The sequence below is a fragment of the Mytilus trossulus genome, chromosome 6, assembly GCF_036588685.1.
Source record: "Mytilus trossulus isolate FHL-02 chromosome 6, PNRI_Mtr1.1.1.hap1, whole genome shotgun sequence".
Lineage (NCBI taxonomy): Eukaryota > Metazoa > Mollusca > Bivalvia > Mytilida > Mytilidae > Mytilus > Mytilus trossulus.
This window is the reverse complement of record NC_086378.1, coordinates 9,944,114-9,995,736: the sequence shown is the minus strand read 5'-3', so window position 1 is coordinate 9,995,736 and position 51,623 is coordinate 9,944,114. Positions and strand designations below refer to the sequence as shown.

Genomic DNA, 51,623 nt, shown 5'->3' with positions numbered 1-51,623 from the left:
ATGATTAAAATGACAATAATACATAAAAACAACAGACTACTAGCAGTTAACTGACATGCCAGCTCCAGACCTCAATTAAACTGATTAAACATGTTTATTACAGATATAATAACAATAAACTAAAATAACACTTACCACTACTAAATGATTAGGAACTTTCAGGAACTAATTGCAGCTACTGTCCAGGTTATGTTAAACAAATTTTCAGCTCCAACTGATCTGTTCAGTGAAGAGTTTTTATCATTTAAATAAAATGTGAACACATTCTAATCTTTTGGCAGACGTGAATATTCTCATGTGGCATTTATACCTATATCTGGTGGTGATAATTAACCATTTTTTCTTCTTTTTGTTTAATTTTGATAAAAAAAAATGGAATTTAAACTTTTTTCAGCATTTTGGAAAAAAATAATTTTGTAAATTTTTCATATTTTTTTCATTTTTCATTTTTTTTAAATATTTAATATTTTTTTCACTTTTTGAAAAATTTGATTTTTTTGAAATATTTTGCATTTATAATTTTTTTAAACTTTAAAAAAGTTAATGTTAGTTGCCTTCGTCCATGCAAGCATGGACTAAGTTAGCCTTGGTTGCCTTCGTCCATGCATGCATGGACTAAGTCTGTTGTGTTAGTCCATGCAAGCATGGACTAAGTTAGGGTTAGTTGCCTTAGTGCATGCATGCATGGACTAAGTTAACGTTAGTTACCTTCGTCCATGCATGCATGGAGTAAGCTTAGTTTCTAAGTTTTCATGTTTACAAATCATGAACAGGTTTAGCCATACTATCAAGTTTTGCAATTTATTTTTTGTGTATATATGTCTCTGGCTGAACTGACTAAATCAGTCAGGACTGTAGAACAGTTCTAAATGACGTCACTACAGTAAGGGCACTTTAGAATTTAGAAGAAATAAATCATTTCCAATTACTTTGCTATTTAACAGCAGATTTTCTATATTTTTTACTAATCAAACGTTACATGTACAAATATCGAAGTGAATTGAAGGTTATCCAACTCATCGGAGAAACATTTTTATAAGATTGCATAGGAAACATCATTGTTTACGTTTCTTCGTTCCCCGTCTTTAACAGTCTCTTCATAAAACTCTACATTTAATTCATGGAAGTTTAATCTTAATTTACCTTGTTTACCTTGGATTTACATTCATGATTTAAGATTCTGTTTTGATAAATGTTCAAACGAAAATTGTACAGTGGATGAATTATGGGATATGTTAACGAAAAAAGTGTTGTTAAACGCAAAAAAAACTATGTAGGCTACATTTGCATTATCTCGTAAATAATCTGGGAGTGTGGAAGTTGGAACGTCAGAAAAATATACGCTATGTGAACATGAATGAAACATTTGCCACTGGACTTTAGGCTATAAACAAAACCAATCATTTTCCTCCTTCAAATTATTCCAAGAAGAGAACTTCTCATACATGTACTTTTCATTTTAAAATAAAGTATATGAATCAGTCATGTGAGTGTTGGATGATGCCATTAAATAGTTTTGTTTAAAAAAAAAAACCATCATGAACTACACTGACTTAAAAAGTCACTTTTGTGACGATTCATTATTTAATAATTTAATTTTGGATGTAATGGGTCTCTGATTGGCTGATGTTATTTTGTTATCAGCCCATAGAAAAAGTTAGTCATGTGACCGTATCGTCATCAACGTTTGTTCATGGTTTGCCAAGGTTTAAATTGGAAGTGAGAATTAAACTATAAGAAATGACTAATATTTTTTTCTGTCTATTCAAAATAACATAAAAAATGTCGTGCATGCACACTGTTGAAAAACCTGATACTCCCGTTATTCAGTGTGCACCAATTTTTTTATGTTATTTCTTCATAGACAGAAAAAATATTTACAGTCATTTCTTAAATAATAATATTATCTATACAGAAAGAAATAAAGGGCGCGCTAAATCGATTTTGAAATTTGGTATTGTCTTTATCATGCAGTATATCTATCCTGACATATAAATATTATTGGTTTACAATGAGGCCATACATGTATATATTTACATGATAAAGTATATATGTTCAGTTTTGGTTGATGCGGTCAAATAATGTTGTTATTAAAACAACTCAGTCTGATATATCGAAACTACTGAAATTTGTTAGCAATTCAATATTTTGAATATATAGAGGATCCCCCGGACATGCTGTCATTTGAATTATACAATCCATCGTGATTGGTTGTTGTCTGCTCTTTGGTCGGGTTGTTGTCGCTTTGACACCTTTCGCCATTTCCTTTCTCAATTTTATAAGTGATTTACTATGCAGCTATACATGCTATATATAATTATCTATATATTAAGATTTACATAATAAAGTGTAAATATGGTCAGTTTTGGTTGCTGCAGACACATAATTTTGTTATACCAGTCTGTCTTAGGTATGAAAACTACTGATATTTGTTTATGATGCAATATTTTGATTAAAAAGAGGACACACTGACACTGTTAATTGATGCAAAAGAAATAAGTTGTTCCAATATTTCTATCATTTGTACTATACAATCAATCCTTACATAACAATATAACAGATTTACTATGCAACTAAAAGAGTTACATAAAAAAGAGCAAATATGGTCAGTTTTGGCTGATATAGTCATATATGGTCAGTTTTGATTGATGCTGTCAAATATGGGCAGGTTTGATTAATGCAGACAAATAATTTCAGATATGAAAACTTACGATGTTTGTTTCTGATGCGATATCTTGAATAAAAGTAGGAAATGCTGGCACTCTCAATCGATGAATTTTTTTTTTTGTGGTCATTAATTTCCAATATTGCAGTTATTTATATACTACAGTCCCTCTTGACCTAAAATTATAACTGAAGTACTGTGCAGCTATATAGACTTGCATAAAAAAAAAGCAAATATGGTCAGTTTTGGTTGATGCAGTCATTAGATTTTATTACACAACTCAGTCTAAAGTATGAAAACTACTGATATTTGTTTACAATTAAATACTTTGGATAAAAAGAGGACATGCTGGCACTATAAATTCATGCGAACAAAGTTTTGAGGTCATTCTTTTCCAATATTGCTGTAACTTGTATATTACAGTCCCTCTTGACCAAAAATTATAACTGAATTACTGTGCAGCTATATATAATATAGCTTTGCAGAAAGAAAGAGCAAATAAGGTCAGTTTATATATAAAAAAGAAGATGTGGTATGATTGCCAATGAGACAACTTTCCACAAACGACCAAAATGACACAAACATTAACAACTATAGGTCACTGTACCGTCTTCAACAATGAGCAGAGCCCATACCGCATAGTCAGCTTAGATTGATGCGGTCAGAAGATTTTATAACCCGACTCAGTCTGAAGTATGAAAACTACTGATATTTGTTTACGATTCAATACTTTGAATAAAAAGAGGACATGCTGGCACTTTAAATTCATGTGAACAAAATTTTGAGGTCATTGTTTTCCAATATTGCTGTAACTTGTACATGTATATTACAGTCCTTCTTGACCTAAAATTATAACTGAATTATTTATAATTACTGTGCAGCTATATAGATTTGCAGGAAGAAAAAGAAATAAGGTCGGTTTAGATTGATGCGGTCAAAAGATTTTATTACACGACTCAGTCTGAAGTATGAAAACTACTGATATTTGTTTACGATTCAATACTTTGAATAAAAAGAGGACATGCTGGCACTTTAAATTCATGCGAACAAAAATTTGAGGTCATTTCTTTTCCAATATTGCTGTAACTGGTATATTACAGTCCCTCTTGACCTAAAATTATAACTAAATTACTGTGCAGCTATATAGATTTGCAGATAGAAAGAGCAAATAAGGTCAGTTAAGATCGATGCAGTCAAAAGATTTTTGTATAACAAGTCCGTCCGAGGTATGAAAACTACTCGTAAACAGATATCACATTTGTTTAAGATTCAATATCTTAAATTAAAAGAGGACATGCTAGTATTATAAATTGATTGCAAATAAAATTTTGAAATCATTAATGTTTGCCAATATAATTGGTACCCTTGCCTAAAAATAAACTGGATTCCTGCAGTGTGCAGCTAAATGTATATAGATTTACATGAAGAAATCAAATATGGTCAGTTTAAGTTTTATAATGGATCGATGGCAGATCCAGAGGGGGCGACCCCTTTTTTGGACGATCAATGCATTTGAATGAGGACATATAGTTGGACCCCCTTTTTTTCCTGGGTTGGGACCCCCAACCCCCACCCCCTTTTAAAACTGCTAGATCCACCGGAACAACGCATTACATTATAGATGGTCAGATAATTTTGTTATTTAAAACGAGCCATCCTGACTCCCGGAATGACAAATGTAAAACAATTGAAATAATAATGGCCCCCTCCCCCCATATTAACGGCCTAAGTTTATGTTCAAAAAAATGAAAGAAAAAGAAATAATTTATGTAATACATCAACAAAAGAAAATCACTGAATAACAGGCTCCTGACTTGGAACAGTCACATACATGCATAATATGGCGGGTTTAACATGTTCTCTTGCCGACGAAAAATTTGAACTAAAACCGGCAAAATAGCAAAACTCTTTATAATATTAATCGCTACTTTGTCGAAGCCTTTATATTTAGTCAAAGATTTCTTAAAAATTATAAATCAATTCTAGCCGTAGAATTTATAAATCAATTTTAGCAGTAGGATTTATAAATCAATTCTAGCCGTAGAATTTATAAATCAATTCTAGCCGTAGAATTTATAAATCAATTCTAGCCGTAGAATTTGTAATCAATTCTAACCGCAGAACTGTTCTAGACGTAGAACTGACCAAAGATTTGGTCAGTTCTAGGTAGAACTGTCAGGATCAGTTCTAGGGTAGAACTGTCAGGATCAGTTCTAGGTAGAACTGTCCAAATCAGTTCTAGGTAGAACTGACTTGGACCAAGTCAGTTCTAGCTAGAACAGTTCTAACCTAGAACTGACTAAAAGGTGTCAGGCTGACAGTTCTACGTACAGTTCTAGAACAGTTCTCCTGACAGATTCTGACAGATTTAATGAGAGGTTAGAACTGATCTCCACTGTATATATAATATATACAGTCTCCGGAGGTGCGATGGAAGAAAATTAATACAATTGCCATGGATTATGATATTGTTATTAAAATTAAAATTCGAAATATTTGCAAGAGAAAATGTCAAGTAAAGGTCATTCAAACAATTGGTCGAAAAATGTAGTACTTACAATGTAATATTACTGAGCGCCATGTGTAATATCGCAGGGATTATCTGTGAATCATGATGTTTAAATAATTTAACTTAAACATCGCAATAGGTTAAAATTTCACATGCCTCTTAAATATCTTTAAAGGTTCATAACCAAAACAAAAATGTCCTTCTACGCACGGGATTGACTTTGGAATTCTTTTTTTCGAATTTCGGGAAGTCGGGATTTAAATTTATTTAAATTCGGGACCTCTGGATGTCGTGCTTTAAAACCTGGGATTGATCAACGCTGTCCAGAACAGAGCTATCAGGTTTTTATGGGTATTGGCAAGTATACGTCAAATGATGCAATTAACGGAGACATGGGCTGGAGACCTCCTAGTGTAAAATAATGGACATATGTTTTTATGCCCTGGTCAAGATGAAGTGCCATGACCAAAGACAGAATAAATTATATTTTTTTTTAAATGGTCACATAAAAATGCTGTAAATAATAAGAAACACTGGTGTAATAGAGTCATAAAAAATTTAAAGATTGTAACTTTGATTTTTATACTAGTATTGATAGTGTGCTGCATATAAGAGTATTGTCCTACTAATAAATGCAATGCAAAATGGCAAACGAAAATTTTGTCACAGAGTAACTTAAATGGTAACAAGCTTCGTAGTTATAAGCTATATAAATCACAATATTGTACAGAGTTATATTTAAAACAAAATATGTCTACTAAATTTAAAAGTGCTTATGCAAAATTTAGATGTGGCGTTGCGCCAATTTAAATAGAAACAGGACGATATGAGAAAAGGCCAAAAGATGAAAGATGTTGTTTTATGTGTAAAAACGAAATTAAAGACGAAAAACAAATAGTTACTTTATGTCCTTTATATGCAGACCTTCGAAATATGTTGTATAATGAAGCAGTAAAACATAAAGATCAATTATACAACTTGTCTATTGACGAAAAAATTAATATTCTTATTCAGTCATGAAGAACTATGTCAGGTAGTTGCTAAAACCTGCTTTACCCGGCCATGTCCACTTGTATTTTTTGTCTATCTGATGAGTTAAGCCTTTTTCAACTGATTTTTATAGTTCGTTTTTATGTTGTACTGTTATACCACTGTCCCAGGTTAGGGGGAGTGTTGGGATCCCGCTTACATGTTTAACCCGACACATTATTTATGTATGTGCCTGTCCCAAGTCAGGAGCCTGTAATTCAGTGGTTGTCGAATGTTTATGTGTTACTTGTTTTTCGTTCATTTATTTTACATAAATAAGGCCGTTAGTTTTCTCGTTTGAATTGTTTTACATTTTCTTGTCGGGGTCTTTCATAGCTGACTATGCGGTATGGGCTTTGCTCATTGTTGAAGGTCGTACTGTGACCTATAGTTGTTAATGTATGTGTCATTTTGGTCCTTTGTGGATAGTTGTCTAATTGGCAATCCTGCCACATTTTCTTTTTTACATTTAATCATTTATGTAGAAGAACATGTTTTTTATAAAGATGTATTCAAGTTAAATCTTAGATATATATAGTTTTAAGATTATGTAAAATATTGAATATAATTAATTCTTTATTAATCCACTCATAATTTTTAATAGAATGGCACTTGTATATGTTTTAGTATTTTTAAGCTAATGGTATTTTACTGTTAGTTTTAATATACAATATGTTTTATATATGTTATCCAATATTTCATGTTATACGCAATGTTTTATATGTATATTGGAATTAATAATGTTATACAAGTGGTGAGACTTTACTAAACTATTGAATCTGAATCTTGTACATGTTAAACACGTACTCAATACCCAGGCTTTTTGTTGATTGTTTACTATAAGGTGACAATCGGTAAACTTCGGCTTCAAAACACAGTTTAGTCATAACAGACAGAGAAAGAAAAACTTGGCGATTATACGATATATTTGCGTAAAACGATAGAATCGTGCACACAGGACTAAGTTTAAGATAAAGACATAAGAAGATGTGCTGTGAGTGCCAATGAGACAACTCTCCATCCAAATAACAATTTATAAAAGTAAACCATTACAATAGGTCAATGTACGGTCTTCAACACCGAGCCTTTGCTCACACCGAACAAAAAGCTATAAAGGGCCCATATATTACTAGTGTAAAACAAACCCATTCATATGGGAAAACCAATGGTCTAATCTATATAAAAAAACGACTCGAGAAACGAGAAACACGTAAAAATTACATAAACAAACGACGACTACTGTACATCTGCCGTTGGGTTTTTTCTATGCTCGGGTTGTTGTCTCTTTGATACATTCCCCATTTCCATTCTCATTTTTATATACATGCATTGGTTCAAGAACTTGATAAATATTATTTTTCACCAGTCACTCGTTTCATATGACTTTAAAAGAACTGATAACAAAAAAAATATATCCACATGTCTTGTGTACTTTTGAAAATTAGTCGATACTGTTGTGCACATTGTCTTAATGGATAATCTGCAACTATGTAATATCAACACCTATCATGTTTATAGAATATCGAAATTTATATATGGAAATGATAGGTAATGTTGAAAGTGGATTACAAAATAATAAGGTTATGGTTCATGTCGATCACAATATAACAGAGGGTGGGTTTTTTTACAGCAGAGGATGATATAAACCAAGGTAATTCTATGAGTCCCAATTTATTTAAGTTTTCGTCAACGGACTTCCAACAATTTTGCAAGAAAAATCAACCTGTGTTCATGGTGTTTTAATAAAAAAAAATATATATATATCATACCTCCTCTACGCAGATGATTCTGGTTATATTTTTCCTCTGCAGAAACTAAGCCAGATAGAATTCCAAAACATTTATTTAACTATCGTAATGGTATGTATCTACCGGAAAACTCGAATAAAACAAAAATATTTATTTTTCAAAAATAATGGAAGATTGATGCCAGACAATTTCCATCATTGGAAACAAAGAAATAGAAAGCTAGAAAACAGATATAATACACTTTAAATAAATTATTTCGAGACATGAAATCCTCAAGCCCAAGCAGAACTTGATATATTTCTGCATTCATATATATGAACACTGGCATTGCATCGAACCTAAAATTATTTACGGTTGCTAGAATTGAACATTACTTCAATAAGAAAATTATACTGTTCTTATTTTTTATTTATAAGTGTAGAATAAAGGAACCGAACTTTGAAGCTCCATTTCAGATTATTCGCCGAGTTATTGCGTGACCTCTTAACATGGACATACTCAAACAAGAGTGTTAGTATTGGTACAGACTAAAAAATCAACAAACTTGCTGAATAATGCATTTAAGGAATATTTTCTTTTGCACAGCAACTTATGACAAAGGTCATCCGTATCATAAAATTCCGGGCTGAAAAAATCACAACTACTCTTTGTGATGAAACATTAAACATCGATCTGACCAATTGCAAAAACATAATATAGATATAGGAAGATGTGGTGTTTAATTTAAGTTTAATTTGTTTCTTACACTGGCAACTTTCTTAAAACATGGTAGGAAATTAGTTCTTATTTCTATGATATAAAAGGCAAATTAAGTACATACATTAAATTCAAACTCTTCTTTGATAGCTGATCATAGCTAATTAAAATGGCCTACGTGTATATATAAAGCATTGATGATCAACGAAGACTTAATTAATTGTAACTCGATCTAGTCTAATTTATGGTATTAAATGTTCAAAACTTATAATAATAAGATAGTTATTCATAGTCCTTCATATGCATTCTGTCAAATGGTGGCAAAAACCATGCAAATTAATACATTAAGTTTCTAAGCGAGACAAAATTTGTTATATATATATATATGAATATAATTATTTTCTGTGACTGTATCTTACATTAATTTGTAGGATCCTTTACTATAGATAATTTAGCTGATCTGTAACAATAACATCTTCATGCCTTATATATCATGTACTGTAGTACGCCGCTAGATTAAAACTGACGTGGAAAGGTAACACATGCCCACCGATGGCTCTTATATTGAGAGCCCAGGTGGTCGTGTGGTCTAGCGGGACGGCTGCAGTGCAGGCGATTTGGTGTCACGATATCACAGTAGCATGGGTTCGAATCCCGGCGAGGGAAGAACCAAGAATTTTGCGAAAGCAAATTTACAGATCTAACATTGATGGGTTGATGTTTAGACGAGTTGTATATGTTTGTGGCGCAACATCGTGGCCACAAGTTACCAAAAAAAAAAATTTGTTTCTGTGACGTATTAAATTTATATTAAGATCCAGTTTGTTACATCTTGTGATCAATTTTATTTGGCAGTCGCCAATGGCAGTCAGCAGGGTTAAAGAACATCAGTTGTTCGACCTGTTAGTCAAATGCGTTTTGTTTAAATATACTTTTTCACTTTGTTGGTCTTTTGGAAAATGTTGTTTGTGCTGTTTTTAGACCCTTCTACAACGAAATTTGTTTGACATGCACACGTATAAAAATTGCGGTTTTTATCCAACGCAATCATAGGTTTGAACGTAGTTTTCAATTTAGACTCGTTTATATATAACAGCAACTGCTGTTTTATTATATAGAGCGGAGTTGTCTTTCTTTCAGTGACTTTAACTAGCTGGCTCTCCTCTCACACTTTAAATCGGCAATCATATAATAACGTTTAATGCATGCTGGAGCAACACCATTTCCTGATGCGTAAACAAATGTCTAGGATTGTGTATATGTTTCAGTTTAATATTTTTCCTCTCGGTTTTTAAGGATCTTGTACCCAGCGACAGATCTATATCATATGAGTCTGATGTACTTAATATTTTATAACGCGGACCTGAAAGAAAACACCAAGTTACCAACGCGGACCTCAAAGAAAAACGTTTAATTCACAGAGAGATGTGTTGAATTAACAAAAAAGTATATCGACATTCCCGTTAAAGTTCATTCCACTTTTTAATTGTACGATCTGAATATGTTTCATTTACTATTGATTTCTGTGAACTATGTCCTCCATAGTAATAACACAGTTGTCTCTCTTTGTAATGTACAAATGCGGTGACACGAGTCGATAGAGAAAGAAAGCACGCAAATATGTGTCAGCTTATGTGGATTCATTGTCTAACGAGGAAAGCATCCGTCATATGATGCTGATGGTAAAATAGTTAATGCATCTTGTGTACCCAAAAATGCTCATTATTTATGCGACCACAAACAAGTGGAAATCCGAATCGAGGCAGTCGACAAGGGTTTCCATCTTGCCCTCTTTCCTTTGTTATGTTTACATTTGGAAACGATTATCATCTGTATTTAAAACAAGATATCGTAGTGGGACTTAATTAGATTGTTTGACGCATTTGTCGTTTTCACGATTTGTAGATGCAAAAGCATAAATCTTATTGTTGACAGGTGAACAAGGAAATAAAACCCACAGGCCATACAGTCAATTATGACGCCTTTCATAATACTTAAATATATGCACACATATAAATCCATATCATTCAGTAGGAGATGATATGTTATGGTCCTCATTTTTTTTCAATTTGAAAAAGTATGAATGATCAAGGCCACCGCATACACCAACAGCGCACTCTAAAAGATCAATACAGGTACTCCTTCTTCCCAAGATCAACCAGGGAATGGAACACTCTACCGGAAAAAGCCACAACAGCAGCTACACTAGAAGAGTTCAAGGCCAGCCTTACCATCCTGCCAGAGGCCTTGACAGGAGCTTCACACACCTAGAACTCCTTTGACCCCAGATGTACATAGTTTTATTTGTAAATTTTCTTGTAAATAGTTTTTATTAAGTGAGGAAGGAAGGAAGGCCTCATGATTTAACGAGCAAGAGTCATTTTTACACTCAAGAAGAGTCCGACTCTGTACTGAAAGAAGGAAGAAGGATCATGAATTGAAAGACATTTGTGGCATTCACAAAGAAACAAGATTGAAATAAATTTAAAAAAAAAAGTAAAATCCGAAAAATTATTAATTTACTTGTGATACATAAAAATTGTGTTGTTTTCTATCAATATGCATTTGAAATAATGTCAAAATAATTCTCTCACCTGAAAACTACAGGAAAAAATGTCACTATTCAGATATGAAAAAAATCCCCCAAAAACAACATACATTGTAATAAATTATAAACATAATAAATGACAAAAACATGCAAGCAAATAAATCATCTAAGACCAGAAAACTGACCTGATACCACTTTATGGATTTATATTATTTTTAGTTTTTCAGCTAAGCAAGAGTTGTGTCCCTGTTTTTCAGTTGAGTCAAACTTTGGGGAATCAACTGACTTTGAGACAAAAAAAGTTGGTGAAAAGACATCCTACATTTTCATCACCTAGACGGCAGAGTAGCATTTGGTCATTTGGATCATTTACCCATTCTTAACTTAAATGACGTTTGGAAAATTTTAAAGATATTTGGGAAAAGAACATCCCCTTGATGTACAAAGGTTCTTTTTGCATGTAAAGGAATGTTTTACACCCTTGACGGGACATATTATGGTATACAAATGTTCAGTGTCTGTTCGTCTGTCTGTCCGTCTGAGGTTTCGTTTTCGTGGTTTGAGGAATATTAAAATGTTTGTGGGTTTTCAAATTGTTGGATTTAAGTTTTCTAAAAATAAAAAAAAATAAATTAAAGCCTTTTAAGAAACAAAGGTTATAAATGGTCTTGATTGAGGAAATTTTTAAGTAAACATTCAATTTTACCCTTGTAAATCGTAGTGATAACACTAATTAACCCATGATAAAGTGATCAACAGGTTAAGGACCATTGAAGGTGTTAATTAGGCCATAAACATGTCACATAAACAAATTTTGCTATAAACGTATAGATCTTGAATTGTCAAATAATTCTAATCAAAATCAAACCCAGCATGAAATTTTATAATTTCCTATATAAACGAGAACTATGAGGATATAAAATGAACACTTTATCATATACTAGCATATCATTACCAGAAATCTGACTTTCATCGATCAAAAATATTTTAAAGAGAAGTACAGGATCAAAAGTTGTACAGTTTAGGTACTTAAAGATTAAATGGGTATTATAATCATGCATGTGGTTCTAGTTCTGTTACTGCTATTAAAGTATTCTCAGATTTTGCGGTTTTTTTACATGTCGCGCTGTCTCTCAAAAATGATTTATAATTATTGCTTAAAACTTCACACATGTCTTTGTAATTATATTAATCTAAAGATCTATAGGTATACTTTTTGGTGATTATTCAAAATTTCATTTTTGAGTTATTGAGTATTTTATTAATCTGATGATCTGTATACTTTTTGGTGATGATTCAAAATTTTATTTTAGTGATATTTAGTTTTTTGTATAAAAAAAAAAGCAGGGTGGGGGGCTTCACATGTCCCCCCATGTTTCAAAAACAATATATATATGGTTATTGCTTTAAACTTTCTCAGAGATTATTGCATAAAACTTCCACACAAGACATCGGGCGTATCATACGCTCATGGCGCAGCTGTTTATTAATTGTTTACACACATTTTATTCATTACAAAATGTGACAATTCATTCCATGATGTGACACGCAGTGTTATATATTCTTGTATGAATGATATAAATTTTTAGATTTTGTCTTGCCTCTACAAACTTGCTTAGTGGAAACTTGGGCATGCCATTTCTTGCAGCACCAACTAAAAATATATATAACTTCTTGTTTCAGTCAGTTTAAAGGGGTACTAGCTACGAGATTATGAAAAACCTAACAAAAATCTTTTTTTTGCTCAGTCAGTAATGAAATACAACATTACAAGTAGTGAAATAAAAATTCCTTTTTAGTAGCCAATAAGGTTCAATTTTGTCAAAATAAGCAAAAAAACATTGATTATGACTTATTCACTTGCAAGTGAATAATTTGACCTCATTGAATCTGTATTCATGTGACCTTTAATTTAACCCTTACTTGAGATGGAAAACGCGTGAATTGTATGTGTAAAGTTATTTGAAAATAGATAGATCTAGAATAATTCAACAGCATGAGCTTGCTTAATCTATTTATATCTATATAATTTATGTTTACATTGCTTATAAGGTCATCAGATGACTATAGAGGTCAACTCTGTAAATAATAAGATGGCGTCTAGACTTTCATGCCAGTGTCCTGTTTATTGTTTTATTTAGACTTTTAATAGTTTGGATAAACGTGTTACATTGTTATAAATCAAATATGAGAATTTTATTAGAATCGGTGAACATGAATTTGACAGTTAGTGCCCCTTTAAGGTGCACCACTTATTATGCCAATAACCTTGTTTCCCTGATCCTGTCTGTTGTTTTGTCAGATTCCCTTATATCATGATATGCCAAGAGTAAAGAATTTGCAGCAATTTCTAAATTGCCATTGCTACATGTAAATTCCTGAAAAAAGGCAGAAAGAATTAAATTTATTAAATGATCAAACTGTGAAATAAATCTGGGATTAATTTAAGTAAAAATGTACTAAGAAAATACTTCACCACAAGTCAATATAAATGTTTATCTAAAAAATGGATTAGTACTGAAATGTTTATCTGATCTAAACTTCTTTTTTTTCTGTAAGTATTTAGTAATTGGTCTGCAATCATACGACAACTAACTTTTGCAGAGAATTATATTAAATGATAATAATCAGATTATCTTTTATATATATCACTATTAAAAAAATTAAACAATGAGGGACTCAAAGAATCGCCTTGTTTTACCCAACTTTATATTTTTTTGAACTATTAATTATAATATAAACATGATTAAAGACTGATTTTTCAATGAGATGACCATGAGTTTATAAACATAACATTCTTCAATTTCTTTAAGCAACTCAATTTTGGAATAAAAAAAATAAAGCCTTGTTTACAAGCCCACACTTCGTGAAAAGTGGTGGTCCAAGGGTTTTGACCACCAAATTTTCAAAGGACCACCACATATAAGAAAGAAGATGTAGTATGATTGCCAATGAGACAACTATTCACAAAAGACCAATTGACACAAACATTAACAACTATAGGTCACCGTACGACCCTCCGACAATGAGCAAAGCCCATACTGCATAGTCGGCTATAAAAGGCCCAGATTAGGCAATGTAAAACAATTCAAATGAGAAAACTAACGGCCTTATTTATGTAAAATAATGAAAGAAAAATAAATATGTAACACATAAACAAACGACAACCACTGAATTACAGGCTCCTGACTTAAGACAGGCAGATACATAAATAATGTCATGAATGTGGCAGGGTTTAAAATGTTAGCTGGATCCCAACCCTCCCCTAACCTGAGAAGTGGTATAACAGTACAACTTAAGAACGAACTATAAAAATAACAGTTGGTATTTTGCAATAAAATTTAAAGGCAGGACCAGCAGATTTCCTACCAGGACAATAACATTTTTTAAGAACTCTGCTATTCTAAGCTTAATAATTGATCAAGATTACACTCGTAAGTAATTATATTTATTATTTAAAAAGAAAGAGAGATATGGATGCTATTGGCTTGAGTGTTAAAATGTTTTGTGATTGTCAGGCCTAGATGAGATGAGGTGTTGCTCTTAAAGCGTCAACATTTTCGATGTCGACATTTTTTTATTCATTTTGATATATGACCTCAAAAAATTGCTATCATGTCCATATCTTTATCTGAAGACATCTGGTTTCCTGACAATAACTTGAGTATATTTATGTGAATGGATCTCTATGAAATTAACCACAAGGTTCAATAGCACAAAAGGAAGGTTGTGATTGATTTTTGGGGTTATGGTCCCCTCTGCTTAGGAATTAGGAATCAAAAAGGGGCCAAAAGAGGTAGTTTCTAGTTTCCAGACAATAACTTGTGTATAAGTGCATGAAGTGTTTGGATCTCTATGAAATTGAAGGTTTCATACCACAAAAAAAAGGTTGGGTTTGACTTAGTGGGTTATGGCTAAAACCAATCAGAAGTAAGAGGCAAAAAGGGGGGAACATAGACAGTAATCTAAATAGAAATAAAATAAACAAAAAACATTTTTGACATGAATTTTTGACGTTCAAAATTTCTATTTTCATTCTTTATTATATATTTTCCAATCCAGTGTTTGCCCTTTTCAAGACTTCAAAAACTACAACATATATGAACAAGAGACTTTTAAGCTACACATACAAAATTTCATATATTATTGTGTACATTTGTATCACATAAGGGTGTGAACGAGGCCATAAAGGATCATAGTCTAAATGAAAAAACATCTAGATAGATTACTAAGATAGCCAAAACATTTGTACATTTTCACAGTTATGAGTAGTTATTGTTCAAACTTATGTTTTCAACTGGTTAAAATCTCAACATAAAGTTTTTTTCATTGCACGCAATATAATAACAATATAATATGGAGATGAAAGAGTTTTAGAGATCACAGGGATGATTCCAGTTGTTTTCAAATGGATCCCTTGACCATCAAAATTGGGAATTTTCTTAAAATTGGGATTTTTTTTCCCGCATAAAATCTATGATGAAATAATATCATTTCCTGTAAAAACGGAAATTGTATCAAGTTTCACCTGTTTCATAGTGTGTGGATATACTTTTTCATCATAAATGATCTGTCGTGTATTTTCAAAAATGCACAGACAGTCGTTTTTTTTATTTGAGAGCCAGGCGGAACCTGTACGCAATCGGCGCCTATTGAATTTTGATAATTTATAAGTTTTTCTCCCTGTCGAGGTCTGCTTTTAATATGTGACCCATTTTGACAAAAAGCATCTATTATCTATATGCTTTTACGAAACAAATACTCCCATAGCATTTTCTTCAATTTAAAAATGCTATGGGAGTATTTGATCTAGTAAAAGCATATTTCATTTAAAGGTCTGCTTTTACGAGAACTAAGGTTAGGTATTGAGAAACGTCTCAGAAAAACACATAATAACAATATGATAACATATCTTATCTTAACAATCTTTCGTTTACATCATTCTTATTCGGATCTTAAAACACTTTGAAGACAAATGGGAAAAATTGTAATTGGCTTAATCGGTGCAGGAAACATTTCCGGAAAAATCAATTTTAAATTATTTTTTTTCTGAATTGGGAATTTATTTTCACACATTTTTTTGGGGCCGCTGGAGGAATTGAGGGCCGCTAAGCGGCCATCAACTATATAGTGGAATCATCCCTGGATCAGCAAACAGTCCTCGACGATCTTTTATTTATTTGAATTTAGAACATGTAGAAATTGATCAAAGTTAACCATGATGAAAAGAAATCTAACTTTATATTTTGCAGATTGTCACAAATGTCAGAACATGTACAGCTTTAAGAATCTGCACCATGAAGTAACACACAAATATTTAAATGGTGAGTCAAATGTCCAAATCAAAAAGCAGTATTTAACATGTTTAGGGGGGGGATGCAAAACTATGCAAACCTTGGGCTGTTTTCTGCTCTTTGGTCAGGTTGTTATCTCTTTGAAACATTCCTCACTTCCATTCTAAATTTTACAAACAAAATATTTTCGATGTTTAGTCATGGTCCCTAGGAAAAGCCCCTAAAAAAGGGGGAACCACTCATAGTATTGAGGGAAATTAAAATTTCACTTACAATGTATGTTTCCACTATGCAAACACATAGATGACACTTGCCCATAGTTAAGAATTTGAAGTGCCTTCCCTGGGTCCCATGTATATTTTATGGAACAACCTTTAGATGATTCCTGTCTATAACATGTCTAACATGTCCAACAGTATTGAATAGTTACTGTTTTATAACTGTACCTTCAATACTTTTGCTAGGAAGAATCAATATTTTATGACATTTCTGCTGTCTGCTGTCATCTTTAGAAACCCAACTTCTCATTGGCTGGCAGTGATAACAGTTACACAGACATACACATGATACATTTGTATCTGACAAAATGTGACTCAAACAAAGTAACTACATTTCACAAATTAAGAAATGTAGAAATTCATGTAAAGAAAGGACAAACTACATGTTAGAAATTAAGAAATTACATTTTACAAATTACGAAATTGCATGTTACGAATTAAGAAATTGCATTTCACAAATTAAGAATTGTATAATTTTGGCGGATATTCCCTTCCATACTACTGTAAATTACGAAATTAATGCGAGGTTTTTATTATTGCGAAAAATGCGACTGAGTTGTAAACGCAATAATTTAAACTCGCATTTTGAAATATTTTATATGAATTTAACAGGATTTTTCTGAAAATCGTAAAAATTAAAATCGCATTTAAGTCTAAAATGACAATATCGCAATAATAAATGCACGCAATAATTTCTGAATTTACAGTATTAAAGAAAATTGCAATAGTGACTTATTTTTTGCTTCAAATGACACAGGCCAGATTCTAAGACCCTCATATTTTTTGCATGAATTTTAATGCATTGTAGTTTTTGCTTCAAACGACATTGACCATCTTCATGATCTTGGCCACAAATAAACAATGGTGAATGTTATTTTGCAATCGTTAATGTGCATGAATTTATCATGTTTATAGAGATTGGTTACAAACCCAAAACTAATTTCCATAATGGAAATGTAGGCGATAGCTATATAGCAATACATCAGAATGACCTCAAGGTCATCTCGATGCAAAAAAAGTATATTTTAACAAAACACATATGACTAACAGGTCGAACTACTGATGTTCTTAAACCATGCTGACTGCCATTGATGATTGCCAAATAAATTGATCACAAGATGTAACAAAATGGATTTTAATATTTTTTCAATACCAAACAGAAACAATAAACTCAGCTTGAGTCTTGCAGAAAAGATGGTACCACAAACATGAAGTACACCATATCCTGATTTCAACAATTAAGTGAATTAACATGATTAATGTCTCTTCTATATAAAATTATGTTGATGTGTTATTTTGTAAAATTATAAACAAATTCATTTAATTTCAGATCAATGAAATCCATGAAGACAGTTTTATTGTTATTACTATGACATGTATGAAGGGGAACTGAAGATGAGGCTAACATTCATCGCTAGTGATGATGCAACCAGATTATTCTCAATGGAATTGTTATGAAAAGATAATTTCAACGTAAGATGTGAAATCCAGTATTGCCTTTAATGATCTTGAAATCCACAAACTTATATCCATATGATATTTTGAAATCCACATGATATATCAATTTAATGTATGAGTCAAATCCACATGATATAACAATTTTATATACAAGTGAAATCCACATGATATAACAATTTTATATACAAGTGAAATCCAAATGATATAACAATCTTATATACAAGTGAAATCTGCATGATATATCAATTTAATGTATAAGTGAAATCCAAATGATATAACAATTTTATCTACCCGTACGAGTGAAATCCAGATTTAAATTCAGGTTATATAACAAAATGGCTGAATTTCCTATTTCTCAAGATGTTATTCAGGAGAATATTCCCAATGATGATACATCTATATTTTTGCCTGAAGGAAGTCATGTGATATCAGAAGGAAGTCATGTGATAACAGAAGGAAGTCATGTGATAATAGACGATTCACTACCAGTTGTCATACTAACTGAGGATACTAGTAGCCTTCAAGGGAGAGAAATCCTACTTCGCCATAATGATACAATGTTATCAGATAATTTACATAAGCATCAGATAAATATAATAGACTTGAACCTAATATCACATTCTGACAGCAATCATTCAACTTTAAATCAATTAAACTTTGATAGTCTTCTGGCAAATCAGGTGGAAGAAAGTCAGACTCCTATCGCAACTCAGTCAACAGTCTCTGGCGAAATCCTAAAACAAAGCAGTGATAAACAAAAATTAGTGTCTTACACAATCTTTCGTCCGAATGAAGAAGCAATATTTACCGCTGAACCATGCAAGGAAGACACTGTCAAACAGGGAAACCGACCACAAAAAACATGCCTGAAAGACACTGTTAAACAGGGAAACAGACTACAAAAAACATGCCAGGAAGACACATTTAAACAGGGAAACAGACCACAAAAAGCATGTCAGGAAGACACTGTTGGACAGGGACACAGCCCACCAAAAAGAAACCAGACAAAACAAACAAAACAAACAAAACAGACAAAAAAGAAAGGTAAGATTGATGTTCATGATGCAGTGGGATCCACTAATTATACACAGTTACTAAATAATGTTAACGAGAACTTACTTTCTCCAGTGCATGACATTGGACAGAAGCCTAGCACAGTAAAACATACAGTTTTTCATGGTTTGAAAGGCAAACCTACTGGCATGGGAGCTGTTTTTAAAAGTAAAAAATCAAGCAATATCTTTGAAAATTTAGAACAATTTGCAAGAGAAGGTCAGAAAGAAATGGCTGTGCCATCGGCCTCCAATGGAGATGGTGTTTCTACTGATAATGAGAGCAAAAGGGATTATGAAGATACACTTAAGAGTAGGTGTTTAAGGTCTAAAGTTTCAGTCAAATTAGTTCCTTTAGATATGAGTAAAATAACTGTTGATAAGAAACTAGATGTTGGTAGCTTTAAAAAAGTTAAAAAGCAACAGAAAATAAAATCAACAGATGTTAAGAAAGTTACCATTGAAAAGACTATAAATGAAAAATCGATAGAACAAAAAAAAGTTCCTAAACTGAAAAATGGTGTGATAGCAGAGCAGTATACATATATCCGTGGAAAGAAAAAGAAGAAAAAGCCAAGTTTGGGATTGCTGAGAGAAATTGACAAAAAACATGCAGAACGCTTTGGTAAAACTCCAAAATCAATGACAGCATGGAAAAAAATTGAAACAATTGAAAAGAGTGGTAAAAAAACAAAAATACAAGGCCGTAAAGGAATAGAGGGAGAGTTTCCATGTAATCTTTGTGATTACGTTGCAAAAATAAAAACTCATCTTCAAGCTCATAGGGCAGTTCATATACCCAAATGGAAAAAATGCAATTTTTGTAAATTTGAGTCGCGGTCAGAGTTTAAGATGCTGGAGCATGAAGCAAGACATACAGGAGAAAAACCCTTCAAATGTAAGGTTGAAGGGTGCCAGTATTCTGCCGTGTGCAAGGGAGATCTAACTAAGCACCAAAGAAAACATCAAAAGGACAAACCATTCAAATGCCCAAAGGCTGGATGCAGCTTTGGCACAAAATGGCCTCGTAATCTAAAACATCATTTAACTACACACTCTGATGAGCGTCCTCACAAATGTAAACAGTGTGGTTATGCCTTCAAAAGACCTAGTGATCTTAGCTATCACATGTATCGTCATAATGATGTGAAACCAATTAAGTGTGAAAAATGTGAATTTAGGTGCAAAACCAATTTTGAGATTAAATGTCACATGTTAAAGCACAGTGATGTCCGTTACTTCAAATGTACTCATCCAGGCTGTACACAGGCGACTAAAACAAAATCAGATCTTACCAAACATATGAAAGTTCATTGTAAAACATTAGATTTTGTATGTGACTTATGTGGAAAAGGATTTAAAACAAAAAGTTGCTTAAAAAAACATCTTTTACGCCATTCTGATGAACGACCTTGGAAGTGTGACCTCTGTGACAGACGATTTAAAATAAAGCCAGCTTTGAGGAATCATATTAACATGCATGCTGGTTACAAGCCTCACCGATGTGATGTTTGTGGTATGCTTTTCGCAAGCTTAGGTAATAAGAAGACTCATATGGTTGTCCATACAACTAAGGACCGACCTCTTAAGTGTCCGATTTGTCCCTATTTAGGTAAAACACAGGAACATATACTTGCACATATAGGAACAATGCATGGAAGTAAATATGCTTACTTTTGTGAAATCTGTAAAAAGCCATTTAAACGTTATCACTTACTACAAGTTCATTATCCAAGATGTCATACCAAGGAAGAACTAGAGATGTTGGAAAGTGCGCTTCAGTTAAACATGCAGGCGATAAAATCAGAAGTGATAGATGAAGTCACCAAGGTTGAGCTGGCAAAAACAAATTCTGAATTGAATTGGGATTGTGTCTATGTCAAGGATGAAAGATGTGATAATGAGGCTTATGGTGTAGCTGAAGACCAAAATGTTAATACTGATGCAGATACAACTACTAAAACATCTGATCACCAAAATCTTAATGGGACTAATGAAGACCATAATGATGAAAACACTGTTCTTTCAGATGTTGACACAACTCAGAATGAGCACCAACACACATCTGATAACCTAAATGATACCAACGAAAGCAATAAACCAGATGTTAAGCCGGCAAAATTTGAGCCCACAGAAAATTTTAATAACACCACAAAACCAGCTACTCTTGCCATCTATGATGATTTTAGACTTCCATTAGCAACAGTAGGGTTTCATTTTAATTTTATTAAAAAGGGAAAAAAGACTAAAGCATGGTTCATGGACCAAAGTTATATGGATGAAAATGCCAAAAATAGACATCAAAAGTACCTAAACAGGAAGAGAGAAGAGATGCTTTATGGGTATTACAACTCAAAACGTAAACGGAAAATTCCAGGGAAACTTTCGACAGTTCATGAATCACCAGAAAAAAAGAAACGACAGTTTGCTGGTGGAAAGTTCTTCACTAAAAATAAAACAAAAAATGCATTGCAACCTTTGATAAAATTAGATTCATCAAGTAAAACAATGCCAAAAATTGTTATTAAATCAAGTTCAAGTGAATCAAAAAGATTAGAGGCCAAAAAATTGTTGGAAATCAGCATTAAGAAGTCAGCTTTATCATATGATCTGAAACCACATAAAAAATCAAAAACTACAGAAATTAAAACTGAACTAGTAAAAAAAGAAAATGCCAAAAAGCCATTGTTGGAATCTACTATTGACAGTAAAAAAAATAAGAAATTAAAAATTACAAAAACAAAGAAGTTAAAGAAGGTTTTAACAGAACAGTATATGAAACCTGAAGAAAAACTCCCAATTAAACCAAAGGGAAAACCAGGAAGGCCACCTAAGGTTGTTGAAATTTTGAAAAAAGATATTGATATTATAAAGCCAAAAGGAAAGCCTGGAAGAAAACCCAAAATTACCAGTAAAATGGCTGAATACAGAGATAGTGAAATGAACAAAAATAACAAAACTGGAAAGCCTACAGCAATCCAGTCCACAATAATTAAAAACAAACCAGGCAGAAAGCCTAAAGGGAATGTTGTTGCAGAGAAGAAAATTAAGAAGACGGGCAACAAACCTGGAAGAAAACCTAAAGAACATGTGAAACTACCAAAGATACAAAAGCCAAAGGGCAAACCAGGACCTAAACCAAAGTGCAAAGTTCCAATTATGGAAAGTAAAATTAACAAACCCAAAGGGAAACGTGGCAGACCACCTAAGGCATTACAAGCAGACAGTATAATACTGACTACTATAAAACAGGAAGCAGATGACGATTTTGATCAGATGACTACATCCCTTGATAATTTGATTGGTTGGCAAGAGGATATGAATAGCTTTAATGATCCAAACAATGCTGGATATCAGGAAGATGCAAACCAGTCATATAATATAACTGTTTGCCAAGACACTGATTTGTCAAGTAACGCAACACTATCTGATAGAATTAAAACCAATAGAAGAAGAGTACATAATTACAAGACATCACAGGATAATGAAAACACAGCAAGAAAATGGTTTGCATCAGGTAGGGCCACAGCTACCCAGCCGCAGTCAAAATTGTCCACACAGGTGTCGGACGTATCAGATGAAATCTCTGTAGTGACTGATAGACCAATCCTATACAAATTTACTGGTAAACGGGCTAGTGACCCCAAAATAACAAGAACAAATTCTGAACTTACCAGCACCAATCCTGAAAGAAATTTTACTCCATTACCAAAAGATAAAGCTGAACTTTATGCTAAAATACGATCTCGTATTGCTTCAAAAGATGTAACTGCGAAGGAATCACACAGTAGAATTACAGCTAAACATATCCCGTTAGAAAGATTAGCTGTAGATACATCAACCGGAGGGATTGTTACTTCTAATGCATTCAATTCTCAGCTTATACCTCTGCAAACATTCACATCTGATACTCTAAAAGGGACTACTCTCATTAAGGAATGTGATAAAGAACCAACTAAGAAACTAGTTTCAGCTCAGACATTAAGCTCTAATACATTGAAAAGGATGAATATATACTGTGACTCAACATGCTCAAAGACAAATAAAAGAAATAAACTTGATGCTCCTCAAGTTGTGATAGAAAATGCAGAAGAAATGAATAGTCGTGACTATAATGAAGTATACATTTCTTCATTACAAGATTCAGAAAACTATGATGAAGAAGAGCAAGTAAGTCAAGTTTTTGTTAAGGAGGAAATAATTATTGACCTAGACGAAGAAAATGACGAAGATTATTATCATTCTGAAAAAAATGTTGAAGATTCCTCAGAGAATTGTTTTGCAAGAGAACACCAGCCTCTTGAAATGGATAGAATCATTGAAAGTAATGGTAATTTGTTTATACCGTATTGTGATGACGTAGCTGTCATGCAAGCTTCAGCTGAGGGTCTTCAAGATCCTGGAGGAAATGTCATAAATCTGAGAGAACCGTCTACTATAAATCAGTTAGGAATTAATATTGAACATGTTGAAAGTGTACAAGAGTCTGATGTAACTGTTTCTGTAGAAGAGAGACCGGATGGTAATGTGGTCGTCCAGATGCTTGAACCAATTGTTGAAAATGGCATGTTATCCAAGTTTTCAGATGATACTGATGAGACTTTGCAAGATAGTGACATTGATATAAATAGTTCACCGATCAAGCAAGAACCTATTGAAAAAGACTCCCATTCATAAATCATGTAAACTGGATCTTATTTAGAAGTGTCTACGGAAATATGAGAGAGTTATTGTTCAAATGGTATTTCTTATGTTTAAAATTGAGAATGGAAATGGGGAATATTTGTTTGTTTTTTTTTTAATTTTGTTGTTTGTTTTTCTTTGTTATATTTTAGTGTTTATTATGTTTTGTTATAATCTATTTTCTGTTCTATGATAATGACATATATAGTCACTCATAGTTTCACTTGCTGTTTTATCTTTTTGTCTTTTGTCATGGCATTGATTATAGTGTTTTTTATTTTTTTTATTTTGAGTCTTGAGTGAACATCCTTAACAATTGAATTGATTCATTACTAATTTTTGTCATTTCTTCTTTAAAAATTTCTGTTCACATTGCAGAAAAAATAATGAAACTTTACCAGTATTTTCACATTTATATTAAAGATTTTAAAATAAAACAACTCATTTCTGTTACTTTGATTTTTTAATTTCACTGAAAGTTCAAATATCAATATCAAATCAATTTTTAGTGATTTTTCTAAAAATAAAAAATAAACATTTGAAAAAAGTACATTTGCATGTCTTGGTTTTTTACATATTTTCATTAAGTCGAAAGCTTTCTTCAAAAAGGTGAAGTGAAGAAATTTAGTTTCTTGTTAGCTGTTTTTCTTCTTCGCACTATTAAATATAATGTAATCTAAAATTGTGACTGTCAAAATGAGTAAGAAAAATAAGAATAGAACAGTGAATGTTATTTTAATTCATTGTAAAATTTATTATATTTTGACATTTGAAACTAATATTAATTTTGTTTTATGTCATGTATGTATTTAAATATATATTTAGATTGTTTGTTACTGTATCTTTACTATAAAGTTACGTTTTTGTTGGTTTTATTTTTTATGAAGTCTATTTTTATTTGTGAAATCCTTCGTTTTAAGATGTTGAGCATTTAATTGAAATCCTTTGTTTTAAGCTGTTGAGCATTTCATTGAAATCCATTTAAGTTGTTAGAAAGGTTTTATTTCTTCAATTTTACACTGAAAATTTTAAAATTTCCAAAATAGTAAATGATTTCTGTAAAAGTATTAGCTTTTGAAATCATTGTAATCTTTTCATTTTTGTTGAATTAGAAGATAATTTTAATGACTATCATTATTAAAATTTATTTTTGTGTTCTTATTGCCTCTTAGCTATAGTGTTTAGCTTTTTTTTTACTTTTATTTTTGAAATCCTTAGTTTTAAACTATAACGAGCATTTAATTGAAATCCATTTGAGTTGCTAGAAAGGTTTTTTTCTAGCAAAACACTCAATTCAATTTTTGAGTTTTGAAAATAGTTATTTAATCACCAACCAAATTTATTGTTATATTGTTAACATTGTTAATATTTAATTGAATATTTGTCAATTTTATTAACTGATTTAGTCATCTATGTGTTCTTGGCTTGATTGTAGTCCTGTCGTATTTTATGAATTTGTTACTATTTTGGCTTTGGATAAATGGATGGATCTCATGGTTTATTAACCTAAAGTATTTTGCATAGTTTACATGTTAAAGTATTGCTATTTTGATTTCATGGTTCATTGACTAAGTATTTTGCATAGTTTACATGTTAAAGTATTGCTATTTTAATTTCAACATTTGTACTTTCACCCATCAAAATTTTAAACAGGCGAAAGATATCTGTGTCAACAATTTGTTATTCATTATGTTATTTTAAATAGCCATATTTTGAATTTTATCAATCCTGAGATTTTATATTTTCTTTTAAACTCAAGTTTCTGACATTTTTTTTTATCCCAAAGCAATGCATTTTTTTTTCTAATGAGTTTAGAGATTATTGTTAAAATGAAATTGTAATTTTAGTGAGGATTGTCTGTACTTTTAGTTTTTGAAAAAAAACTTTAAATATATATAAATGTCCTGCTATATCTAGAAATTTCTGATTATAAGGTCAACATATTCAGGAAATGTTTTTTGTGACTTTTTATATGTGAATATAGATACCAGTTTCTTGAAAGACATTCTTTTTTTATGCTGGAAATATTATTTGTATTTAATACATATATATGTGTTTCACTGATACATTTTATGTCCAAAACAAACCTTGAGGGTTTGAAGATTTTGTTGTATGTTAGTTGTTTTTATACAGGTAATATTTTTCTGTTTATCCAGTTATATAAGTCCAGTTTGGATAGATTTTATTGTTTTGGGGATACAAAATTGAAAATTTAGTGAACATATTTTATAACATACATTTGTAAATGACATTGAACAAGTTTTTTTCTTTATACATTTTGATAATGTTAATGTTGTAATCACATATGTTGAATAAAGTGATATGTTTGTAAATTTTGATTATAAGCCACTAAGAAATTCCTTCAAAAGTATACACTAGTTGTCATGTTAAAAAGTATCGAGAGCGGCATTCATATCCAACTTTTCAACCCAGAGTCTTTTCTTTATTTCATTCTTCTGACCTTGACCTCGTTTTAATGGCCATTGCTAGCTTTCATAATTATACCCCCGCTTTAAACCTCTGTCTGTCCTTCCATCAGTCCGTCGGCCAGTCCGTTGGCCAGTCCGTCCCATGAATATTTTTCGTTGCATTTTTCTCAGGAACTACAATACAAGGATTTCTCAAATTTGGTTTCAGCATTTATATAAGTCAGCTATACCCTGTGATGCGTTTTCAGATTAATCACTTGACAACTTCCTGTTTACCGAACACTTGCATATTTTTACACTATTAATATTATCCACTTGCGGCAGGGGTATCATCAGTGAGCAGTAGCTCGCAGTTTCACTTGTTATATATGTTTCTCTAATTCTATAGGCAATGTGTATGCTTACTATATGGGGTGATTGGTATGATTGCCACGTTTCCATGTTTGTTTGATGCAGTTAGCTGACATTAACTCGTGGAGGTTGTCAATTCAATTGGTTCTTCTGACCTTGGCCTCGTTTTTGTTGCCATTGCTAGCTTTTATAATTATACCCCAGCTTTAAAAAAAGGTGGGGTACACTGTTTTACCTCTGTCTGCCAGTCCGTCCGTCCCATGAATATTTTTCGTCGCATTTTTCTCAGGAACTACAATACAAGGATTTCTGAAATTTGGTTTCAGGGTTTATCTAAGTCAGCTATACCCTGTGATGCGTTTTCAGATTGATCACTTGACAACTTCCTGTTTACCGAACACTTGCATATTTTTACACTATTAATATTATCCACATGCGGCGGGGGTATCATCAATGAGCAGTAGCTCGCAGTTTCACTTGTTATATATGTTTCTCAAATTTTATAGGCAATGTGTATGCTTATGGGGTGAATGGTATGTTTGTCAGGTGTCCATGTCTGTTTGAAGCAGTTACTAGCAGCTGACATTAACTTCTTTGTAATGGATTATGGATGTTGTAAATTCAATTTGATTCTTCTGACCTTGACCTCATTGTTATGACAGCAAAAAAAAATTGGATTATATAATGGTATTGATGTCTTTGTTGGAACACATATTTGGTTTCCGGATAGTAACTTTGGTTTACGTGAATGGATCTCTTTGAAATTTAAGAAGAAAGTTCATTACTACAAAAGGAAGGCTTGGATTGATTTTGTGAATTATGGTCCAAACCGTCTAGGAATAAGGGGCCCAAAACAAGCATTTTCTACTCTCAGGATAATAAATTGTGTATATATATATATTTCAATTGCTCTGAAACTGTACCACAATGTTAAATACCACAAGAAGAAGGTCTGGGGACATTTTTGGGGTTATGGTGCCAACAGTTTAGGAATTAAGGGCCAAAACAAGCATCTTTATAGATTCTGGACAACAACTTGTGTGTAGGTATATGGAATTCTCTTAACATTGTACCACAAAATTCTAAATCACTCAAAGAAGGCTAGGACTGAGTTTGGGGGTTATTGCCCCATTCATGCAGGAATTAAGGGCTAAAAACAAGTATTTTTCTAAGTTTCCAGACAATAACTTATGTTTAAGTGTATGGATCTCTCTGAAATTGTACAACAAGGTTCCATATAATACAATGGAAATGCTGTGATCAAATTGGGGGTAATTTGCCAAGGGGGGATTCAAAAAATATGGGGGTTCAATTTTTTAAAGAGTTCAATTTTTTTCTTCAAAATTTCTCAAATATCAAATTTTTGAAAATCTTCAAGAAGAATTCTTTAATTGCACAGTATTGTGTAATAGTTTGGTAAAATCTTGACTTTTTTTGTGTCAGAAACCTACTATTATGCCATAAATTTGATCACAATCCAAATTCAGAGCTGTATCAAGCTTGAATGTTGTGTCCATACTTGCCCAACTTTTCAGGGTTTTACCTCTGCGGTCGTATAAAGCTGCGCCCTGTGGAGCATCTGGTTTATTGTCATATGATAAAGTTAAGTTTTCATAATTAATATGAAAATAATGAGATGTGGTATGATTGCCAATGAGACAACCATCCACTTAAGTGCAAATGATCCATATAAGAAGTAATTGCAGGCAACCGTACTGACTACAACAATAAGAAACCCCCAAACAGTATGTTTGGCTTTCAATCATTTCAATTGAGAAAACTATTAACATAATTTATATTTTATACGAAAAACCAATATGACAGTCATGAACCAACGACAATCACTGAACTACAGGTTTTTGACATGGGGCAGGAACATAATAACCTAGTAGGGTTAATATAAATATGAAGATGTGGTATGTGGGCCAGTGAACTGATAGTATAAGGGATGTATAGCCAGTCAAGGTCGTTAAAAACTTGCTTCCAGTGCCAGTCAGACAACTCTCAATCCAAGTCGCAATGTGAAAAAAGTAAACAGTTATCTAATGGTCAAAGAACAGCCTTTAACACGACATTGGCTCACACCGAACAGCAAGCCATAAAGAGTCCCAACATGACTATTGTAAAACAATTCAATCAAAAACACAAAGTCTAATCTCTATAAAAAAAAAGTTAAACACTTATGAACTACACCAACAAACAACAACATGCTTAACATTATTGTAAGCCCCCAACCCTTTCTTAACCGGAGACGGTTGTGTAACGGCACACCAAAAGAGCAAACATTAAAAATCAGTTCAAAGGGCTAAACTCATCAGATTATTTCATAGCAGAAAATCATAAAACAAAAACACAGACTTCATAACTAACGAAAAAAGACACTTAAGTGCAGATCTGATCCTCTGGGAGAAAACAGTTGCCGCAAATTCAAACTCAACTGCTCATTGTTGAAGGCCGTACGGTGATCTATAGTTGTTAATTTCTGTGTCATTTTAGTCTTGTGGAGAGTTGTCTCATTGACAATCATACCACATCTTCTTTTTTTATATCTAAGACTAAAATTTCAACCTGTGCACATCCAACATCCAATGGGTTTCGTGTGAAGACGTCATTGACAATCGGAGAAAGACATGATCCTTTCGCAATGCCAAAATATAGGTATCCAAAGTAAGACTACCGCATTGAAAACACATGAGATTTATACCAACGTCAATATGCTAATTATGCCCCAAAAAGGACAGACGTTATTGCAGTTGATAACAAAGCTTGAAGGGTACATTGCATTGATAGAATTTAGGTACATTGCATTGATAGAATTTAGGTACAGTCATTTAGGTGTTCGAATCAAAGGAATGGCTTCTAGCAATTTAGATGGCAATTTTTCTAAGCGCTTAGACAATTATAGTGCACCGTGACGAGTAATATATGACGATAATAGCAGCTGAGTTACTTTTGACAACAACGGGCTGCATTTGAGACACATCAGAGTTGTTGCTAGTGTACACTACAAAGGACATCATATGTAAGGTCCCCATTCTTCTGACTGGTCGTGGGTGCGTTGTTTTTACATCCTGCAGAGTCTAAAGGTCAGCCAACTTTGCCTGAACAGTAGAATTCTAGGGAAGGTCTCATTTCATATCCGATACAGCCATTAAGTCATCATAGTCCTGAATGTGCATCAAATATTTCGATGTGATTTTTTTTCTCATCTGGTAGAGCAGTGGCTTGCTGTGCCAGTGGTCGACATTTGATTTTCTATTTTCTAGTAGGTACAATTGTAATTTTAGAAGTAAAATTAAGCCCTTCTATTACAAATAATTATTCAGAAGAACCCAGTTCGTATATATACACATATATATGTCTCTGGTGTTGCCTAGTCAATTTTCTATTTTGGTTTTGTAGATTGTTGTGTTTGTCGTTTTTGTCACTCTTACATAGGATAGAAGACGTTGATCTGAATTATTCATACCATGAAGATATTTGATATTACGACGTTTCCATCTGTCATATGTCCATTGTCCCTGATCTCATTTTCCTGGTTAAGGAACTGCATGAAAGCAAGTATTGTTTTTAATGTGAAATACCTACTTATGAGTATGAGAATAACTATATTTGGTATATCCATTGGGATTATAAGAAGGTCTTCATGTCCGTCAGACAGGGTTCGCTGAACTCGGCCTCGTTTCATGGATCAGTGATTTAGGTTAACTTATGGTGCAGTCCGTTCATAAGATACTATGATTTTTAGGTCAACTATACTTGGTGTATGGAATAAATGTATCGAGGTAAGAAGGAATTTGGGAACCTGTGAAATTTTCGGGTTTAAGGCAATGCCACTTTAACTTGGAAACCTATCCTTAGACAAAAACATTTTGAAGTACAATCATGATCATTCTATCTGAGATATGAGGTTCTCGAGACGACAGGTCCCTTTTGATGTGTGTGTCTGCAAAGTCGGAATTTGGGTCGACATCCAACATGTCCATTATTTCGGAATTCCAGTACAGTCGACATTAATTGTCTGTCCTGTATCCAATGGCAGCCTATGTTGTGCCTGTTACCTCAGGCTATTGGACTTGTGTTTAATGTGTTATCGTCCGGAATTCGCAAGAAACAGAAATATTATAGATCATCTGGGAGACCAAGCAATAAATATTTAAAGGACATGCGTGTAATTTGAGGATCCAGGAAAAAATGGAATAAATATATATTCTCCCTTTTTGGTTGAGACCAAAGTAACACCGAAATAGACTTATAGTTCACATGCTGTTTTGTAAATAAGAAATGAATGCCTCTTATACATGTATATTGTAATTTTGTTGGGGTGTAAAAGCATTGACCGAAAGGCACTTGCAACTAAAACTATGTGCTCGATATACACATGTTCAACTAAGTATTTTTTTAGATAGGACCTTTATTCAATTCTATAATTACAATTATTTACTACAACCACAAAATTACGAATTTTATCGAGCTTTTCGTTTGATTTTCTATAAAATAGAGAATGGAAACGATGATGATTTGTCAATAAGACCAACAACTGAACCAAAAAGCAGAAAACAGCACTAGGCCATGGCCACTAATGCATTGTCATTTGATGCACGTGCATGCAGTTCTAAATACGGCAATTAAATTCATTTTTGGAATGCCTGGTGGTTTTCAGCCAATCAAAAGTACGGATTCTTTATTTTAGAAATATACATGTAATATCATTCTTCTGGTGAAACGTCAGAATAGATGAAAAAGTCGAGTTATTCGAAAGGTCATCATGTGGACTTTTAATTTATTTACTAGCATACGGATATGTAGTATCAATGCCAATGAGACAACTTTCTATTAATAATCTAAAATTCTAAACTTAATGCTTGGTCATCTTACTACCATAACAATCAGCAAATATGAGAAAGGAAGATGTGGTATGGTTGCAAATGATCTCCATAAGAGACCAAAATGACACAGAAATTAAAAACTATAGGTCACCGTATGGCTTTCAACAATAAGCAAAGCCCATAACCGCATAGTCAGCTATAAAAGGCCCCGAAATGACAATGAAAAAAACTCAAAAGAAAAACTAAGGCCTAATTATGTACAAAAAATGAACGAAAAACAAATATGTTACACTTAAACGAATCATTGAGTCTTGGCGAAGAACTATTTCGTTACATAGATATAAGCATATGTGTATTATGAGTGCCAATGAGACAACTCTCCATTCAAGTCACAAGTTGTGAAAATTAACCATGATCCTTTATTTGCGTACAAGTTTCACAATACTATATAACAGAGATATAAGAATGTTCATCTGGATCCAGAGCGTCATATAAGTGATTAGAAACTGTTGATATTTCTATATAACAGAGATATAAGAATGTTCATCTGGCTCCAGAGCGTCATATAAGTGATTAGAAACTGTTGATATTTCTATATAACAGAGATATAAGAATGTTCATCTGGCTCCAGAGCGTCATATAAGTGATTAGAAACTGTTGATATTTCCGACTGGTACTCGGATTGAATTTTCCTGAAAGGTATAAAAAGAAAACTACATACACTTTACAGCTAATTTTCCTAATTCATTTAGAGGAAGACTTTGGTTAGCTTGTTCGCCTTGTTTGTATACTGTACAATTATATTGGGATAATGTCTAATCAAATTTAAGGTGGTACCCGACACTTTCACTAAAATTAATTTGGCTCGTTTAATTTTCATGAAATTTTGACAAAGTATTTACTTTGACCCTTAAACAAAAATATAAAAATTTCAATAATTTTGAACCAACCGTTTTGTCAGAAAAACTACACTGGTTATATAGCAGTTTGACAAACACTAATTTTTAACATTGAGAAGCTTTATATTCCTTTTACAACACAACGTATTCAAAACGTTTAGCTGACTTTACAGAGTTATCTCCCTGTAGTGTTAGGTACCACCTTAAATATGATATATACAAGTTTAAGTATGTCATATATATTGTTTGGAGGTGTCAACCTTAATTACAAAGCTTGAATAAACAATTATACAAACAAAGCAAACAAGCCAACCAAATTTTTGCTTTACCAGCATAACTTCAATTTAGCTGTAAAACTTACACAACAATCATGGCACAGATATATTCTGAGTCTGTTGTTTGTGGTCATAAATCATAATTCAGCATAGCCTCAATAAAGCAGTAATCAGCTTACAATCGCTTTAAATAACAACTTTGAAAAGGAAATTATACTATGTGAAATAAGATTAATGAAAATGTTGTTAATGGATATGTATATTTGCCTGACTGCTTAAAAAGGACAAAGAACCCTAAGTAGACTTGATGTGACAACGTATACTCTTTATATACCAATAACACTAAATCAAAAGTAACATAACTCTTTAGAATAAAACCGAAACATCATATTATTTAATGATTCTATAGATTAGTTTCCCGTTTTCCAATACAATATTTCATAACCCCAAACCAAGACAGTTTTTGAAAATTATATGCATACCTCACAGCTAATTGTTTCTTTTTCAAATGTTTACATACAACATCTAAAAAATATAAGGAATATAATTGAAACAAAATATAAATGGATTGTTAAAACATGCTGCAAACAACAAAATATGTTGTACATTCGTTCTTTTCATTATTATTTTGTACAATTGATCAAAACATTGCAAACTGCCTTCTTATTGGTGTTTTAATTATCAGTTGAAAACAATACTTTTAATTCAGTCAATTTATCATAATAAAAAACACCAGACTTTTGTACCTTTTTTGTTGGTCGTTTTTTTCTTCCTCCTAATCAAATTGACCACACAAATTACCAGTATAACACTTAAAATAACGGATCCAGCAATCGCAAAAATCAGAATCCAAATTGAAATCGTTGTGTCTTTAATTCCGTCTATAAATAAAATTCCGTCTATAAATAAGAACAAATATGCAAGTATTATGATACATATTCGGAAAATAAATTCTTGATGATAAAAACTATGAAATATTTGTAGTATGATAGTAATTTTATTGAAGTATCCAAGGACTTATATAGGTCCCTGAAGTATCTCATCGCATATGACAAATTTTACAGTATTTTAGTGGTTGTAAAAAATAAATTTTCAAACATGATACATTCTGTTGTAGTTCAGATAAGTTCAGTTAAGATACTTTTTTTCAAATCGAGCAAGTTTCTAAATCCAACTCAATAATGCTCATATCGTGTGGTTTTTTTTCTAAGAGCTACAAGAGCTAAGATTTTAATGAAACATATTTATATACATGATCAATTTCTAAGCGAAAAAAAAACCAGGACGAAACAGAGCTGTGAATTTTTTTATACGAAAGCGTGTTTCGTCTTCAAAAGACTTATCAGGGACAATTGCATAAAAAAATAAAGCGGATACTATTTTTATTTTATTACGACATTTTCAGGATTTAACTTCATATTACAACCATATATTCATTGTGAAGTATACACAATTGTTAAAAGGGTTTACCTTTGACTTCTATTGTGATATCTATGCTTCCCGTAATGGTTGTCATCACAGGGACTAGATTTTGTCTTTCTACTAAAAGAAAGTTTCGAAATGTAGAGTTTTAATTGTAAAACTCTCTTATATTGTACATCATGTAACTCAGCACCTACATGCAATGACAATGCATTTTCTTTCACAAACACATTATACATAAAACATACATAATACTATTTAACTAACCAACAGCCTATATAATGGATCAACAATATATCGAGGCATTGTCGGAACATATATATTTTATTTGAATTAGTTAGCTTTAGAAACAGAACTAAAGGCGAGGCACGCCAAGCTTTACTTTCGTAGCGAGTTTAAATAATTTTTTATATGTTCCGAAATGTTTAACCATCAATTTATACCCGACGCTTGCAACTTAAGTTATTTAAAAGGTCCAAATCATTTTATCTAATTTTTCAAAGAAATCTACATAATTTAAACGCTGACTGCCGCAAGATGACCCAAAAATGAACTGTTACGCAAAAAGAAATATCCAACATGGCAGCATGGTAACAGAGGAACATGATGCAAATCACGTGACAACATTAATAGTTGGCTGATTACAGGATAAAATGTTAAAGCGTTGTTTTCGTATTTCCATTTCCTATCACTTTACAAACTAAGCTTTTTATTTTATGATTTCAATGGTCAGAACCAACTTCGGAACGCAATGCTTTTCAGTGCATTACCCTTCTGGAGCACCTGAGATCACCCCCAGTTTTTGGTGGGGTTCGCGTTGCTTATTCTTTAAACTAGTTTTCTATGTTGTGTCTTCTGTACTATTATTTGTCTCTTTGTCTTTTTATTTTTAGCCATGGCGTTGTCAGTTTATTTTCAATCTATGAGTTTGACTATCCCTCTTGTATCTTTCGTCCCCGGCTCTTTTTTTAAATACGCCATATCATGATGATGACTGATTAACGCGTTTAACTTCCATTAGCAAATAATATATGCATATCAGGAAATGAATAATTTTCATGATGTTTGTAAAGAACACTGCATTTTTCTAGAGTTGCACTTTCAGCCGGTCAGTTAAACATGCTCCCAAGGTTTCAGTCCGCATACAATTATTGTAATAGAAAAATGTAGTTTATTTTATTTCATATGGTTTATTAGTTAATGTATGCGGGTTCTACTTTGTAAACTATTTTACATAGAATTATTGTTTAAATGTTCTATACATTTTTCAAGCTTTGAATATTTCAAATATGTCAAACAAGCATTTTTATAAACTATTCAATTTGTCTGGACAATGAGACTTCAGTAGTTACCAAATTATATAAATGTCTAGTAAAGTTATAAAGAGCATCTTAAAAGTTCGGACAACGGTCAAGCGACGTCTGCAACTTTATTTGTGTATTATACATGTTATCGATAACTCATAAATCATACATTCTTTTGTTTGTTACTTGCTAGGACATTCAGAACTTAGTATATAAACGTATCAAGCCGCTATGAAATCAATAGCGAGTTTCTTGATATTCTAGGTGAGTCTCTTGTTTTTGAAAATAATTTAAATTTAAAACTATTTTTCTTTTAATTTTATTTTGGAAAAAATAAATAAAGTTTCTAAGTGACTAATATTTTAATTCAGAGGTTTATTTAAACAGTAATCTTTATTGTTATTATTTAATAGGAAATCTGAATTGTTGTACTATTTTATCATTGTTTTAACTTACTTTGACTTCAAAATGTATACTTTGAAATTATATTGTATTTATCTTAATGTTTTCTTTATTAAATTAATAGCGAGTTTCTTGATATTCTAGTTTGGTTTTCTTTCTCGTTGCTGATTCCGGCCTCCTACCGTGAGCCTCCCCCTAGATTGTGCCATAGCGCTTTACAATTGTTGGGACACCAAAACACCACAAAACATCAACACAATATAATGGTGGAGGACCCGGGCAATGGTATTTTACCAGATGATAAGAAAAGAGCACAAGCTATACCGTATGAAACTGGTCAATATGAACTTCTGAATGATACTCTGTATCACTTCTTTCAACCAAGAACGAAAACTAGGACATAAAAAAATCAATTGATCAAACAAGTAGCAATTCCAGAACCATTGCGCAATGATATTTTATTATCATTCCATGATCAAAAAGCCGGTGGTTCACATTTAGGTGTTCAAAGAACTTATGAAGCTATTAAACAAAGATATTTTTGGCCAAAAATGTATCAAAATGTTTACGATTATGTCACCAGTTGTCAAATTTGTCAAACTGTGAAAAAAGACAGTACTGCTAAAAAAGCACCTTTAAAATCACTACCAGTCCAAGGACCTTTTGTTCGGCTTCACATGGATGTTTTAGGGGGTTTACCGACTTCAAAAGAAAAATACAAATATATTTTGTTAGTAACAGATTCATTCTCACACTGGTGTGAATGTTTTCCAATGAAAACGCAAGAAGCTGAAGAAATTGCAAACATTTTATATTCTGAAATTTTTACTAGATATGGAGCTTGTCGATATTTGGTATCTGATAGACATGCAAGTAATCTAGGCAAGCTTGTCAATCTTTTATGCAAAATGTTCAATGTTACCCAACATTTCACCAGTTCATATCATCCGCAAAGTAATGTAGCTTGTGAAAGAACAAATTCTACTCTAGCTCAATCTTTAAGAGCGTTTTGCTCTGAACAACAAACAAATTGGCCGCACGTGTTACCGAGTATTATGATGGCTTTTAGAATGAGTCCGTGTACGCAATCTACGGGTTTTTCACCTTATTATATGATATTTGGAAGGGAAATGCCTTTACCAATAGATATAGCCTTAATTCCTGAGGAATTAATTACTCAATCTCCAGAAAAATATATAGATCAATTAATAAATAAAGTTAAAATTATTCATGATCTAGCTAAAACAAATTTGGAAGATGCTCAACTTAAAAGCAAAACATATTATGATAAATCTACTAAAATACCAAATTTTACTGTAGGTGATCATGTTTTACTTAAACAAGAAAAAGTCCAAATAGGAAAGAAAAAGAAATTAGAACCTAAATGGACAGGACCATTTTCTATACTTGAAAATCGACATGATTTAATTTATAATCTTCTTAATTTAAAAACCCTTAGGCCAGTTAAATCATTCATTCATGCAAACAGACTTAAAGCTTTTAAAGATCCAAGTGATTTTAGACCACCTCCGAATCTTTTAACAGATAAGGAAGCTTTACCTAATGAGCCTGCTAATATAAATCAACCAAATCCTGATAATTTAAATGAAGATTTAAATCAAGCAGAAAATAAAGAAGACAACTCTCAAAGTGATGTTGATGAGTCCACATCAAATCAAGGTCAAAGCAAAAATGACCAATGGTACGAGGCTATTAAGTTATTAAAATTAAAATGGATATCCGGAAAGAAACATTATTCAGTTCAATGGAAAGATAACTCAAACCCAACATGGGAACCGCAAGAAAATGTTAGTCAAGCTTTAAAAGTAGCATTTCATTCAGAAAAAGCACACAAAAGATTAAAAAAAAGACGTTAATAAATACTTAACTATTTTACAAGAGTGGCAAGCAAACGACAATCACATTATTCTACTTGATTACCTATATCTAAATTGTCCTTCATTTAGACCTCTGAAAAAAAATCTTTTGGATCATCAGAAATCAAATTAATTCCTTTTTTTTTTATATATTGTAGGCATGACAAGATTTGGATTTGTGATTTTACCGTTTTTGCTTTTTGCCTTACTTTTGTCAACGTCAAAAGCAGATGAACAGAGAATAAATTATGGAGTTATATTCCAAAATCAGCCTAATATTGACTTCGCTACAGATTATTGGACACATATTTATGAAATACCAATGTATTTGAACTTACAACATAAATTGGTCACCAAATGTCCACAGAGAGCAGGTCGTGTATGTCAATCGTATGACAAAATTGTTGCACAAGTAAATTACATGAAAGAATATATGAATGCGCAAATTCAAGACACAAAATCATTAATAGACAAATTAATACCGAAACTAAATAGGACCGTAATTGGCAAATCTAAAAGAGCACTGATTCCCTTTGTAGGATCGATTATGGGGGGTTTGTTTGGTCTTATAACGGAGGATTCTATGAAAAAATTGTAACCCACATCAATTCCTTAACATCTGAAAACAATAAGATCTCGAATGCGTTAAAACAATATGGCGGTAGTTTAGCGTCTTTTGTTTCGCAAACAGAGAAAAGACTTGATAATGCTATGCAAGGTATTGAAAATAATTATCAGAGTTTAATATTTTTAAATACCCTTATTCAAAGAGATTTTAAAAACTTAGAAGACCATTATACAGACTATTTTCAAATTTTAACTGATCAAAGTCAAGACTCTATTACTCTACAGAATTATATAATTGATTTGAAAACAGCTATAATAAATTTAATAGAAGGAAAATTATCTCCTATTCTTCTAAAACCGGATGTAATCAAACAAACTGTATCGGATATTCAAACTATTTTAAATGCTAACTACACAGGATTCAAAATTTTAACTTCAAATCCACATTATTATTATAATTATGCTAAATATATTGTTCTACAAAATAATACGAAATTGTATTTAGTTGTTCAATTCCCTTTGACAACACATGGAAAACTATTTGAAGTATATAAAATAAAATCTTTTCCGGTTGCAGTTACTACTAATAATTCTCATGCAACTCAACTTTTTGATTTACCGAAATATATGTTAATTACACATGATCGGAAATTTTTCACAACTCTTACTTTTGAACAAATGAATATGTGCCAGGGTATAACTCCAAAACATTGTAATTTCAATCCTGTATTTGAATCTAATGCCATTTCTCCTCAAATTGTTCAAATATCAGATGATTCAGTTCTAATTTATAAATATGATGATTTAAACTTAATGTGTAATGATAAAAACATAACAGTAGCAGGTTGTTCCTTTTGTATTTTCAAAATCCCTTGTCACTGTATTTTATTTTCTAAACTTTCACACTTTGCAACGAAATTATCACTGTGTGTAAATGGAACAAATGATTTTACTAAACTTCATCCAGTCAATTTAGCAATTTTACAACACTTCTTTGATGATACAAAAATTGCAAACATCCTTGCTAATACAACTTTTCCTAATCCAGTTTCTATCTCTTTACCGAATTTCACGATATACAAAAATAAAATGAGTCATATTTTTGCAAAAGATGAAAAATATCAACTCAATTTAAAAAAATTGGTCACCAGAGTCAAGAAACAAAATACTATATATTCCACTTTAGCCGATTCTATGGTTGATGGACAAATTGATCTAAACTTCGAAAGTTGGCCTTCTACAAATGATATACTATCATTAATAGCAATTATTATTACTTCACTGAACACAGTTGTTCTTATCTGGTTATTCTATAAATTCAAAGTCATTGCTGCCGCAATAGCTATATATCAACCTGTTCAATCGTCTGCCACTACGCTCCCAAATTTTAAATTTCAGCCTGCAACAACTCAAGCACCTTCTACTTGGATTAACGTATTGAATTCCAATATAACTTGGGATCATGCTGTTTTTACATTAGCTTTCATTTCCTTTTTAATGACGATCTTTTTGGTAATTAAATCCTTCAAAAGAACAAATATGAATACTAAACTATGCTTAGAAATAACAACAGGGTTCAATTGTGTTTGCATTCCTATTTTTTCAATGCCTTTATGCCCAACATATTGGGATGTTCAATATCCAAACATTATTGACAATTTAACAGTTGTAAATTACTTCCGGCCTAAATTACACATTTCGTATCCAAATTTTACAGTTAGAAACAAAAATACTTCCCAATTCATTTCTGTACCTGAAATCATCGATCTAAACATTTTTCAGGCATGCACACTACGATCAATACTTAAACAACCATTTTCTGCCTATATTATATTACTTCATCAAAATATTAAATGTCCAATTAACAATGTTAACATGCTAGCGACAGATAGTGATACCTCAGAACAAACAAACAAACGCAAGACTATTGTATACCCTTCTACTTTATACTAATATGTTCTTTTCTATTACTCAGAGTTACCAGATATGGATCTATTTAAACTTTCGCCACCTCAAGTATGGAACAAATTAATAAACAATCATGATGACATAGATTATTTAGATGCGATCAATTATTTACTTTCCTACGGGTTTGATCCCTTTTCTTATTCAACTCTACAGTCATCCTGTTTAAATACTCTTCTTAACAATCCAGAAATAGAAATTCCACATAATGATTTACCCCCTTTTATTAGTTTATATATCGATTATTTTGAAAGATTGCAAAAATCCTATCAGAGACAAGTCAGAAACTATTTTCGTTAAATCGAAAAATTTACATTTACCATTTATGTATCATTTAATGAATTTTAATTTTCACAATTTTGCCAAATATGACCCATTCAAGTTAGACTTCCTTCTTATATTATCAGATAATCCCCAAATCGCTTAACTTAGATTCAAGTGCGCGTATAAACGTGAAAAACTTGTATTAGCTCATAGCCAAAGGTTAATTGTAATGTATTTATAAAATATATAAGAATTTTAATGAAAAAAGACCCACTTCTTCTGTCCATTAAGGAAAATTAAGTATCGTGGGAAAATCGTTAACGTAAATAAAAGTTTACTGCATTTTAATGATATTTACATTACGACGTGTATAACCTCAGAATAATCATTAGAATCAGTATCTTTATGTACATCTGTAAATAATTAAAGGCCTTTATATCATTAGATATATGATATTCATTTTTATATGTACCAATATTTAAATTGTACTATATATATGTTTTATTATTCATTGTGTATTTTATGATTCTTGGAAAAAAAAAAAGAAAAAAAAAAGTGTTTTTATTGAGTGTTTTTCTTTGTGTTTATATATTTTGATTGGTGGAACAATCTCTTTTTCAAAGGGAGAGCGATTATTGTAATAGAAAAATGTAGTTTATTTTATTTCATATGGTTTATTAGTTAATGTATGCGGGTTCTACTTTGTAAACTATTTTACATAGAATTATTGTTTAAATGTTCTATACATTTTTCAAGCGTTGAATATTTCAAATATGTCAAACAATCATTTTTATAAACTATTCAATTTGTCTGGACAATGAGACTGCAGTAGTTACCAAATTATATAAATGTCTAGTAAAGTTATAAAGAGCATCTTAAAAGTTCGGACAACGGTCAAGCGACGTCTGCAACTTTATTTGTGTATTATACATGTTATCGATAACTCATAAATCATACATTCTTTTGTTTGTTACTTGCTAGGACATTCAGAACTTAGTATATAAACGTATCAAGCCGCTATGAAATCAATAGCGAGTTTCTTGATATTCTAGGTGAGTCTCTTGTTTTTGAAAATAATTTAAATTTAAAACTATTTTTCTTTTAATTTTATTTTGGAAAAAATAAATAAAGTTTCTAAGTAACTAATATTTTAATTCAGAGGTTTATTTAAACAGTAATCTTTATTGTTATTATTTAATAGGAAATCTGAATTGTTGTACTATTTTATCATTGTTTTAACTTACTTTGACTTCAAAATGTATACTTTGAAATTATATTGTATTTATCTTAATGTTTTCTTTATTAAATTAATAGCGAGTTTCTTGATATTCTAGTTTGGTTTTCTTTCTCGTTGCTGATTCCGGCCTCCTACCGTGAGCCTCCCCCTAGATTGTGCCATAGCGCTTTACAATTGTTGGGACACCAAAACACCACAAAACATCAACACAATACAAACATACCACTCTACTCGGACACATTTTCTGACTACGAGCAAATCAGTCGTTTCTCTTACTCTTAAAAGCAGCAGAAATGGCAAATTCCATTTCCATGTCCGGTTTTGTAAAAATGATTTATTCGATTCAGATGTTAAATTGCTTACTTGTTTAAAGTCACCACGCATTTTCTTTTAACGTCATATTCGTTTTACAACAACATACCAACACATTTATACACAACCTCTAAGTATTTCTTAATATGCTTGCATGGATCACAAAATATCTTTCTGCTGGCTGTTAACTGACATGACTGTTGACCTTCACACTTGACCTTCACTAGCCGGAGGGTACGGTCACCAGATACCGAACAGCTCTTAACAATCCTGAATATTCCATAGAGAGGTAGACATTCCCGGTTGTTCTTATTTCGGCCGAACAACGCTCGCCCTATTGCGATCGCCTCATTGTTACTACAACTAATAGTGGAGGTCTTGTCTTCACAAATTGTTATGCCTACAAAAGAAACAGCACAGACAAAAATAATAAAATGTGATAAAATAACCAATCAGAATCAAAAGTAAAAAAAAAATGTTAAAAATTATTATAAATTAAAGAATGTATCTCCCACATGCAAAGCTCTGATTCCTTTCACTGATTTGGCTATACTTTTGGGACCTTTTGGATTATAGCTCTTCATCTTTTATATAAGTTTTAGATTTCAAATATTTTGGTCACGAGCATCACTGAAGTTCACTGAAGAGACATGTATCGTCGAAATGCGCATATGGTGCAGGAAAATGAGTACCGTAAATGAAATTAAAAAAACTAGATTTTAAAATTGATATCATTAGTCAGAAGAATATTAGTTAAGGAACAATATAAGCTTAACATATCCATAGGTTATGGAGCTCATTTTCGAGATATTTAAAAACATTTAATAACCTACCTTATATTGTGATTGTACTATTTGGGTCTGAATTCGAAAGAAATTAAATCTTGGAATCTGCTTAAATTATGGTAAAAGACCATTAATGAGCTATTGAAGTTTTATACTATAAGAAAAATGGGTGTTATATATTCCTTATAAAGAAAAAGCTCATCATAATAAAGAAAAAAACTCATCATTATAAGGAAAACCTCATCATGATAAAGAATTTAGTACTATCAGGCAGTTACGGCGTTCCATACTAAATGAAAGGCTCTTGACATTTTTTTCTTTTATAAAACTATACTATAAATAAGTTTATAGATTAATATTGCTGACAAGTTCTAAAAATGTGAACTTATTAAAACAAGTAATTCCCCTTAGAAGTATTATTTTTTTTAGAAAATGTCCTCATTATTTAGCGATCTCACGGATACAATTCTTATCAGATAAAGGGAAGCAAATTATTTTGTTTGTTTTTGCACTGAATTATGTTCATGCAAGAAAGGGCATATACAATTATTTAAACCATATGAGCCTCGAAGATGATTAATGTCCACTGAAAGGAATTTATAATTGTTTATGTAACTAAATTAATACAGAATAATATGTTCTATAGAACCTGTTCAGCCCATGTCAATACGTTTTTAATGCTTTCACTTAAGTAGAATCAATGTTTAGAACTATTATTAGCAACTAAGAAGTAGGACTAGCATTATTAGATACAAAATTGTATTAAAATTATGATTATTGAATTATTTTAAATGATTTTATACATGTATTTACATAAATATAATTTATGTACATGTGTGACCTGCAACCTGCAAATCGCAACTCGCAACCCGCAACCTGCAACCTGCAAAATAGCACTTGAGCCTTATGTAGACGAAACACGTGTCTGGCGTACTAAATTATAATCCGGGTACATTTGATAACTATATAGATAAGTTATAAATATATGCTTACCTTTACTGGTTTGAGCTGATGTTAAATTAATAAATATGGAAGCAAACACTAAAAATGTCACAATATTTAAAAGCATATTCTTTTTTAAAAAGTCAAGTAAAATTTACAAGGGTATCATCTCTAAAATACTGCGACATCCACTTAAATTTTTTTGATTGTTTTCCTGACGACTTCCGATAAGACGTAATATTTGGATAAGTATCCTGTGTAGTACAATAGCGCGATTTATTTTTGGGCCGTATATATACATCAATTTGATGACTTCTTTTAAACCAATGAATAGGCCACGATGCTGCTGACTCATCAAACCGGAAACTGCAACGACTCTGTTACTAAGCTAATACCACATGACGCTGTAACTTCAGAAGCCGAATAAAACGCCTAGAACCAACTCTGTTTCTTCTATTAGACACAGAAGGCGTCACGTTGCTGTTTTTCATCAATGCATATGCTTGGTCTTCAGTTCAGTCATTTATATATAAATAACACATAGCTGAGAGGGTGATAGAGCAGATAGTTACCCGTAGAAAACATTAGTATCAATCTGCTCTATGTGTCATTTGATTTGTGATACTGAATGTAATTATAATTTTTTTCTTTTACAGATTAATTTTATTCTAGAAGTAATTTATATGACGTCACGTACATTACAACGTTACGAGTAAAAAAAAGTGAGTTATTTTGACAGTCAAATAATAAAATCTGAGCCAAAACGTAGAACTTAAGCAATGAATACCCCTAGACACTTGTTTAATTGCTCAATTGATTACAGTAACTCTTTTAAAACATTTAATAATAAACTCATGCCTTATACATAGTGTAAATTCGAAGAGCTATTTTAAAGTGTTTTAATAGAACAACGGGTAAAAGAATTAATAGAAAGAAGGGGGATGTGGGTAAAAGAAGAAGGACGAAAGATACCAAAGGGACAGTCAAACTCGTAAATCTAAAACAAACTGACAACGCCATGGCTAAAAATGAAAAATACAAACAGAAAAACAATAGTACACATGACACAACATAGAAAACTAAAGAATAAACAACACGAACCCCACCAAAAACTAGGGGTGATCTCAGGTGCTCCGGAAGGGTAAGCAGATCCTGCTCCACATGCGGCACCCGTCGTGTTGCTTATGTGATTACAAATCCGGTAAAAAGTCTTATTCGGTAGGTCAAATTCATGAAAGGGAAGGGGATTGTAGTTACGACGTAAGGAACATATCCGATATCATTTGTGAAACGGTTATTTCATAACGGTCAACCAACTCGTGATGGCGTCCGTAAAATTTACGAAGGGATGATTTCAACTTCACCATTTGGAACTCTTGGTTTAATAGCTTCCTTGTGAGCAGTAACCCTCTATCAAGAAAATCATGATAGGAAATGCCAGCACGGGAATATCGTATCAATTGGGAGATATATACCCCGTATGCAGGTGCTGCTGGAATGTTGCTACTTAGAAATGGAGAGTTCACAATTGGAAAGCTGAAATCATCTCTTTTGTCGTAAAGTTTTGTCTTCAACCGACTTAACTGTATCTGTAGTATCCTTTATCTCCAATTCGATGGGATAGATGCGATTCACATAGTCACCAAATTTTGAATTGTTTAGTGAAAGAACGTCATCTATATAGCGGAAAGTAGAGTTAAAGGATGTGGGTAAACGTCACTAAGACAACAACCCAATGACTCAAAAAACGTCAGAATACGATCTTTTTATAAGTAGACGTCATGATGTCTTGGATACGGTTGAAGAATAATATTGATCAATTCCGGTGAAATTATGTTTAGATATCTCAAAATCTTTTTCATATACTGATATTCTTTACTTGGACACATTTTATACGCATGTTAATGTAAAGCCTGTATACATAACTCAATGTACTAAAAAACGGGCGTCCTTTGTTTGGAGGGGTCTAGTTGGCCGAATGGAAGTCGAACTATTCTATAACTAGCCTGTCAACGCAGAGGTTGTGAGTTCGAAACCCACAAGTGGCATGTGCGCTCGACTATAATCTTAATTGGATTGTCAGTTTACACACTGAATGTCGGTGAATCTCTCAGGGAACTTCGGTTTCCTCCCCAATACAAACTAATAACCACGAAATATCACAATAGCACTGGAATTGGAGTTAAACACCAAACAATCAATCTATCTATCTATCAGTTAATCCTTTGTTTAGATTAAAACAGCTACCTAAGTTCGTTTAAGGGTGTTTACAGTTAAACAAAATGTTCTTTGTATAACAAACAACAATCAAAATAGATATATGTAACTTAAAAAAAAAGAAGATGTGGTATGATTGCCAATGAGACAACTATCCACAAAAGACCAACATGACACAAACATTAATAATAATAGGTAACCGTACGGCCTTCAACAATGAGCAAAGCCCATACCGCATAGTCAGCGAAAAAGGCCCCGATAAAACAAAGTAAAACAATTGAAACGAGAAAACTAGCGGCCTTATTTATGTAAAAAATAAACGAAAAACAAATATGTAACACATAAACAAACGACAACCACTGAATTACAGGCTCCTGACTTGGGACAGGCACATACATAAATAATGTGGCGGGGTTAAACATGTTAGCGGGATCCCAACCCTCCCCTAACCTGGGACAGTGGTATAACAGTACAATATAAGAACGAACTATAACAATCAGTTGAAAAAGGCTTAACTCATCTGATAGACAAAAAATACAAGTGAATGTGGCCGGGTAGTTATTCATCCCGACACAGAAAGACATAATGAACAGATCTGAGAGTACTCGCAGTTATCTGACAGCTTGTTCAAAGCCACTAACAACTAATAAAAAAAATCATGCATCTAAGACTAAACAATCAAACCATACACATCCAAAATCCAATGGATTTAGTGTAAAGACGTCATAAACAGCCAGAAAAAAACATGACCTTGTGGAATGTCAAGTTACAGGTATCGACAGATTGTAGATCCATGAATATGTATATGTATATAACATACTAGCAATATTAAGTTAGCTTTTAATCTACTGATAACAAAATCAATATTTATACCAATAAAAACAATATTCAATGATCTTATTACAGTGTTGAATAGGTAACCTTTTAGAATAAATTTATTTAAAGGAGCAACAAGTTTACATGGATCATTTCTAAATTTCCGGGGACGGTTAACAAAATTTCCGTGAAAATGAGGATGTGCTATCCCGTTTGAAATAAGTTTTCTACAGGTAAAACCAAACTTCAAAACAAAATCTTTATATCTATGGAAAAATTTAGTAAAGGTTTTAAGTAATTCCTGGTAACGATATCCCTGCCAGTAATACATAGGTTGCTTTCGTTAAAATAAACGTCACAACAGACACGGGCATACGAACAAGTTGTGAAATATAAACACCGTAAGATGGTGCCAAAGGCACATCACCATCTAAAAATGAAAAATTAACAATAGGAAACGAAAAATCGTCTCTTTTGTCGTAAATTGTAGTGTGTAGTTTCCCGTTTAAAACCCTAATATCTAAATCCATGTATACTCTTAACATGAATGATCATTCAAATATCGTAATATGTTTTGACTTTGACTTTTTTTCAGCTCTCTTACGTCACCTGCATTCATCTTAACAAAGACTGCTCATTATCTTTGACTGTTTGGTTATAATGTAGGTTTCATTATCACTGAACTAGTATGTATTTATTTAGGGGCCAGCTGAAGGACGCCTCCGGGTGCGGGAATTTCTCGCTGCATTGAAGACCTGTTGGTGATCTTCTGCTGTTGTTTTTTCTATGGTCGGGTTGTTGTCTCTTTGACACATTCCCGAATTTCCATTCTCAATTTTTTATGTATGACAAACAACAATCTAAATAGGGAAAGGTATATAGATATCATATTGACAACTCTTCATCCAAGTAACAATTTAAAAAAGTAAACCATTATAGGTTAATGTACGGCCTTCAACGCGGAGTCTTGGCGCACATAGAACAACAAGCTATAAAGGGCCCCAAAAATACTAGTGTAAAACCATTGAAACGGGAAAACCAACGGTCTCATATGTACATATTTGTATACTGCAGTAATGTGTATTGACTTAGACTTCTTTTCAGCTCTCTTACGTCACCTGCATTCATCTTAACAAAGACTGCTCAGTATCATTGAACTGTTTGGTTATAATGTAGGTTTCAATATGTTGCAATACATGACTCTTATAAATACCTTTTATTTTGTCTTCATAAATTATCCTGACATGCATTAAAATTGATAACTCTTTTTCTCTGAATAGTAGTCTGCAACGTTTCATTTCAAATCTTTTAATTATATAAATGAAATATTAACATTATTTCTTAGAAGAAGGCCTCACATACCAATCTAGATGCCGTAGATGTTTTCGAAAACGGGGTTCAAGTGGTTTTTTAAATTGCGTCACGAAGTATCAAGCGAAGGAAAATAACATATTGGTATCGTTGTATGTCTGTTTCTCTAAAATTTAGTTTCGCTGAATTGTAATGATGGGGAATACCTTAAACATCTTATCTATTGGAGCTATAATCACTTAGAATTGATCATCAAAACTTTGCAATGACTGCCAGAAAAGTAACTTGTGCTCTCTTGAACCTCTATTTATTTTTTCTCATGAACTAAGGATTTTTTTTGTCTGTTTTTTTTTATCTGCATAAGTAGTTTATTTTCTAAACTGAGGTTGAATAATTATGAAATCAAACAAACTTTGACCAACAAAACATTTAGGAAAACACAAACTTTCATTATTATAATTTTATGTAAAAAAATAAAATATACAAAACCATATACAATTGAACAGCTTACATTAAGATATGTCATATGAATTATTGCACAAGCACCTTAAAATTGGGTCTGTTTTAAACATCATGACAGCAACATTCTAAAGATTTTTCTTCAGAGCACTTTTTTTCATATATTCTTGTTTTGCAGCCGCATTCTCTATAATCTGATTTCCTCTTCATATAAGAAGGTATTTCAAGCTTTTTGCCTAAAGTTCTTGGTTGGTTGTTTTTCCAAAGACTGTAAAACGATACCAGCTGGCTTCCTGAAACTCCGGTATTTAATAGACTACTAGTTGATGAACAAGTACACCTGCATTCTTTTGAATTAGCTTCACTGTATAAAATGTTTTCAGATGCTGCTTTTCTAAGACCAAAACTATCAATTGTTTGTTTTAAACTATCCGATTTCCGTCGATAAGTGTCAGCAGATTTAGGTCTGCGGTCATTACTTTTGGATTTTCCATGGATTGTGAGATAACCAATATCAGAACTTACTGATGAAATTGAATTCCTGGACTCCGGTAGTGACCTAAATGGTTCCTCATTGCAAAAGTCTTCAACAGAAATTGTAGGCGTCAGGTGAGATCCGGTTCCATACCTCGGGCTGTGTAGCCTTGTATCACTGGTATGTTTTGTTGGTGCAGAGATAGCTGTTTGTCCTTTTCCCATGTTTAACTGCATTCGTTAAAATTAAATCTGAGTTAAAGATTGAATTTGAAGGGTTTATATATTAAATGCCTGATCCATTAAATGAACTGTTTAACGTCATTGATTACCTCATCGTGATTTAAGGATGTTTAAAATGTGTTACAGGACAAAAGACACGTATCGCACTAGTAGTAACTACTGCATTATGTTATAGAGTAAAATAAATATTATCGTTTCATGAATGAACTTTTTAAATCACACGACATTGATATAGTAAAGATAAATATACTCTACAGATTACCAACTAATAACTTCCGACGCACTTTGTATTAATATATATATATATTTTTTAATTCACGCTCCCGTTTGTTTCGGTCTACGTTTCTGTTATTGTCGCAGGTAATTAGGTAAGAGATATTTATACGGCCGATTAGATTCTTATGGAATTTTACATTCGTGTTGAATTGCGTGGGGTAGGATCTGGCAGTCGTTTACCAAAGTCGGTGACTTTCAATAAATGTTGTGCTATTACAGCAGAAATTATCATTTGACATTGTTTCAAGAAATATATTTTTCTAGATTCTGACACCACTTTATTCGACTATAGTCATATTTTACCTTTCATAGCAACACGCCTAACACCTTAAGTGTTACAAAATATGTTTATCCCTTCTAGGCCCCTCCTGCTTTTGGTGGGGGTTTAGGTTCCTCATTCTTTAGTTTACTGTGGATCAATTGTTGTTTGTCTTATACTTTTTCGGTTAATTGTTTTTGTTTGCTTTTCTAGTTTCTATCGCCCCCTTAACTCCTCCCAATTTTCTCGTACCCACCCAAATACCTATTTTTGTAAGTTGACATTACTAAATGTCGAAATCTTTTTTTAAACGACCTAATAAATATACTCCCTTGTTACATTATTTTCATACAAATTAATCACAGAAATATATTTTTCTATAGTTCAGGTGCAGTTACGTTTTTTGGAAATATTTATATAATAAGTGAAACACTGCTGATCAACAATATTCATTTAATGTTTCCTTAAAACACATTTAATCAGCATCAACTTTTTGCATGTTCAAAGATTTTCATCAATATCTATCTATTTTGTATGTATATTTTGTTTGTATACATAACAATCATGTTTATTAAACAATTGATTTGCATTCAAGAAATCATGATATTTTGCGTCTGAATATATATATATATATATGTTATGATTAAGATAAAATGTATTAAATAATTTAAATGAAATGTATATAGACGTAAAAAGAGATTTTAGCTACGACAATCACAAAGCAAAAAAAATGTAAAGTAGTATATTAGTTATATAGGCAGCTAATGTTTTTCTAGTCTAAGAAAGAGTATTATCAGCACTATGCCATCCCATTAATGACTGTCAGTTATGAAATAATAATATGCAAATGAGGGAGTATAGAATTAATCTGCCTTACTATACTTGATATGTTAATACTTTGGTGCACGTGGTGGCATGAATACATAGATCTTAAAACAAACCTTTTGAAACCAGACGATCCTAAAACTATATAACTAGGGGTTTTGCACAACGTTTTTAATAATACAAAAATCTGTTTATTTTTTTATGTAGTTTAAACGTTTATCACGTTTATTTTATCCTTATAAAATATCACATGAAAAAAAAACTGTTATGTTTTCTTAAAGCCTTCAAAACATAGATAATTTTAAATGATTATCTAAAATATCAGAATTGTGTAATCTTTATGCGATGCACACAATTGTGGCTAACAATTTATTCATTTGAACTCGAATTGATACCCTATGAAAATGGCTTCAATCAAAATTAGTAAACAAATAATTTGCAAGTAAATATACTCCATTTCGTGACTTTTGGATTTTTAACATAGAAGTAATTACAGTATACTATAGCCTTAATATAATAGGTTCAAGCAACTAGTCAAATCTCAAAGCGTTTCAGAGCATATCGTTTTTAGGGAAAAGATGGTATATCGCTTTAGACCAATAATGGCTTCTAGATGATTATTTGTAAATGCAATGTGTTGGTATATACCTTTCAGAAAGATATTTTCCCAATAACCAGTTATGTTCATATCTTGCATAATAAACGCGAGTTTCGTTTTTATTTTTTATTTGTCGATTCTAATTTGCACAATTGTTGGGGAACATTTATTTGGACAACAAAAAATATATCACCAATATCTGAAAATTCACCTTCTTCATTTACAGAACAACTCGAATTTTCTATTAGCCTGACCCCTATTTTCATCAACTATATTGTCTATAACTTCACCTCTTTTCATTCAGCGAGGCACTTCAAGTTTTTGA

The 51,623-nt window shown here is 32.1% G+C and overlaps 2 protein-coding genes across 3 annotated transcripts; one reads left to right on the top strand and one right to left on the bottom strand.

Moving 5' to 3' along the window:
- The first annotated feature begins 10,215 nt into the window (after positions 1 to 10,215).
- LOC134722313 (uncharacterized) lies at positions 10,216 to 26,293 on the top strand. The gene is made up of 3 exons (XM_063585922.1): positions 10,216 to 10,329; positions 16,448 to 16,519; positions 18,098 to 26,293. Exon 3 carries the CDS (start codon positions 18,561 to 18,563, stop codon positions 23,952 to 23,954), a length of 5,394 nt encoding a protein of 1,797 aa, XP_063441992.1. The 5' UTR covers positions 10,216 to 10,329; positions 16,448 to 16,519; positions 18,098 to 18,560; the 3' UTR covers positions 23,955 to 26,293.
- Positions 26,294 to 31,974: 5,681 nt separating this feature from the next.
- Positions 31,975 to 44,038, bottom strand: LOC134720750 (uncharacterized). Of its 2 annotated transcripts, none has more exons than XM_063583235.1 (6): positions 43,872 to 44,038; positions 42,203 to 42,493; positions 34,214 to 34,285; positions 33,490 to 33,624; positions 33,226 to 33,268; positions 31,975 to 32,261 (listed from the first exon to the last, which is right to left on the bottom strand). In XM_063583235.1, exons 1-6 carry the CDS (start codon positions 43,945 to 43,947, stop codon positions 32,162 to 32,164), a joined length of 717 nt encoding a protein of 238 aa, XP_063439305.1. In that variant the 5' UTR covers positions 43,948 to 44,038; the 3' UTR covers positions 31,975 to 32,161. The 2 variants fall into 2 exon arrangements, with proteins under 2 accessions (XP_063439305.1, XP_063439306.1); XM_063583236.1 differs by having other exon boundaries at positions 34,214 to 34,282; positions 43,872 to 44,036.
- Between the last annotated feature and the right edge of the window lie 7,585 nt (positions 44,039 to 51,623).

Bases quoted from the DNA above. Each gene is read 5' to 3' on its own strand.
- LOC134720750 (XM_063583235.1), bottom strand. From the start codon at position 43,947: ATGCTTTTAAATATTGTGACATTTTTAGTGTTTGCTTCCATATTTATT. The intron at 34,286-42,202 runs GTATGTTGTTGT...ACTTTCTTTTAG, and splicing joins GGTTGTGTATAAATGTGTTG to TAGAAAGACAAAATCTAGTC. The intron at 32,262-33,225 runs GTATGCATATAA...TATACCTTTCAG, and splicing joins AAGAAACAATTAGCTGTGAG to GAAAATTCAATCCGAGTACC.
- LOC134722313 (XM_063585922.1), top strand. From the start codon at position 18,561: ATGGCTGAATTTCCTATTTCTCAAGATGTTATTCAGGAGAATATTCCC.